Source organism: Aquarana catesbeiana, linkage group LG03 (genome assembly GCF_042186555.1).
Source record: "Aquarana catesbeiana isolate 2022-GZ linkage group LG03, ASM4218655v1, whole genome shotgun sequence".
In the NCBI taxonomy this organism is placed as follows: domain Eukaryota; kingdom Metazoa; phylum Chordata; class Amphibia; order Anura; family Ranidae; genus Aquarana; species Aquarana catesbeiana.
Genome location: NC_133326.1, coordinates 376,536,907 through 376,608,995, shown reverse-complemented (window position 1 = coordinate 376,608,995; position 72,089 = coordinate 376,536,907).

Below are 72,089 nucleotides of genomic sequence, written 5' to 3'. Positions count from 1 at the left end.
TTACAATAATGTATTTTTTGCAGAATCTACCCAGTATTCCTTGGGACCTTGCTGGAAAGATGGTGGGTAGTCGCCATGCCCCTTGCAAAAGTCAAGGGTAACTATTCTTTTTAGAATGCACTCTAGCCCAGGGGTCGTCAACCCCCCCGGGCCATGGTCCACTACCGGGCCGTAGCGTCTTTGTAGTCGGGCCGCGGCAGGTGGCATGACATTTTAAGGCACCGTTGGATCAGAGAGGAAAGCAGGTGGGCGAATTAGAGAAGCGGGCTGGCGAGCAGAGATGACATCTCTCTCTGCCCACCTAGCATCACCGCTCTTCCGCCCTCACAGCGCGAGGAATGTCGGCGGTGCGGCGGGGAGCACAGAGATGACATCATCTCTCCCTGCCCGCCTAGCATCACCGCTCTTCCGCCCTCACAGCATACAGAATGTCGGAGGTGTGGCGGGGAGCAGAGAGATGACATCATCTCTCACCACCCGCCCCGCATCTCTGCTCTCTTGCCCTCACTCAAGAACGATCACTGAACCAGTGTCACCAGTGCAGTGAAAATCCTCATCTGGTGACATTGGCAGGTGATGTGGCAAGTGGCATTCCTCATCTGGTGGCACAGGCAGGTGACGTGGCAAGTGGCATTCCTCATTTGGTGGCAAGCAGCATGGCAAGTGGCATTCCTCATCTGGTGGCACGGGCAGGCGACGTGGCAAGTGGCATTCCTCAACTGGTGGCAGGCAAACATGGCAAGTGGCATTCCTCAACTGGTGGCAGGCAGCGCAGCAAGTGGCATTCCTCATCTGGTGGCAGGCAGCGTGGAAAGTGACATTCCTCATCTGGTGGCAGGCGACATGGAAAGTGACACACTCAGGGCTCCCACTGATTCTGCATTATGGTGAGTTGAACTATTTAATTTATATTACAATGCAATATAAGAAATAATGCGCTTCATTCATTCTGACACCATACCAACCATGGTGTCATGATGATTGAAGTACCAACAGCAGAACACCAGCTATTGCCCCGATAAATTGCCCGCAAAATTCGCTTACCCCCCCCCTGTGCGTACATCCCCCCCCCCCCCCCCCCCGCCGGGCCTTGGCACAATTTTCTTCCACGCAGGTCTCCGGTGCCAAAAAGGTTGGGGACCACTGCTCTATACACTTCCACAAAATCTGTCTGTGCCAGGGTCTCTCTTTGATTGCCATAAGAGAGTTGGTCTTTATTAGCTCTACTTTCATAAGATACAAACTCTTGGTATTTTATTTAGAATTTGGTACAGACATTTCACCACAATGTACAAGTAGCACATTTTAAAACTACTTGAGTTTGGCGTACAAGTTGCTGTTAGAATCAACAGTGTTGCAGATGCTTCATGAATTTGGTGCAAGACATTAACAAGAGGGATTATTGCCAGAATAGTGGCACAACAGGTTTATTGGATTTCTCCCAATGTGTCCTGGATGCTTAAAGTTAGTGGCTGTTATGGTGCTGGTGGCTGGCCAACCTGCACCATGGAAAAGCATGATGCAAACACAGGACAAATTGCTGCGGACCGGGTAAAATCTTGTAGCCCACAGTCTTCGTTTGGAGACCCCTGTTCTAGGGCATCTTAATTTATTTTCATATGTGAAGCATACATACACAATCTGTTTAGTTTCTGTGATCACACATTTTGCTTTGACCATATTTTAAATTATCAGTATTGAATTAACTTTAGCACAGTGATTTTTTTTGCACACTGAAGTAGATTTTTAATAACAATGCCAGTCTCTGTTGTGCTAATTCACAAATCCCTGATATATAAAACACCGTTACTTGTTACAATGACATTATAATAAGATAATTGTATTCCTTTTATTTTGTATTACTGATACCTTTTTTAACTTCCCCATTATATTTCAATGAGCACAACAATGTCACCCAAAGTGACAGCAGTGTCATGCAATGATTGAGATAATATTTTGTGGGACAACAGCACAGTTCCTCAGATGCTTTTCATCTAGCCCATGAAAACTAGAAATGTGTCCTTCACGTTGACCTTTTAAGTTGTAAGTGAACAGCAGTAGACTGAGGTCTTTTATAAGCTTTTTTTACTGGCTACAGTCCAGCTGTGCACTGCCAGAGATCCGATAAGGACTAAATGGAGGACGGTGGGAATGCAAAATTTGGCAATACAAATTCCCATATTCCATCCAGTATAAAGAGCTGCCACTGAGACATTTTTACAAGTAATAAAATAAGCCATGGTTTTCCGCCTTCAGGTGCTTATATTATGCTTACCTTGTAGTTATATTATAGCACTGCTGAGTTTCAACATGTCTGATACAAGCTACTTCCAGCTGTCTTCTTAGCAATTGGCCAAACTATATGTAAATTTTTAATTTGCTGTGCATTCCCACCCTAAAAATGCACTGTTTTTTTTTAACTGTTTAACATGTGTGCGCACCAATGACCACCTGTATATGAACACACATCATGATAGCATGTGCTGAAGGTCCATACTTATCCATGTGTACTGTATCTTTGTTGCAACCAGGCTATTATGTGCAGCCATGGAGTCAAGAGGTTAAATTAGTGACAAAGAGCTTTCATATCAATTGAGTTTTACTGTGAGCAGAAGCTGCAAATACAGATTTTACATAAAGCTTTGATTTTTTTTATAGAACTGTGGCAAGACTATATAGATTAAAGCAAAACTAATAGATACAGTGGTTCCGTGATAAAACAATTGTGTCCAAACCACTGGACTTAAACCCATTATGAACCATGAAAACAGTTGAGTAGAGGTTGTGGGAAGTGGGGACCAGGGGCGTCTTTAAGGCAGGGCAAAAGGGGTAGCTGCCCTGGGCCCCATTATTGTACTTGTCAACTATCACAGTTTAAATTCCCTTGAAGTTTTAGTCCTGTGCTGTGTCCCGATATCTCAGTGTGAAGTTCTGTTACTAATGCTGCCCAGATCTGCCCTATTGATTAACCTGCAGACCCTTTGTTTACATGTAAATAACCTGCATTGATATGTAAATAGTGGCAGCATTAATATGTAAATAGCTGCGGATTGGCAGCATTGATATGTAAATAAAGGCGGCATTCATATGTATGTCATGCCCCCCTGAGGTCATATCCACCATTACTGCTGCTGAAAGCTGCCCACTGGGGGGTAAAGGGGCATGCTTGATAGTCTTGCCTACAACTGTATAACTGTATTAAGCCTAACATCAGCCTGTTCTGCAAACCTAAGCAAATTGAAGGTGGAACCCTTTTTCAAAACAACATGGTGCTACAGCACCGTGAATTTTGGTGCATGTGAATACGCATATTTCAGCAGATGCGTGAGGGTGCCATTAACAATACATACTACTATGTATCTGCAAAAAGGCAGGACATTTCTGTGGTGTCGGGAAAGCGATTTTGCATGCATTTCTGACACACACAAATGTGAATGCAGGCTAAATGTCTCAGTTACATTGATGGTCAGTGTAAATCTTCTAATTACATTGGGGCTTGGTGTACAATCCTTTTAATCACACTTTAAATTAGATTTTAATCACACAAATTAACTTTCGTACCTGGGGGGGTGTCTATAGTATGCCTGTAAAGTGGCGCATCTTTCCCGTATTTAGAACAGTCCGAGTGCAAAATGACATTTCTAAAGGAAAAAAAGTCATTTAAAACTATTATCGCTAGCGCCAGTTATAATGAATTGTCGGTCCGGCAATACACATAAAAGTTCATTGATAAAAACGGTATGGAATTTCCCAACAGGGGAACCCTGAACCAAAATTTTAAAAAAATTCGTGGGGGGCCCCCTAAATTCCATACCAGGCCCTTCAGGTCTGGTATGGATATTAAGGGGATCCCCGTGCCAAAATTTTTAAAAAAATGGCGTGGGGGTCCCCCTCAAAATCCATAGCAGACCATTCAGGTCTGGTATGGATTCCAAGGGGAACCCCATGCCAACATCTTTTAAAAAATGGCGTGGGGTCCCCCCAAAAATCCATGCCAGACCCTTATCCGAGCATGCAACCTGACAGGCCGCAGGAAAAGAGGGGGGACGAGAGAGCGCCCCCCCTCCTGAACCGTACAAGGCCACATGCCCTCAACATTGGGAGGGTGCTTTGGGGTAGCAGCCCCCCCAAGGCACCTTGTCCCCATGTTGATGGGGAGAAGGGCCTCATCCCCACAACCCTTGCCTGGTGGTTGTGGGGGTCTGCGGGCGGGGGGCTTATCGGAATCTGGAAGCCCCCTTTAACAAGGGGACCCCCAGATCCTGCCCTCCCCCTGTGTGAATTAGTAATGGGGTACAAATGTGCCCCTACCATTTCACAAAAAAAGTGTCAAAAATGTTAAAAAAAGACAAGAGACGGTTTTTGACAATTCCACGGGGACTTCCCTATGGCTTTCCCCGTGTTGTCAGAGGGGGCGGGGTCACCCGTTTACGTAAACAGGGTGACCCCGCCCCCTCTGACAACATGGGGAAAGCTATAGGGAAGTTCCTGTACGTCAGAGGGGGGCGGGGTCACCGGGTGGCCCCGCCCTCTATTATATAAGAACTGTCACCTCAACAGAAACGTCACACAGCGGAAGACTCCCACTGAGGCGGATCATGCGGAGGACGAAGCGGAGAAGAAGCCGGAGGAAGATGCCGGACAAGAAGACCAGAGGAAGAAGAGGAGGAAGAAGCAGGGGAAGAAGAAGACGGAGGAAGAAGAAGAACACAGAAGGAAGACCAGAAGAAAGAAGATGGAAGAAGAAGCCGGGAAAGAAGAAGGAATTAATAAAGGAATTGTCAAAAACCGTCTCTTGTCTTTTTTAACATTTTTGACACTTTTTTTGTGAAATGGTAGGGGTACATTTGTACCCCATTACCAATTCACACAGAGGGGCGAGATCTGGGGGTCTCCTTGTTAAAGGGGGCTTCCAGATTCCGATAAGCCCCCTGCCTGCAGACACCCACAACCACCGGACAAGGGTTGTGGAGATGAGGCCCTTCTCCCCATCAACATGGGGACAAGGTGCTTTGGGGGGGCCGCTACCCCAAAGCACCCTTCCAATGTTGAGGGCATGTGGCCTGGTACGGTTCAGGGGGGGCGCTCTCTCGGCCTTTTATTAACAACCCAACATTATTCACATTAAACAACATAATTAACCAACATATTATTTACTAACCAAAACCAAATGTAATGATTTTGAGATCCTTGATGGTACCAATATATCCATACCCTTTTATTGTGTCACAGGCACCAGCTAGCTGAGTTGCCACCTCAGCCGCATATAGACTCAGGGCCTAAACCCAGCTGACCTCAGCCACCCAGGGTCCTTAACGCTACCCGGTCACTACACAGTGAACCGTTCCCACTCGAGGATACCATACTTGAGATGGTTCCCCACCACTTACCCAAATGTACCAAATTATACCACCGCCAAGGACCCCAAAATGCCACAGCACCGCAGGTGTGACTCCTTACACCTGCGCTCCCCGCCACACCCGAAAAGCCCTCTACGCTCCATTCTCCAGTCCCAGAAACCACTAGTCTGTGCCCACAGCATTGAGGTGGATTCCATCAACCCTAAGGAACTGCCACGTCTCGGACTCCAAATCTAAGTGCCTGACCACCAAGCCCCCATTCCTGACAAAAAACCTCCCCACCTCCCTATTGACCTTGACTTGAGCTTTGTTGATCTTCTCCACTGATCTGGCCTCTCGCCACACAGTACGTGCCACGATCTCCGACCAAACTAAAATGGTGCCTGGAAAATCACAACGAAGCCGGAGAAAATCAAAACAAATGTCTCGTATAAGTTCCCTAGAACATCTGATGCCCAGATCGTTACCCCCTGCATGAATCACAAGAATATCCGGGGCCCTGTCCCAACGGGCAAATTGGTGAACCTCAGGGACCACCCCATTCCACATCATGCCCCGGATCCCAATCCAGCGGACACTGCCTAACTCCCTGGGTAAACCCAACTGCTTGGCTTCGGGCCTGACCTCCGCCCGCCTGGCTCCCTAGTACACAAAGGAATGCCCCAGTATCCACACTAGGCAACTCCTGTAAGCAAACAAAGAACACGGTACCACCCATCAACCAACTCACATATAAATATTACATGAACAACAGCACAGGAAAAAAAGGGTGGAAAAATGAAAATATAACACAAGAAAACTGAACAACCCCCATGCCCTAAAGCAAATGAGACCTGATGTAAAGTCAGAACCTATTGGCCTATCCGGAAAGAATGAAACTGTTTTGTATCCACGCCCCAAGACATTTCCGGAAAACGGCCACAAACTGGAACCGTGATAAACACGAACCATCTTCATGCACCAACAACGGGCCCGCAATTTGCGGTCTCACCGCTGCTAACTGTGATAAGGCAACCACCAGCCAAAGCCCTGCCACCTCACCCCGGAACAATTTCAAGTGTACCCCCTTATCACTCTGATCCGTTTTTGACCGACGTATCCCAATACGTACTGAACCCCCCGTGAACTCCACATCCTCCCACAAGACTCCCTCAGCGATCTTTTTGGAATGACTGACCAATTCCCCTATGCGTAGGGCCCCGAAAAAGGCCAACAAGAATGCAGCCTGAAACAAAATCTGTTCGTATAACACCCAACAGACTGTATGCAGGCGCTCCAAAAAAGTCCTTAAAAGGGCGACCGACACTGGGTGCCTGGAATCCCTAGAACTATCACTTCATCGCCTGCCGCACCATAAAAGATTTTGTGGCATCCACACTACCCTGAAATTTAAACCAGAAAGCCAGACCCGCCAACTTGCGGTCCACCGCCGACGCCGATGCCCCCCGAACAAAATTTCTTACAATGAAATAAAGAACCCATCCGCCCCAGGCTCAAGCCCCCCTACCTCCACCAGCAATGAATTCCATTCTCTCCACGCTCTGGCATATGCTTCCCATGTCGCCACACTCAAGGAATCCCGAATCAACCCTGCGGCAACTCCTATGCGATCATCCATAACTGTGGTGGACAAGACGTTCCATGCCGCTCCGCTTCCGGTGCCAACACGCGAAACTCCTTCCACTGCGAACGAGACAAGGCACCCGCAATTTTGTTACAAACACCCGGAATGTGTACAGCGTAAATGAAAGCACTGAGACGAAGGCATAGCAGAACCAAATAGCACAACAGGCGCACCACTGGTGGAGAGGAGGCTAAGAGGTTGTTGATAGCCGTTACCACCCCCATGTTGTCAAAGTGGAAACGCACCTTGTTGTTACAAAACGCACTACCCCAAATTTCCACTGCCAACACAATTGGAAACAATTCCAAAAGTGCAAGGTTCTTCAACCAACCAGCCGCTCTCCATGCCACAGGCCAACTCCCAGCGCTCCACTTACCCTGAAAGAACGCTCCATAGCCCCACAACCCAGCCGCATCCGTAAACATCCGCATCCGCATTGCTCACCGGCCCCAACATCCACAGGGATCTCCCGTTGTAGGATGCCAGAAATTTGTCCCAAATCCTAAGGTCAGCCCTGTGATCCCGGGTCAATCAAATGTAATGCCGTGGGGTGCAGACGCCCGCCATGGCTAAAGAAAGCTGGTGGCAAAAAATCCTGCCCACAAGAATTATCCTGCAGGCAAAATTCTATTTGCCCAGCAGTGACTGCAACTCCCTTACCCGTACCTTGCGCCTGCCCCAATGTCCCTCACCTCCTGCCGCAAAACCACCAGTTTCTCCACGGGCAAATGGCATTTCATGGCCATCGAATAAATCGTTATGTCCAGAAAAACCAGCTCCGTCTTCGGGTCTTCCGTTTTTTCTGGCACCAAAGGAATGCCGAAACAGTCTGATATGTGCTGTAGTGTCCCCAACAAGACCGCGCAATCGTTAGAATCCGGTGGCCCAATACACAGGAAATCATCCAGGTAATGGATGATGGAATTCAAGCCGGATACATCATGCACTACCCACTTGCAAAGGAATGAAAGGCCTCGAACAGTGCTCAAGAGATGGAACACCCCATCTGCAGACAACGATCGACAAAATACGAACCTTGCCACTGACAGCCTAAAAGGTGCACACTGTCCGGATGGCCCGGGAGCAGGTGAAATGCCGCCTCCACATCCGTCTTGGCCAACAGTGACCCCTGGCCGTACCTACGCACCCAGGTCACTGCGGCATCAAACGATGTATAGGTAACCGCACAGGCCTGCGGGTCAATACCATTCTTGACCCCCTTTCAGGTGGGAAAGATGATGAATTAGGCGATACTTGCCAGGTTCCTTTTTGGGCACCACCCCCAGGGGAGAAACAACCAGTCCCGGAAACAGAGGAGAGGAAAATGGTCCACTCATCCTACCCAGGGAAACTTCCTTCGAAAGTTTTGCCGACACCACCCCCGGGAACTGGAGAGCTGACTGTAAATTTTGGGACACCGGAGGAACCTCCGGTAACGAGCATGGCATACGAAAACACACTGTAAACCCTTCCCCAAGAAGTCGCGATGACTCCCGATCCGGATATCTATTTAGGAAAGGAAACATCCTTTCCACCCTCACCGGAGTCTTCCCTTTTTCCAGACGCATCCCCTGCCCGACTTTTTCCCGCCTTGAAACATCGGGCGACCGAATGTCTGCCCCCACAACCGGAGCACTCATGCTTGAAATGACAGGATCCACCGAATCGGCAGGAGCTGACAGCAAACCCCCTTTCTTCTGACGGCCGACGAACCTGAGAACCTGAGGTGGTGGCACCGCCAGCCCCCCTGGAAAAAACTGGCTCCCGCTTCTGGCCAGGGTCATCAGTTTCATCCAAAGCCCAATGTCTTTGTGGTCCCAGCGAATAGCCGGCCGCACGGCCTTCCGCTCCCTGAACTATTTGTCGTAGCGAAGCCACGCCACGCCACCATAAACCCTATTCACCTCCCCAATAGCAAAACAGGGCCGAACAACTCTCTGGTTCCTTCTCGCCGATCACACTTGCCAATATCGCAATTGCTTGCAACCAGTTGGCAAACGTGAGGCGACACCTACGCTTCTCCTCGTCTTCCTTCTTGCTCTCTTCCAGTTTCACTCGATCCAGATTAAACTTTTCAAGAGGGAATAGGGAAAAAATTTCCACATACTCCCCCTTCCAAATCTTGTCCCTTACCTCGGGCTTGAGGTGGGCACCTAGGGGCCCCTTGAAGCAAACATATACTTCACATTTCGCCGAATCCGACAATCTCACCTTGTCTGTCTCTTTATCCTCCTTGGGCTTCTCCGCTGTGTCCGCACCACCCGACCCCTGCGGCACTTCCGACCCCATCAGTACTGTGGAAGAGGCAGGGGCTCCAGCCGCCGACTCCTCCTGTGTTCTTGAGATGTCCCTCGGCATACCCGCGGCCCCCCTGCACTGCACCCTTTTCCATTTGTAGCAAGAGCTCTCTCAAACCCACCAGTACCTCCCGGATGAGCACCTCCGACTCCAGGGCCCCAGACCCGTCCCGAGCCTTCCGACCCCAGGCCCCCACCCCAGACAGCATAGAGGGTGAAAGGAAAGGCAATAAAGCTGAGCCAAACTCACCAGGCTGCGTGGGGCCAGGAACCCCCCCCAGCCGCCAGACCGACATCCCTCGCTGCTTTCACGACATCCTCTTTCAGCTCCCCTTCCTCCGCGCTGCTGTACTCTGCTTCTGCCTGGTCCACTGGCACGAGTTCCGCCGACCGCCGCTCTGCATGCCATCCCCTCCTCCCGTCTGCCGCGGGCGTGCTCCTCACAGCCGACATGCTGGCCGGCCTCATCCACAACGATCCCATCCTCCCGCTGCCGCTGACGTCCTTAAGGTGCGCCCCGACCCGGACTCCCAGGCACCGCCCGTGACCTGCAGGTGTGCGCCGCCATCTTGGATCCTCCGTGGGCAGACGTGCCCATCCTCACACGCCACTCCTCCATCTGTTGTGCAGGGCCGCCGACCGCGCCACGAGCCAGGCCGGCGCCCGTGGCTCTCTCTCTCCCATGCAGGGCTGACGTGTCGACCGGAGCATCACCAGACACGGCAGCCGCACGCTCCGGAATCCTGACGACGGAGGATGGGGCCGGCGCGACACACCGAGGGGACCCCATCCCCCGCGGGCTCCGCCTGAGACGGGGATTTCTTCCAGGCGCACCCTGTGCCGGAGCAAGTGTGCACTTAGGAGGGGGGCCTGAAGGGTCCGGTAGCGGGCTCCCGATGCAGCGCTGAGCCCGAGGGGTCCTATCGGGGCTGAAGCGCTCCGGAGGCCTAGACCTCCGAGCACGTAGGTCCCGGCCGGTGGGGGACACTGCTGGACCCCTTGCAGGGAAGCCACGACTTGGCTCTGCACCCACAATGCTCCATGGACATCAGCAGCAGCATGAAGCTGGGCTAACAGGCGATCCAGCTCACTCATACTGAACAGGCAGAGAGGAAAAACAATAAGCCCCGGGGATGTGATGTTCTCACAGCTTCTCGAAACACTGTTAAAGCCCCTCCCCCCTTTCTGCAGCTAATACCTCCCAAGCTCCCCCATGCACCATTTCCTGGCCAATACGATGCCTCCCCTTTACACCTTACATACTAGCAACACCCTTAACCCCTTAGTTGCTGGCTGGCCTTAACACCCTGCCATGTCCCCCCTCTGCTGACTGCGTTCCTGCTCAGCTACGGGCCTTTCTTGACAAGTGTTCTTGTCTTCTTTGGCAATACCAAGGTACTAGCAACCTGCCTAGGAACCAACAGACAACTGATATATCAGGTCACTGTGTCCCATCAAACATTAAAATGCTTTTAAAGCGAAGTCTGTTTTAGCAAACGTAATGACATTTGTAAAAGAATCATTGTTCGATTTAGTTAATGGAGAAAAGCTGTAGCAAGAATAGATTATATTTATGAGCCTGCAATAAACACGCTCCAGTGTAAGAACGACGTGTGAAAAGCAGTAATAGGGGATCTTTGTGCTTTTTGGTGCCCCTATTCCAACAACTTTCCATAAGATCCTGGATCATATTCAGGGCCCTGTTGACATTGGTACCATTTATACCAATTGCTTGGTTGAGTGTTTGTCTCCTTCCTATTCGTTAGCCAAAGATAACGCTTACCATGTTCCATCAGGCACCTCCATACCCACAGATTTTTTATGTTTAGTAATGTGAGCTGGATTTTGTTTGGAGTTTGTGTTAACTCAAAGTTTTCATTTAACATTTCATAATTCACATAGGATTGAGACTTTCTCAGGCTGTACAGTAACATCACAAAATGTGGTGCTTGTAAGGCTCAGATTCATGCATCATAGTATGTATGCCTTTTTTACTTAATTTCTTTGATTCATATGTAAGTTCTGTAATGTTGTTTGAAGACCAAAATAGAAAGTTAAACTTTGTTGTTTTTTTTTCTCTTTCTTTTTCTGTTATGGCACCACAATTTTTTAGAAGTTTTAGGTTTCCTGCACGCTGCCATAGAATTTTACGCAGGATCTTTTTGGCAGAAAGCTGGCAATAAGTTAATGCTTAAAAAGTGGTCTGTAGTGCATCCCACCTCATGTCCACATAGAGTTAAGATGTCTAAATGCAGTCATTTTCCACCTGGACTGCAACCTACACATTGTTGATGTTTACACCAATTAACCATAGCATTATGACCACTTACAGGTAAAGTTAATAACATTTCTCTCGCATTACAATGGCACCTGAAATTTGGTGGGAAATATTATGCAGCAAGTGAACATGTTATCCCTCAAGTTGATGTGTTGAGCCATTTGAGCGACTTTGACAAGGGCCAAATTGTAATAGCTAGATGGCTGGGCCTGAGCAACTCCAAAACTGCTGCTCTTATGGAAGGTTCCTGGTCTGCAGTGGTCAGGTCTTATCAAACGTGGCTCAAGGAAGGTAAAATAGTGAACCAGCAACAGGGTCATGGGTGACCAAGGCTCATTGATGAACGTGAGAAGTAAAGACTGGCCCGTGTAGTCCGATTCAATTTAAAAGCTACTGTAGCTCAAATTGCTGAAAATGGTAATGCTGGTTACAATAGAAAGGTGTCAGAACACTCAGTGCATTTCAGTTTGTTACACATAGGACTGTATAGCCACAGACTGATCAGGGTACCCATGCAGACCCATGTCCACAGCCAAAAGCACATACCATGGGCATGTGAGCATCAGAACTGGACCATAGAGCAATGGAAAAAAGTGGCCTGGTCTGATGAATCATGTGTTTTCTTACATCATGTGGATGCCTGGGTGCATGTGTGTTGCCTACCTGGGGAAGAGATAGCATCAGGATGTACTGCAGGAAGAAGGCAAGCTGGCTAAGGAAGTGTGATGCTTTGGGCAATGTTCTGCTGGGAAACCTTAGGTCCTGCCATTCATGGGGGTGTTATTTTTGAGTCCATAGCTACATGTGTCAGGGCTGTTTTGGCAGCAAAATGGGGGGCCTACTCAATATTAGGTGGTTGGTCATTATGTTATGGCCCTAATGAAATTATGTTCCCTGGCCCTAATGAAATCTTTCCCTAGGCAGCTGCGGAGGTGCAGGCGGGATCTCAGCCTTAAGTCATTCTACATGACTGAAGGCCTAGGTCATTCTGTAATTGAAGAAAAGTAAAATTGGTCACACATCATGGAAGGAAGAACTTCTGTAGAATAGTTACTTTATTGCCAAAGTGCCAAAGGACGTAGAAAGGACGTTACAGGAACATTGGTAGACCAGTTTCACACAAATAACTCGTGAACAAGCACGAGCTATCCATGTGAAACCGGTCTATCAATGTTCCTGTAACGTCCTGTCTACGTCCTTATCACTTTGGTAATAAAGTAACTATTCTACAGAAGTTCTTCCTTCCATAGTGTGCGACCAATTTTGCTTTTCTTCAATTACTATTGATGGTGGTGAGCCAAGGCTAGCACCCACTAGGAAATCTTTATCCACAGTCTGAGTTACAATTAGAGTGGAGGTGCAGATATAGTATGACCTTGGCGTTCAGTCATTCAGAATGATTATGTTTACCTCTCCCCTGGCTTCCCAGGCATTGCTGGTAGTGCATATGGCAATGCCCATTTATGTGTTTGGTATGTGCTAGGAACCGCATTATCTCTGTACCATTCCAGTCATCATGTACTCTTTACAGAGACACAAGTACCACAAAAGAAATCAACCAATATTCATTGATACATACCACTAACCCTGAAGAAACGTGTTGGCTCTATTTGTTTATTTTTTATTCTTAATAAATTATTGATAGCCTTGCATCATGTGTGGCATCACTGAGAACAATGGGCGTTCCTCTTTTCTTATTTATAAATTAATTTATGTGTTTGGCATGTAAACATTCGGACAAAGGTTTACATGCATACCACATACTGGATGCAGATTTTTATTGTTTTATTGGTTTACGCAGCTACAGGGGGATACTGATGCCCAACACAACTGTGTGAATGAGCCCATAGCTTACAATACTGCTGCGTTCAGATCTGTATAAAACCATACCCAGTATAGATCTGAATGCAGCATTCTATACGTCTGTTTGCATGAGAGCTTAAAGTGTCTTAAAATCACCCCTATGGAATGGAATTCCACAGAGCAGCCACAAACCTCCTCTTCTCGGGTCCCCTGCCGACGCTCCTGGCCCCTCCTCTTTGCCCCCATGGGAGGCCACCTCTCATGAGGGCACTCGTGCATGCCCCAACAAAGCCAGCAAGACCTGGAAGTGAGGGGAGAGAAGAGCTGCAGATGTGCACAGCGCTGGATCGAATGAGGTCTCAGGTAAGTAAAAGGGGGGGCAAGGGAGGAGGCTGATGCCTAAACATTTTTTAAATGTTTAGGCTTTAGAACCACTTAAATTTGGCACTTTTTGTTATAGGGTGACAACACTATAGCCTCCATTGTTACCCTGTCACATGAGTTTTTATTGAAGACTTCACTTGGTGGTTTAAACACATGTAGGGACCCTGCACTAAGCAGTTATTAGTCAGTTAGTTTGTTAATTAGTTAGTTAGTCAGAATGAAAAAGTCCATCTAATTCAACCAATAGAATAAATATATAAATAGAAAACAAACCCATACAGAACCCTATACCCACATTTGAACCAGAGGAAGGTAAAAAACAACCTTTAAAGTGGAGTTCCAGGCTTTTTTTTTTAATTAAAAGTCAGCAGCTACAAAAAGTTTAGCTGCTGCCTTTTAATAAACAGACACTTACCTGTTCCATGGTCCAGTGATGCGTCCGCACAGAGCCCCACCTTCTCTCTCCCTCCTCTGCTCGGCACCGCCATTGATACCGTTGTCACCCGGCCGTGACAACTTGCGGCTTCACGGCCGGGCGCAAACTGCGCAGGCGCGAGTCGTGCTGCGCTCTCCCAGTGGACAGGCAATCTTCTGGGACCTGTCACGTGTCGCAGAAGATTGCCGAAAGGGAGGGGCCACCGAGGGGGAGATAAGGAGTCGCCTAGGCGGTCTGTAGCCGGTGTTCTGCCGAGAAAGGTCCGGCCGGCGGATAAGGACCCCCCTGTATTGCGCAGGCGCAGCGCTTGCGCAGTATGAATGACTACGGAGCTGGCGAAAATTGCCGAACATAAAGAGCTGTGAGTGAGCTGTACACTGCGCATGCGCAATTAACATGACATTCTACCAAACTATGTTGCACGCTCCCAATGCCCATGCTACTCTGCTGTTATATCGTGTAAGGGGTGGATGCCTACAGATATAACAGTAATAATAGACCGTAATAATAGACCCCCCCTTGCTTAGACGATATAACAGCAATAATAGAGCTGCCTCTTGCAGAGTAGCATGAGCATCGGGAGCGTGCGGCATATTTTGGTAGAATGTCATGTTAATTGTGCATGCACGGTGTAGAGTTCACTCACAGCTGTTTAAGTTCGGCAATTTTCGGCATCACCAAAGTAGTTTGTACTGCGCAAGTGCAGCGCATGTGCAGTACAGGGGGGTTCCTATCCGCCGGGGGAACTTTCTCGGCAAGACATCGGAACCAGGAAGTGGGACAAGAAGTCCCCTTTAAAACTAAGCACCCACTCCCCCCCCCCCAAAAAATGACATGCCAAATGTGGCATGAAAGGGGGCGAGGAGTGCTTAAAGCGGAAGTTCCACTTTTGGGTGGAACTCCGCTTTAAAGTTTAATGCCCCTAAACTTAGTACTGTAGTCAGCCAAAGCCTGACTAAAAAGCTCAGTTCCTGGGCTTTTGGTCCTAGCCAGCCCATCTGTGCTATAAAAGGGGGAAAGCTAGGGTCAGGGGAGTAGGAACGCAGGTACCAGTGTGTCCAGGAGTTACAGCCTCATCTAGGAGAGCAATCGTGGTGCTGCTGAAAAAACCAAGCCATCCACAATGCCATTATTGACTCTCACCTCATGGAGGTATGCCTGGGCCACTACATTATTCTAGTTGGATCAGGGAAAGGATGTTGTTTATATTGAACTGTTATGCTGCGTACACACGGTCGTAATTTCCGACAACAAATGTTCGATGTGAGCCTACACACGGTTGGAAATTCCGACCGTGTGTAGGATCCATCGGACATTTGTTGTCGGAATTTCCGACAACAAAAATTTGAAAGCTGGTTCTCAAATTTTCCAACAACAAAATCTGTTGTCGGAAATTCTGATCGTGTGAACACAATTCCAACGCACAAAATTCCACGCATGCTCGCAATCAAGCAGAAGAGCCACACAGGCTATTGAAGTTAATTTTTCTCGGCTCATCGTACGTGTTGTACGTAAACCGCGTTCTTGATATTCGGAATTTCCGACAACATTTGTGCAACCGTGTGTATGCAAGACAAGTTTGAGCCAACATCCGTCGGAAATAAATCCAGGATTTTGTTGTCGGAATGTCCGGTCGTGTGTACGAGGCATAATGCTGCATCTCTACAGTAAAGTTACATTGCCTGTTATGAGCCTGGTCTAAAGTTATTTAAAAGGATGCATGTTGGTTCTGACGTATCTAAAAGAACCTGGGTCTGTAAAGCACAGAGAGGTATAAAGAAAAAACACTAAAGAGGGTTAACTCAGCAATACAAGGAAGAGGATTGTAGTTGCTATTGATAACCAAGCGAAGGATCAAGCTACATGCAACCAGTCATTAGGTGTGGTACCTGATAAGGTGACAGGTAGATCCTCCGTTAGCGAAGGGATCAATGTTCTGGCTCCATCCCTAGCAGTCGGTATCCAATAGAACCGGATCCAAACCCACATTATGGAGATCTATGGCCTGGTCATGAGGTACTGGAAGGGAAGAGTTAAGTGAGAGCACGCATGAGGTCCACACTAGGTGCTCAGCGGGACCCCATTCTGTTACTGGGAGTGAGGTATGCTGGACTGGTGGATTGGGCGCAGGCTCAACACGTCACTCCTAATGCAACATATACTAGTTACAGTGTGTAGTGACTGGGACAAATCGCTTTTCAGAGAAACTCTGTATCCAGTGAAAGCTCATCTGTAAGTCAGGGAACTGCCTTAATGTTTAATTCTTCACATGACCACAGTCTCCGTCTGGTTCTGGGCATTGATGAGCATACTCTGTGTAAAAGGTACCCCCACCTGTGTATGTACAGTAGACCCCGTCCACAACATGGTGTAGTCAAAAAGAGACATCCGCTTGCAGGCTGGTAGGTAGGTCCAGGAGAGGAAGTGCAGTAGGGTGATTACTTGGATTGGAGCACCAGGTGTACTTTATTTGCTGAAGCGTGTCCAGAAGCGTTAGGTAAAAGCTGCAGACCTGATTGGAAGATCAATGCAGTTCTTTGGGCAGGCCAATGTAAAAGGACTTAGAGTCCACCCAGGTCCGACCCCCAGCCCCCCCCCCCCCCCCCCAGAAAAGGCAGACATAAATCCTTTTACATGGTAGACAAAGAACTGAACAGGCTCAGATGAAGTGACATCCATCCTGTTCTGCTCTGATTCAGTAGGGGATATATTCACGAATCCCCTCCTGAATAGAGCAGGGCATACTGTACCTGTGTAAAAGGGCCCTCTCTGTGTGTGGCCAACTTAAGAGAGAAATTTCCTACACTTTGGGAGGTTTCTGTTGTGTCTCTAGCACAGGAAGTTATGGGAAATTTCCCCAATTTCCCCAATGGATCACAAACAGCAAAAATAACCTGAAAGGGATTTTAACCATTCCTTACTCTATACAAAACAGAACAAAGACGTTTTGGTTATGAATACACTGTAAGGTGTACATGTGCTTTTAGTTTGTTGTGTTTTTTTGTTCCCCTGTTGTTTTCGTCCTTCATCATCAGGACAGAATGATTTTGTCTTGCCCCACATGCACAATCTGATATAACTGAAAAGGTTACAGCCGTGTACAAGATCAGCTCATTGTTTCCTACTAAATTAGCACAGTAATTCCTAAAATGTTCTGTACGGCTGTGAAATTTCTGATGATCTAATGACCTAAAGACTATGTTACTTACTAATCATACCCATGATACCAGGGGGAACACAGAAATTATTAATATATTGTGATGTGAACGTAAAGTTCCTCTAACATTAACCATTATATTCTTTATATTCTTTAGATACAAAAAAAACAAAAGGTGGCTCTATAAAAAAAATGAAAAGTTTTGTATTTTGCATCTCCAGTAAATATTATTTGTAAGCTGAACATTCAGTTTGCAAAGTGAACAATTTCTACTCATTTTGTAAATCAGACCCAGACCCATTCTGTCTCTGTTATTGCTTTATATGACCCCTTATTGATATGCATATTTTCCTAAATATATTGTGCTCGGTGCTGGAAAACCGATGTTGAAAGGTTTCGGCATAGGCCTTCTGGCACCAAGTAGAAATGAGAACGCTTTGGCACCTCTACAGTAATAAACGTAACCTCTACACAAAAGCACTCCATACCTAACCCATGAACACCTAACCCCTAAAATGCCTCTCCAACAACCTTTTAATTAATACCCCCGTCAATTAATCTAACTTGTAAAGCCTAGTACACATTATTGTAAAATCGACCAAAGATATTCATATTTGGAACGATCTCTTGATTTTCTGTTTGTTAGTATGCTTTTGAAAGCTGATGTCAATTGTTCAGATGAGAATTTCCAAAGGGACATGTTGGAAAAATGTTTTTATATAATACAATTGACACAACTAGGATGTTATTGACAAGCTTCTACCTTTGGTGTGTCAAACACAGTCAAAAACTGAAATATATATAGTCAGTGCTGATGGGTGAACATAAACCAACTAATGTGAAACTTTTCATAAAGTGCTATTTGCTAATAAAAGTGCCTAATAACAATAAAGCGTCTCTGTGTATTGATTCTAAGCAAAAGTGCTCAAATCCATAAAGTGCTTACAAATATAATATGAATCACAGGAAAAGTGTAAAAAAAAGTGTCCATTAAGTAAGAGTTTCAGATGTGTTCCACTTTAAATATAAATGTAATAATTCTGTAATAATTTAAAAAAATATTAGAAAGATTATTCATTTTAGAAATTCCAATGTGCTCCACCTGAAACAGAATGTTCAGTTTTTTTCATCCACAGTCAATATTCACACCACTGCTGTGCTTCTATGTGAAGGATCAAATACATTTTTCTTGTTAGTTACCACAAGTAATGATTTGCATTTAATTAGTACAGTCCTTTAAAAAATTGAATATGCAAGACTGTGCATGATCGGAAACAAAGTATGACCTGGAAGAAGATGGCAATAAAAATAATTTTCCTAAACACAAAAGAATAATCATATACAGGATAATAAAATAGATTTATCTGGTAGTGAGAAGGGAAAGCAAAATACAGTTTACCAGTACACAGATAATCTCTTGGACTACAAATACAGGGTTATGCTTAATAGTTAGTATTATTTAATACTATTTGTGATTTTACTCAATAATATTTTTTTAATTATTACTACTATGATTGTAAGGGTCACATGCACATTACATCGCTTCCAATTCTACGCTACACTTCTACGCTGTAGCTACATACGGGGTAAGTCTTCCCGTGTCATTCGAGACATACTATTGGCTGAACTATTTGTTCCTGTCTCTTTGTATTCTAGTAATTTTTCATGAAAATTTAAATAAAGAATTTCTGAAAAAAAAAATCAATCGAATGATTGTTAGTCCGTTTCTGTAATAATTTGTACTAGGCTTAAAGTGAGCCCATATCACGTAAACACACTTATCTTCTATCACAGGAGTTCATTCCAGGGGTATTGATCTCCCTTGGTAGTATATGAACCAAATGACGGAGTATAGGGCTGACTCTCTGAAAAACTAAAAACATTTATAAAACAGGATTCTGTACACTACTGCACTTGAAAGTGAAGATTATGACTTAATTTTTTCAGATGACATGCAAAAAACATCCTCAGTATCTCAGTTCCATGTTATGAATGTAGAAAAAACCCTAATGGTTGTAGCTAGTATTTGTGATTGCCATTTCTATATAGATAAGGTCTTTCATCTCTTCTGTTCCTAGCATTTCATATGTAAACTATATATGTCTTTTGAAGTTATACAGGTACCCAACAAGACTGGTAATGATTAATCTGACAGTATGGGAAAGGGTGATTGGGGACTTATTGGGCAATCCATTGGAGTATGTCATCTAAAAAAAGTTTAAAAATGACCCTTGCAGTGTGGGCCACCTTCTTGCACTGCAAGGTTAAATGCTTTTAGTCTCCTGCAGGTGTCCTCTGTGCTGTACAACCAGTCCCCTGAAGTCGCTTCCCTTGACCCCTCCCTCTTTCTCAGGCTCTTCAATGTCACCACATACTAGCAATCCTGCATTGCACGTGTAGCCAAGTACTAAGCTGCAGGAGCAAGCCGTAACACTGTCTGCAGTGCACTTTAGCTGTGACCAAACAGAAAAGCTGGACTTCAGTGCACTGCTGCCTTCCATCAGAAGGGAGGGTGGGTGAGTCAACAGCGCCCTATAGACTTCGAAGCTGACCGCAATGGAGTGTGGGAATTGAAATTCAGGAAGGGAGAGTTATTGTGGACTTCCATTACTCAATGTATTACAGCTCCCAGGAGAGGTTGGGACAGGGGAGGGGAAAAGAGCTGTATCTTCCCAGGCTGCCATTTGAATAGTGCAGTCTATCTGCTGCAGGAATTCAGTGTGAGCACATCCCCAATCTGGACTTGCCGGTAGCTGATTTAGAGTTTACAGCTGGAAGAGTAGAGAGAGAGGATCGGGAGTGCAGGGCCCATGACAGTGTCATTACTAGAGGAAGCCCTGCACTGCATCAATGCTGGAGCTGTACCACCGGGTAAACAGATGATCCCCTACACTTCTGTGGCTGTTTCACTGGACTGTTGAGAGGGCAGAGTGGCCACAGCCTGCTGCCTTTATCGGAAACTTAGCCTAAAAGGATTAGGCACTTACCCAATAGTGTATAATACTGCATACAAACCTCCATTGGGACTATGCCTTTGTGCACCAACAGCAATATGGGCCCCAATGCTAGCCCACTGGAGGGAAGGGTGTAGGGCTGTCCACCCAGATAAGCCGCTCTACCAGGACTCCTAATATTGCCTGTGGGAGTAGGAATAATTCTGCCGTAGACCTGGGCTATAGTCTAACTACCTCTAGAGTGCGCCCCAGTCCAGTTTTAGGATTACAAAAAAGGTGACCACTGCCCCACCTATAGCTGCCCATTGCAGTAAGCAGCATTGGAGGGCACATAAGATATAAACAGTGTCAAGGATAAATCCAAGGAAAAAACCAAGCCTACTTACCGCCCATCCCACAGACAACCAAATCAACCTGTCTAACAGTATGCATTAAAAACAGGAGTTTAGTCTGCACGCATTTGCAAATGCATGCGTAAGCTACAGAGCGATAGGTACTACAGATACCAGGGTGCCGTGGTGAGGCTATGTAGCTTACGCATGCATTTGCAAATGCGTGCAGACTAAACTCCTGTACATTTTTTTTTTTTACTTGTAAATTAAATTGGACCCGTGATCAGCAGATCGCAGGTGCCATGCAGGACTCCTGCAGACTTGTCAGTGTATCTGGTCACACTATATGATCATATAGTGCTAAGCCCACTTACTGCGTCAAAATACCCCATTATCATTAATCGAATGAAAGATCCTGCGTCTCAACCATGGGAGACAAACTCCTCTTTATGGGAGAACTGAAAGGACTCCTCCTATAACACTGGTGGACACTGATAAAAGATAATGAAGGGTGGGGTGCTCCAGCCCAAGGAACCTGGTCAGGATCCATAAAATATACAAAACAGACTTGGGGGGGGCACACCCTAAAAATGCATTTGCATTCAAGATGGTGCTGCTATAGGACAGCAAACAGAAAAAAATAGATTACAGCGCACACATACAAAAATAAATCCTGCAAGGCTATTTAAAAACACCTGAACATATTCAGGTGTTTTAGTGTCCACCTGTGTTATAGGAGGAGTCCTTTCAGTTTTCCCATAAAGTAGATTTTTTTTTTTTTTAAATTATTCGGTGTGTTTTATAGCAGAAAGTAAAAAATATTGTTTTTGTTTTTTGTTTTTTTTGTTTTTTTTAATTGTCGATTTTTTTGTTTTGTTTATAGTGCAAAAAATAAAAACTGCAGAAGTGATCAAATACCACCAAAAGAAAGCTCTATTTATGGGAAAAAAGGACATTTATTTTATTTACTGTGCAATTGTCAGTTAAAAAAACACAGTGCTGTATTGCAAAAAATGGCCTGGCCATGAGGGGGGGGGTAAACCTTTCGGAGCTGATGTGGTTAAAAAACTCTGCTTATACAGGCATTCAACGTTTTTCTATTATACCTGTAAAAGCATCTCTATGTTAGCTATGTGGCCATGCACACATAAGCGTTAACAGGGGTTAACTAATTTCAGAATACTCATTTTGAAAAACTTACCTTGTTGCTCAAAGATATTCTGTAAATAATTAAACCCGTAGAGACACCATAGTGGATGTTCTATTGCAGTAGTGAATCCAGGCACACTGAAACCATAAAGACTCACATCTGCCCTTGTACATAGAGACTCACTCGTACTCAAGGTACATATGATAAAGTTTTTCTCTGACACTGGGATATTGAAGCTGCATCATTTTGATATGTTATGTGATCATTCCAGAAGCTGCAACAAAAGGCCAAAATTGAGTTTGGGGTAGGGGTAGGAGATCTATGAGGTTAAGTTAAAGAACAACTGCAGCTAACATTTTTGTTAGTTTCGGATATAATAGGAAGGGGTTAGAAACTTAGCTGTGAATTCATTACTATTTTTGTCTTGATTTCTCCTCAAGCCTTCTCATCAAACAGAAGAGGAAGGAAATGCAAATTTGGCAAAGATTACAGGTGTCAGAAGAAGTAACAGAAAACTTCTGCAACAGGAACACAGACATTTAAAGGATAAATTCACTCTTGAGAACATGTTCCACCTGTATTTAGGGTGGGTGGGAACATGTTTACACTCCTGCAACCACTGCCTGCTCCTCAGAGTTCTGTAAATGGGAAACTACAAGTACCAACATCCTTTGTGGCTGTCAGCTTGTGGTTCTCAATGAACTACCATGGCGCTGTTGAGAGCTCTGGTAGTTCATTGGCTCTTCCTATCAGTGTGTATCTGCCTGCCTCTACGAGGTATGAGTAGACAGATACACTGACAAACAACAGACTTGGGGAGCACACCCTGAAAATGCGTTTACATTCAAGATGGCACTGCTATAAGATCGCAAACAGAACAAAATAGATTATAGCGCACACATACAAAAACTACATTTAAATCCTGCAAGGCTATTTAAAAACACCTGGACATATTAAAAAATATGGGGATGTGGTTACACAATGAATGAAAGGTCCTGTATCTCAACCATGGGAGACAAACGCCTCTTTCTTCATCAGTTTAGACCAATATGTATTCTGCTACATGTTTTTGGCAAAAAAATGCCAATAACCGTATGTTGATTGGTTTAAAAGTTATAGTGTCTACAAACTTTGGGATATTTTTATGGAATTTTTTCTTTATTTATTTTTACTATTAATGGTGGCGATCAGTGACTTATAGCGGGTCTGCGACATTGCAACAACACTCTCATCAAAAACCCTCTCATCCAAACCTCGTCAACTCTTTTCTACCCTTAATTCCTTACTTCACCCCCCACTGCCCCCACCCACCAACTTGCTTACCGCTCAACAGATTGCCAACCATTTTAAAAGCAAAATCGACACAATTCGCAAGGAGATATCCAGCATTCAACTTCCTCTCCTACCCAACACATCAGGTCCAACACCACACTCAATACTCTCCTCCCTCTGCCAAGTTACCACTGATGAAGTTGATAAACTCCTCTCCATGGCCCACCTCACCACCTGTCCCCTGGACCCTGTCCCCTCACAATTACTGCGACCACCTTCCCACTCTATCCTAAACTCCCTAACCCACATCTTTAACCTCTCCCTCTCCTTCGGCACCTTTCCTTCCCCGCTCAAACATGCACTGGTTACCCCCAAACTTAAAAAACCCTCACTAGACCCCACCTGTTTGAATAACTTAAGACCCATCTCCCTGCTCCCATTGCCTCCAAGCTCATCAAACGCCTTGTCCATGACCGAATGAGTCGCTACCGCATGGACAACAACCTTCCCCACCCCCTACAGTCCGGCTTCAATCCACAACATTCCACTGAAACTGCCCTACTAAAATTCACCAATGACCTACTAACTGCTAAAACCAATGGCCATTACTCCATACTCATACTCTTAGACCTCTCTGCTGCCTTCGACACAGTTGACCACCTACTCCTCCTCAGAAAACTACACTCCCCTGGCCTCTGTGCTTCTGCTTTATCCTGGTTCTGCTCCTACCTATCTCAGCGCACCTTCAACTCCCTCTCCTCTGCTCCACTTCCTCTTTCTGTTGGGGTACCCCAAGGCTCCGTCCTTGGGCCCCTCCTATTCTCCCTCTGAACCTCTTCCTGGGCCACTTGATAACCTCCCATGGCTTCCAAAACCACCTCTACGTCGATGTCACCCAGATCTATCTCTCCACTCCTCAACTCACCCCCTCGATCTCCTCACGGATCTCAAACTTATTGTATGACATATCGGTATGGATGTCACACCACTTTCTCAAACTCAATCTTTCTAAAACTGAGCTTGTTTTATTTTCTCCTTCCCGGCCCCCCCCCCCATGACTTTGCCATAAAGATCAACAGCACAACCACTGGTCCCTCCACACATGCCAGGGTGTAATCCTTGACTCTGACCTCTCCTTCAGCCCCCACATCCAATTACTGGCTAAATCCTGCCGCCTTAACCTCCGCAACATCCCCAGAATTCGACCCTTCCTGACTAATGACACCACAAAGCAACTTATTCACTCCTTGATTATTTCCCGCCTTGACTACTGCAACTCTCTCCTTAATAGCCTACCCTTACACAGGCTATCCCCCCTTCAGTCTATTATGAATGCTGCTGCTAGACTAATTCGGGGCAAATTCCAAAGCCCCCAGAACACTGTTAAAGTTTATGGGAGACTTACATGAAAAATCAAAAGTGCTCATTTTAAAGGCTTATATTGAAGTTATTGTCATAAAAAGTGTTCGGGGTCGCAGGGGGCATGTATCAATGCAAATTTTTTTTTCTTTAAACGGCCATTTTTTCGGGAGCAGTGATTTTTTTTAATGCTTAAATTGAAACAATAAAAATGAAAAATTCCTTTAAATATCATGCCTGAGGGGTGTCTATAGTATGCCTGTAAAGTGGCGCATTTTTCCCATGTTTAGAACAGTACAGCAGCAAAATGACATTTCTAAAGGAAAAATTGTCATTTAAAACTGATCGAGGCTGTAATGAATTTTCGGGTCTCGGCAATATAGATAAAACTCATTGAAAAAAATGGCATGCAGTCCCCCCCCCCCAGTCCATTACCAGGCCCTTTGGGTCTGGTATGAATAATAAGGGGAACACCGAACCAAAAGTTTAAAAAAAAAAATTGCATGGGGTCCCCCCAAAATCCATACCAGGCCCTTTGGGTCTGGTATGGAAATTAAGGGGAACCCTGCGCCAAATAAAAAAAAATGGCACAGGGGTCCCCCCAAAACCTTCAGGTCTGGTATGGATTTTAAGGGGAACCCTGCGGCAAAATAAAAAAATGGCATAGGGGTCCCCCTAAAATCCATACCAGACCCTTATCTGAGCACGCAACCTGGCTGGCTACAGGAAAAGAGGGGTGGATGAGAGAGCACCCCCCCCTCCTGAACCATACCAGGCCACATGCCCTCAACATTGGGAGGGTTAGACCCCAAAGCAGCTTGTCCCCATGTTGATGGGGACAAGGGCCTCATCCCCACAACTCTTGTCCGGTGGTTGTGGGGGTATACGGGCGAGGGGCTTATCGGAATCTGGAAGCCCCCTTTAACAAGGGGACCCCCAGATCCTGCACCCCCCCTCCTGAACCATACCAGGCCACATGCCCTCAACATGGGGATGGTTAGACCCCAAAGCACTTTGTCCCAATGTTGATGGGAACAAGGGCCTCATCCCCACAGCTCTTGCCCGGTGGTTGTGGGGGTATACGGGCAGGGGGCTTATCGGAATCTGGAAGCCCCCTTTAACAAGGAGACCCCCAGATCCCACCCCCCCATGTGAATCGGTAACGGGGTACATTGTACCCCTACCATTTCACAAAAAATGTCAAACATGGTAAAAAAGACAAGAGCCAGCTTGGGACAAGTCATTTATTAAAAGATAAAAAATGTCCAGCGATGTCCATTCATCTGCTATCATGCCGCCAACAAGCCGAAAAAAAAAAAAAAAACGCAACACCTCCACCTCCATAGGAGGCTCCCACCAAGTGACGCTTCCCATTGGTGACAGCTGTTATAAAGCTGAGGGAGGGGCCACCCGGTGACATAAACTGGTGACTCCGCCCCCCCTCTGATGCCACGGGGGCTTCCCCATGGCTTCCCTGTGGCATCAGAGGGGTAGGGTCACCCCATGCCATTTTTTTCAACAAGTTTTATCTATATTGCAGAGACCCGACAATTCATTACAGCCGCGATCAGTTTTAAATGACCTTTTTCCTTTAGAAATGTCATTTTGCTGCGGTACTGTGCTAAACACAGTAAAACTGCACCACTTTACAGGCATGCTATAGACACCCCCCAGGCACAAAAAACTTTTCATTGATACATGTCCCCTGGGGCAGGACCCAGGTCTCCAAATACTTTTTATGACAATAACTTGCATATAAGCCTTTAAAATGAGCACTTTTGATTTTTCATGTTCGTGTCCCATAGACTTTAGCAGCATCCGTGCGTTCTTCTGAATTTTTTGCCTGTTCGGATGTTCTGGTGCGAACCGAACCAGGGGTGTATAATACACTTCACTAATCGATCTGCCCCTCTCTGCCAATCCCTTCACTGGCTTCCCCTACCCCACTGTATAAAATTCAAAATGCTAACCACAACATACAAGGTCATCCACAACATCACCCCCAGCTACATCACCAACCTCATCTGCAGATAGCGCCCAAATCGTCCCCTCCGCTCCTCCCAGGACCTCCTGCTCTCTAGCTCCCTTGTTACCTACCCCTCATGCTCGCCTTCAGGACTTCTCCAGAGCCTCTCCATCCTCTGGAACTCCCTTCCCCAATATATCTGTTCAGCCCCTAACCTGTCCACCTTTAGGAGATCCCTGAAAACTCACTTATTCAGGGAAACCTATCCCACACCCACCTAACAACTGTCCCTGAGCCACCCCCATCAAATCATTCCCTGCATTTATTACCTTTTGTACCACTACCCCATCCCTTTAGAATGTAAGCTCTATGAGCAGGGCCCTCCTGTCCCTTCTGTATTGAACTGTACTGTAATTGTGCTGTCCCCCCTCTACATTGTAAAGTGATGCGTAAACTGTTGGCGCTATATAAATCGTGTATAATAATATTAATAATTGCAGCGGACAAATCATACACTAGATGACACTTTTTGGGGAGCAGTGACACCAATACAGTGCTTTCTTATTGTGTGGGGGGTGCTTGTACTGTGGGAAGACAGAGATCTGTGTTCCTACTGTGCAGAAACACAGGATCTCTGTCTTCCTTTGTCACAGAATGGCAACCTGCCTTGTTTACATAGACAGACTGCCGTTCTGCCTCTGTTGGGAATGATCGGCGGGTCCCGGCGGATATCGGGTTCACTGATTGGTTCAATCGTCCAATCATGTATGTGATTGGACGATTGGTTCAATCGTCCAATCACATACATGATTGGACGATTGAACCAATCGTCCAATCATGTATGTGATTCTGCCCGTAGGAGCTGCCACTCCGCAGTACTCAGTGTTCATGAGGCCTTATAACTAATAAGCATTTAGAACAGGGTGCACCCATGATATTAGTATGAAACAGCGTTATGGACTTCTAAAGAGAAATCACAACAGAAGCTATTATCTGTCATATTGGGGTTGATTTACTAAAGGCAACTAGACTGTGCACTTTGCAAAGTGCAGTTACACTCTTTAAGAGCAGTTGCTCCAGAGCTTAGTAAATGAGCAGAAACTCTGCTGACTTCCATCATCCAATCATGTGCAAGCAAAATTGCTGTTTTTTTATTTTCCTTGTATGTGATTGGGTATTCTTTGCAAAGTGAAGATTTACCTCATTTACTAAGTTCTGGAGAAACTGCACTTGTAGAGGGCAACTGCACTTCAAAAAGTGCACAGTCTATTTGCCTTTAGTAAATCAACCCCATGGCGCAGTCTCTTTCTGGTTAAAAGTCTGTATGGAGTCGTAAAGGGGACCTCATTCACTCTTGAATTTAGGGCCAACTATGGTTTCCTTAGGGAGACTCAATGAGGTTTACTGCGAACAGCTGCTGGTGGAAAGCCGATACAGAGCCCTATGTATCGTAAATTTGCTATTTTTTTTTTAATAAAATACTCATGTTTTTTTTTTCATCTTTTGTTGTATCTTACTTCTGCTGATCACCTATAATCTTTTTGCAGCAACTAGAAATTGTCTACAAACATGCACTTCAGTGATAGCTGCATAGCATTTCTTAGGGCATTTCTCCTGACGATGACAACAATGGACTATGCATAGGTGTGCGCAGCCTATTGCATTTGTGTGTGCACCCCAAAGCGCCAACACATATGCGTGTGTGTGCATGTGTATATATACTGACAGTGTCAGCAGAGCAATGGACAGTGTCAGTAGGACAGAGATTGGTGTCAGTAAGGCAGTGGACAATGTCAGCAGTTTACATTTTTATTTTTTACAATTATTTTAGGAGCCCTGTTAGGGGGCTTTGGTGAAATATCAGGGGTATTAACAGGGGGAATCTGCGCCACACAGGGTGCGCACACCTATGGGACTATGCAAGCATATTGTGTGTTGAACTGGCAACTTGCAGCAAACAGTCTAAAAACCACTCCTCTCTAAAGCCAGTACATGGATTGAAAGTCATTTGGTTTAGCGGGACCAACCAGCCTGTTGGGAAATTTTCTCTTGATAAGCGCTGATCAGTGTATTCTGATGGTGGGATAGTGTCCCCGCTGACAGAATACAATAGCACCTTGGGAGGGATTTCCTCATCCACACACTCAAGTCTTTTTCTAATGTTTAACCTGCTGGCCAGCTCAAGCTTCGTACCACCACTGCACAAACTAAAGGATGCCAACTCCAAGCATTCCATTATCTGCCAGCAATTGTCTATGACTCTGTGATTAAACAGTCGTTTTTGTGTTTAATAAGAGTCAGCAGCTACAAAAACTGTAGCTGCTGACTTTTAATAAACGCAGACTCGCCTGTCCCAGGACCCAGCAATGTGCTCACCCAAGCTGTCCCTTCCCTTCACCTTCTTTCCCTGGCAACTATGGGCACCCGACTATGACAGCTTGTGGCTTCACAGCTGCATAGCTCCCAACTGTCCCTGATTTCCAGGGACTGTCCCTGATTTGGAGCAATGTCCCTCTGTCCCTCTTTCTTCCTCATTTGTCCCTCATTTTGGTCTGATCTATATAGTTGTATATAAAATGCACTTTTTATCCTTCAAACAGTGTTTTCCAGTGCTAAACCTTTCATCTGATTTCTAAATTGCTGCATATGTAAATTCCAAAAGCCAATATAAAGGAATAGTAGTGTTAAAAAAGCACTTGTGGGTTTAGCCAATCTTGTTTGTTTTTAAAATTCTCCTCTAAGGGGGCGTGGCAATGGGGTGTGTCTTATGCCTGAATACTTTTGCTGGTAGGTGTCCCTCATTCCCCTCTCAAAAAGTTGGGAGGTATGCAGCTGCATGTCCACTGCATATGCGCAAGCCATGCTGTGCCTTGTGAATGGTCCCGCAGTCTTCTGGGACCTGTGACATATTCCAGATGACTGCGGGGAGGGAGGGGGAGAGGAGAACTTCTGCTTGGATCGCCTAGGCAATCTGAGCAGAAGTGACAGCGGGTACCTGTCAAACCCACGTACCCGCTCCCCCCATAAGGGGGGCATTTGGTGAAGAGGAGGCCTTGAAGCGGAACTTCCCCTTTTGGGTGGAGGTCCACTTTAAGCGCCTGATGGTGTGAATGCATAAGCCAAGCCGGTGGATTTTCCTTGTATCACATAATATCAATAAACCTATTTAGGATGTTCAGAAGTTGAGTGGCTCCACTTTTGCTTTAAGTGCTACAATTGAAATGACCACTTTTCCACTTGCCATCTCCTTCGGAAACGCTTGTGACATGGGGACAACAAAGCAGCGCAGTCGAGAAACAGGGACAGAACGTTTTAACTCTGTGACAGAAAGAGTCAGCAATCTTCATGGCAGGATCACCAGGGATTATTTTAATAATATCTGCAGACATAAAAAATAGTGAAAATAACTTATAAATTTTCAATAACATGTTAGATCTTATATGAGATTTTAGAGATTGGGTGTACATATTTTTTTTTTTAGGAACCAGCGTTGTTTGCGCATCGCATTAGGCAGCCTGTTAAATAAGTTGCCAGTCACTGCACCTCATACACAAAAAAAGGTGTATTTAGAACTCAGGAGCAATGCAGCGCACTGTAGACACTTGTTGGGGTGCAATTAACTTTGTATTACAATACATTGTACATTGCACATGTTTACAGTGCATTGCAGGGCAGGATTTTAGTTATTACCTGTTATATGTACAAGCCCTGTACAACTTTTTTTTTTAGCTTTTTAGTTCTCCTTAAAGAGTTTGTTACCCCAACATTCCCTTTTCCTGATATGTGCCTGCAGTACTATGTACTTGTATGAGAAAACCCCCGTTAGACTTACCGATAACGGTATTTCCAGGAATCTTCCGGACAGCTACTTGAGAGATGATTGGCTCCGCCTTCTACAGGAAACACTAATCAGACACAATTTAAAAGCCCCCCCCCTTTCCCCTGACCCTCAGTTGTATGAAGATCAAGTAAACCTCCACCAAAAGTGAACTTGGAAGAGGAATAACAGAGACTCATTAAAGCAGAGGTCCACTGACCATTCTTTTTTTTTTCAGACATTTAGACACTTTCATATTGACAATGTAACACTCACTGTTTAGGTGTAATATCTCCCCTGATGTCCGGATTCGCATTAAAAAAGATGTTATAAAAATTGAGAATGCCCGGTTCCATCTTGCTTGTGGGCATGTGAAGCCCACAAGCATTAATTTCCTGGATGCGGTGAATGCTGAGCTACCAGCATTCACCGCTCGTCCCCGCACATGCTCAGTGTTAACGGTGCGGATCGCCGATTGCCATCACAACGGGCAGTGTTGTTGGAAGTTCCCGTCCTGTTGTGATGGCAACAAAAACAATACCGTTTGGAGATCTCATGAGATTTTGTGGCGGCGATCCGCACTGACTCCTGGGAACGCTGACGCTTAGCTCCCAGGAGACAGTGCGCCCCCGGGGAAGAATAAGATACGCGCCTACTCCCGCGGGGATCAGAGACAGGAAGTACCCCTATAAAGACTGCTAGCAAGGTAAACAAACAAAAAAAATTTTCTTTTTTCATTTGAACATCTGGTCAGAGCAAAGAAGGGATTAAGATGAATTTATTAATTTGTGTGGACCTCCGCTTTAATACCCCACCACCAGGCTAAAATAAGGGGACCAGTGAAACAAGAATAGGGTGGAAATATAGACGCTGTGCTGGAAGATTCCTGAAAATACCGTTACCGGTAAGTCTAACGGCGGTTTTCCCCCCTCATCTTCCAGGACAGCTACTTGAGAGGATAAGCAAGATCTATACCTTAGGGAGGGTCCTTAAGTACTTTCCTTCCAAAGGAGAGGTCCTGGCTGGAGCCAAACATCTAAATTTCTAGCTAAGCAGGTGGATGCCAGGGCTGGCCCCAGAGAGAAGGCTGAAGCCTCGGCCTTACGGAGCAAAGCGTCGGCTTTCCTATCCATCTGGTCCTTAAGAACCCCAGAGTCTTCAAAAGAATAACCAGATCTCTTAGACACTTGAGGCATAGGAGCATCCAGTCTGGGCCACTTGAAAAATGTATCTTCAATGTCAGACTGACAGGGAAATCTCCTCTTATGTCCTCTGGACTGGAGCAAACTTTTCTCAGGCTCTTTCCATTCTGACAGGACCATATCTTTAAGTGACTGGTTTACCGGAAAACACTTAGGCTTACGCCCCTGAAGACCCCTAAACATTCTATCCTGAACCGATTGAAATTTTTGTGGTGGCTCAATCTGTTCAGAAGTAAAAACTGCTTTCAACAGTTCTTCAATATCTTCAACTGGAAATAGGCATCTAGCCATATTAACAGTTTCCTCAATCTCTGACACGGATTCCTTGTCAGATGAGGAATCTGAGTTCTCCCCCTCCTCTGGCTCAGAGAAGGAACGGGAACTAATGGTCTCTAACACCAAAGGGGGTAAAGATCTTGACAAGACTGAAGGAACCTGGTGTACTGTCACTGCTACAGACGTGGAAGGGCCCAACCCCACTAACCTATCATTAAAGGCTTGAAAGGAGGAAACTACTTCCTTCATGGAAACCATCAATTCCTTTAGGTTAGAAGCAGACTCAGCCCCTGCCACTGAAGAAATACATGTCTCACATAACAGTTTCCTACAGCTATCAGGAAGCTTGGATCTACAATTTCCACATTTTCTTTTCACAGGTTTTTCAACCTAGAAAAAAGAAACCACAATAAGAAAGGCATACAAAATTACACTTTCTAAAACGTTTGCCTCTGGATATACAATCTCTCATTACAGCGGAGAAGTACTAACCTTAGGGGGTAAAACAGGACCTGATTGCAGCCGCTGGATAAGACAGAGCGGGTGTACAGTCCTCAGGGATGTCCTTAACCTTCACGATGAGAAGGACCAGATAGGAGAGCGTTGCAATGAGTTTGGATGCTGTCCGTTTGCTGTACAGCCAGCAAAACATCCCCAGAAGCATGTGTGCCTGAGCCGGTCCTTTTCAAATGTGAAGAGGCTCGGCATCCCGAAGTGCGTGGCATCACTTCCAGTTCCAGCGGTGAGACAGGAAGTGCACTCGCTGCCATCTTGGTACACCCAAACGGTGAAAAGAACACAAGGAAGCGCTCTCTGGGTGTACCAAGGTGGATCAGGACGCTGGGGTGTGGAGGTTGCAGAAGATTCCCTAATGCGAGTAACCACCAGAAAAACAGGGGGAACCCTTCTCAGACTGGTGAAACAGCAGAAAATACTGCAGACATGGCTACAACCGGTCTGAGTATTCTGAACAAGGGGGGTCCGCTAACCACAGTCACCAGACCAAACGAAAGAAACAAACATGACGGTGCGTACTCCTGGAGGTCTGGAAACACAAAACAACTAAGGGTCAGGGGAAAGGGAGGGGCCTTTTAAATTGTGTCTGATTTGTGTTTCCTGTAGAAGGCGGAGCCAATCATCTCTCAAGTACCTGTCCTTTATATTGGCTCTTAAAATGTACAAATGCAGCAGTTTAGAAATTGGATGAAAGGTTTAGAACTGGGAAACACTTTTTTAAAGATAAAAAGTACATTTTATATACAACTGAGGATCAGACCAAAATGAGGGACAAATGAGGAGTAAAGAGGGACGTTGCTCCAAATCAGGGACAGTCCCTCGAAATCAGGGACAGTTGGGAGCTATGCATGTAGCATTTACTTCCTGGAATTAATCTGTCCTTAGCTCAAGCATGCATGCAGGAGAGTGCGCTTAGCTGAGAAAACCCCTTTTTCTTGTTACATTTCTTCAGTTACTTCCTGATTTCTTGCCTAGGCAAATGATGTCATACATCCCATCAGTCTTCAGGAGGGGAGGAGAGGTCCTCCCCTCCTGAAGACTCTTGGGGTGTATGATATCATTTGCCTAGGCAAGAAATCAGGAAGTAACTGAAGAAATGTAAAAAGAAAAAGTTTTAAAAAAATGAATATGATATACTTTCCTATATATTTACTAATGCTAGCAGCATGAGGATTAAAAATAATCAATGTTGATTGGGTTGAGTGAAGTTCCACTTTAAGCTTACCTTCTTTTTCACCTGTGTTCTGTGTTCACCAACTGATTACCATATGTCAGGGTTTTGTTACAAGTCATGTATCATTTCATCTTTGTGTGTCTTTATTGCACAGTGCTGCATGGAGATCTGTATAAGTGATTATTAATATGTCACATGTTGACACAAAAGAAGTGTTCTGTATCGCTGTGTACACAACATTATTCAGTAGAGGATGTTTTTCTGGTGCCTGGTGGAAAAGCAGCACTAACCCCTGTTTGCCATCTGTATAAGGTTATGTAAATAAAAGCACAGCACTCACATAGTGGTGACAAGAACCCTGCTAAGCTTTCACACAGAGGATTCTCATCAGAAGTCATGGAGTTATTAAAGGGAAAAATATAATATGATATGAGATATGAAAAAATCATTCTTTTCGGTAAAGCCAACCAATACATTTTTGGCCTTTACAAAGGTTTTTTTTTTTTTTTACTTTCTAAATTTGAATCAATCAGGCCATAGTATGTAGACAACTCAAAACAAACTTTAATGCCGCGTACACACCGCCGGACTTGCCAACGGGCTAAACTCCTTTGGCATTTCCGACGGAAAGATTTAGAACGTGTTCTATGTCTGAGTCCGTCGGAAATGCCGACAGAAAAAGTCCGATGGGGCATACACACGGTCGTAATGTCTGTCCAAAAGCTCCCATCTGACTTTTTCTGTTGGGAAGTCCAGCCGTGTATACATGGCATTACAAGACCCATTTGGAGTTATCACAGGATTGCAACTGCCTTTCCTGCAGGAACAAATGCAATCCTTGTGATCTGATTGGTCAGGTCACTTTGATCTGATTGACATGTTTGATCTGACTGACAGCTTGATCCGATTATCACAGCCAGTTTGCACCTGTGTTGTCAAGAGGAACAGATGTGGCTGAATTCTAACCTAGGAAAATGCCAAAGACCGTCTAATGACCCGTGCACACAATGCGAAAATCGGACGACAGATCGTCCGTTTTTTTTTTTTGCATTCTAGTCACATATCGAAAATGGAGAGTTTACTAAAGTGACGAAAATTCTCGTACGACAGAATAAAAAAAATCAGAAGTGATGTCACGTGTTGTATTGTATCTCTATTGAATTTTCGGACTACAACTGTACTGATTAAACGAAAATCTTACGATCTGGTATCATACGAGAAAAATTTTTGTGTTTGTCCGATCAAATAATATCGGATGAACTGTCGTGATCGGCTCTCGAAAGCTGTGTATGATCCAATTCTCGTATGATCGCTTCGGAAGCGGTATTTTTCGTCCGATTTTCGGATTGTGTGTATGTGCCATTACTCTCAGGGCCAGTTCACACCAGTTCTGCATCAAAAAAGCATGGAAAGGAGGTTATATGGTTTTCAATGGCATAGTTTACACCGGTGCCTGCAGTTCCAGTGTGTTCCAGTTCTAGGAAAAAAAAGTAGAACATGCTGCATTTTCCTGTACTGGAACGCTGTAAAACGCATCAAACATGCACCGAAACGCACTGTAACACACATGTCCTTATTTAAAAAATAGGGGGAAAAGGCACTGGACTGCACCAAAAACGCCTAAAAAATGCACTGGAATGCATCAAAAACGCGTCCAAAACGCGCATGCATTAAAGCATCTGGAACGCATCCGGACTGCGTTTCTATGGTGTGAACTGGCCCTCGGGGTTGCTTCACACCAGATGCATTCCAGTGCTTTGTTAATGTGCATCAAAAACGCATGCACAGTGTTTTCCTTATATTTCAGTGGCCCTAGTTCACACCAGTGCAGTCAGTTCCAGTGCAGTCAACAAAAGCAGAATGTGCTACATTTCTTTGCTGTGTAGAACGCATCTGGAATGCAGTAAAACGCATGTAAACACACCAAAAGATGCAGTGGAACACACATTTTCCTGAGATTTTTCAAGTGTCAAAATAAAAAAAATTTAAAAAAAGAGAAAAAAAATGCACAAGAATGAATAGAAAACACAACAAAGCTCAAAAATGTATATGCAAAAACGCATCCGGAACACATAAATTGTGGTGGGAACCAGCACTTAAAGTACACCTGTCATCAGAGAAAAATGGAGGCTGCCATTGCTGATCTCCGCATGCAAATGCAAGTTTTCCGACTGTATCTGGCTTCAATATGTCACTGACCTAGAAGTATGCCAGGCGTATACAGTAAATTAAATTCTTATTTTTATGCTGATCAGGGATTTGGACTTCACGCTGACAGTCTCCATTATTCTTTCATGAGAGGATTTGTTTTAAGTGTGTTTAAACTCTAGCAATAAGTTTCCCCTATTTCATCCATTGTGATCTGTTATAACAAAACACTTTCAATGGTATATCTATCTATAATAAATAGCCGTTTATCCAGCCAGAAATCTTGTAAACTGATAACTTCCTGTGCTCTCTGCCTGTGGACCGTTATCATTTAGCATTGTTCCCTGCTATCTGCATGGACTACAAAACACCTTCCCTGTTATGGAGAAGAGAGGGAGGTGTTATGTAGTCTTAAAGTGGTTGTAAACCCTTTACAACCACTTTTTACTACAGGTAAGCCTATAATAAGGCTTACCTGTAGCTACTCCAGATATCTCCCAAACCTGTATGGTTTAGGAGATATCCCCTGTATCTGCATGTGCCGACGTCATTGGCACATGTGCACTGAAGCGACGGCACGTTAATGGGTTTACAACCACTTTAACAGGCTTCCTGTCCCAGGGTGACAACGTTACTCAGAATGGTTGTCACCAATGGCGGCTGGTGGGTTTTTGTTTGGGGGGCTTCAAACAACCGTTCTGCATGAATCTATCCATTGCATATAGGGGGTGGCCTGGAGAGAGGGGGCAGCGCCTGGGCACCCCTAATGGATGGGCTGCCCCTGGTTGTCACTCTAGGATAGGAAGTGTGTTAATGGCAGGATTATAGGATTAAAATAAAGGGGAAAATGTGACAAAGAAAACAAAAGCTATCTGAGTTTGTGAATAATTTTCATGAGGTGGATTGAGAGGAAAAGGGATTGAGTGCAAAATGTATTTACCTTTAAAATTAAAACTGCAGAAAGTTTTGTTTTCTTTAACCACTTCCATACTGGGCATTTTCACCCCCTTCCTGCCCAAGCCAATTTTAAGCTTTCAGCGCTGTCACACTTTGAATAACAATTGCGCGGTCATGCAACACCGTACCCAAATGAAATTTTTATTTCTTGCGCTATAAACAAAACAAGAGTGACAAGTTTGAAAAAAAACACAATATTTTTTACTTTTTGCTATAATAAATATCCACATTTTTTTTTTTTTTTCAACAAATTTTTTCCTCAGTTTAGGCCGATACATATTCTTCTACATATTTTTGGTAAAAAATATCGCAATAAGTATATTTATTGGTTTGCGCAAAAGTTATAGCATCTACAAAATAAGGGGATAGATTTATAGCATTTTTATTATTTATTTTTTTTTACTAGTAATGGCGGCGATCTGCGATTTTTATCGTGACTGCGATATTGCGGCGGACACATCGGACAATTTTGACACATTTTTGGGACCATTCACATTTATACAGCGATCCGTGCTATAAAAATGCATTGATTACTGTATAAATGTGACTGGAAATGAAGGGGTTAACCAGGAGGGGGCACTGTAGGGTTAAATGTGTTCCTAAGGAGTGATTCTAACTGTGGAGGGAGGGGACTCACAAGGGGAGGAGACCGATCGGTGTTCCTCTGTACAAGGAACATACCATCGGTCTCCTCCCATCTGACAGGACGTGGATCTGTGTGTTTACATACACAGATCCACAGTCCTGCTCGGTTACCAGGCAATCGCGGGTGCCCGGCGGACATCGTGGCCGCCGGGCACGAGCACCTGGACCGGAGTGACCCCCTAGGGATCCTGGAAGGCTGCGCCGTCATATAACGGCGGCCCAGGATAACAGCTGCACCGTCCCGCCGTCATATGACGGTGGGCGGGCAGCAAGTGGTTAAAGTATAACTAAAGGCAAAACTTTTTTTTTTGGGATAGAGTGGGGAGGGATTAGAGCCCCTGTCAATTTTTATTGCTGTCTGTGCCCCTGTTAAGGAGCTTCGATCCTCTCTATTTGTCCCGTTTACCATTATCATTGAAAGTGAAAAGCCCAAATTATAGGTTGTCCCCAGAAAAGTGATGGGAAATCTTCCAATGGGGATACTAGTTCTGGTGAGCTGGGGGTCCCCAAGAAATTCCTTTAATTTGCAGGGATTTCCTCTCACTTTCTGTTTGGCTATGGAACAGGAAGTGAAGGGAAACCTCCGCAATGGGACAGAGATGTCGAAAAAAAATTGACAGGGGTTATAACCCTCCCTTACTCTATCCCAAATGAAAAAAAAAAATTTGCCCATAGTTCTACTTTAAATCTTGTATTTTGTGGTATCCTATCATCATGCCTCCAGGGCCAGGTGAACAAAAAATCACAAGTGTGTGCAAAAGGTACCTGTAAAGGAAAAAAGTTTTATTTTATACTTACCTTTCTTTGTCTTCCACTTGCAGCTCCTAGGCAAGAGTGATGTCATACTCTTATTGGCATGATCCTTGGCAATACAAGGCAGACAAAATATCATGGGAAAACACTCTTGACTTAGGCTTAATAATTTTTTTCTGGTGAGCTTTGACCTGCTCTGCATTCCCTAGGAATCTTCCCTAAAGAATGATGACATCCATAGGCGTGCACACAGGGTGTGCCTGGACACACCCTAATCATCCCATGTGGTGCACATTCCCCCTGTTTTGACCCCATATATTTCACCAAAGCCTCCTAAAAGGGCTCCTAAAAAATGGTAAAAAAAAAATTAAAAAACAAAAATGATAAAATATAATGACACCATCAGTAGATATAAACACACACACACACCCATGTGTGTTTGAGCTTTGGGGTGCACACCCTAATGCAATAGGCTGCGCACACCTATGATGACATCACTCCCAGCAATGCAGAAGACTGGGGAAAGATGAGTATAAATCTAGACTACCAAATTATATTTACAGGGGTAGTGGGCCTGGGCATTATAAACAGTTTAAATTAACACAGGTTCACTGGGATAAATAACTAAAAAGTATTCCTTATTAGCTTGCAAGGGCACAAAGCACTAACTTTAGACATTGGCTGCTCTATGCAAGGAAATTAGGGGAAAGTAGTGTAGCACTAACCCCCGAAGGAGCTGCTGATTTAAATCGGGCTGTTACCGTCACCTCCTTACCCGTAGTTTCACCAATACTAGAACTTAGAGTCCATGTTGAGCTTTGTATCCGACAATGTAGGCACCAGTCACTTAGTACTTTTTCAATGCTTTAATAGGGAATAACTTCAAGAAGTAGCAGGAAAGAGGTAGAATACGAGTTGCAGGGAAGTTCAAATACCTTTTCTGAAGGGCACTGAGGAATTTGAAATCTTGGGGATGAATATACCTTCAGTCCAAGGTTTAATCTTTGCCCACCCGGATAGGTCTCTCTCACTGACCTAGCAGCCGGAGTGTAGCACGGACAAAAGAAAAGTCTCTGCCACAGACTTTTGAAGAACGATCTAACTGTAAAGTCCTCTGCCACGGGACGTAGTAGTTTTAGATGAACAGCAACACAGAACCAGAACTTTTAAGCCGACCTGGCAGTACTTGTGTGGTAGGTTAGATTAAGATGCGTCCTCCAATCGAGTCACCAGGCCCCTCTTGAGACACCAGCATTCTGCACGGTCCTCTCCAAAGACGGGTCCTCCCCTGGGTCTTCTCAATTGTCCAGCTTCTTCCTGCTGGACAGACAGCACAGGACCATCCCCGCAGCAGTAGGCCCCAGACAGGCTTCTGGGCCTACTTGCACGGCTGCAGCAACGCAGCCCTCTGGCCTGGAGGGCCACGAGGTAGAACTAACTGTCACATACCTTTAGGCCAGGAGGGCCAGCAGGTGAAAGAGCAAGAAAAATGGCGTCTGCCCCTTAAAGCGGAGCGCCGCCGAAAAAATTTTTTTTAAAAGTCAGCATCTACAAATACTGCAGCTGCTGACTTTTAAAACATGGACACTTACCTGTCCAGGGCGCCCGCGATGTCGGCACCCGAGGCCGAAGCGTCTCTCCGTCCTCGGGTGCTGCCGCCTCCATCTTCGGTAAGGAAATCAGGAAGTGAAGCCGTGCGGCTTCACTTCCCGGTTCCCTACTGCGCATGCGCGAGTCGCGCATCGCAATACGGATGGTCCCTGCTGCCTCTGGGACCCGTGTGTTTCCCAGCAGGCAGCGGGGAGGGAGCAGGAAGTGGCGTAAATAACCACAGATTCTGCGGCTATCTATGCCGGAAGTGGGTACAGATACCTGTAATATACAGGTATCTGTACCCCCCTCCCCCCTGAAAGGTGCCAACTGTGTCACCGGAGGGGGGGAGGAATCTAATGAGTGGAAGTTCCACTTTTGGGTGGAACTCCACTTTAAGTACTCTCTCCCATAATGCATAGCAGTGGACCACCTCTGACGAGTTGCTTCCCAGAAAGAAGAGCACTCAATATACTTCAGCTTTCCAACACTGACCTATGGTGACAACGACACCTACAGGCAACAGTGGTGGAACTGCACGCAACACAGCCAATGCTGGAACAGAGGCTAATTTAGCCATAGATTAAATTTGAACTATGTACAGAACAAATGACCCACTAAATTTACAATTAAGCGGTAGATTAGAAATCTACCAGCGCTACAGTAGAATTTGGCTATAATTAGTGATTTGCACATATCCAGCATTTTAATTTTACTCAACATAGGTTAAAGTGACACTAAACGATATCCTTATTTTTCAAAAATAATCCATACATATTTACTACTTAAAGTGTTTGTTACCCTAACACTTCATATTCCTGATATGTGCCTGCTGTACCATGTACTTGTATGAAAATGTATCCTGTTCTCTTTGTATTGCTTCCTTTATGTGAAATCCCTGGTGTTCCTGCCAGTCTTTCTGCTTTCCTATTAAAAACTGACCACACAGCTGGCTCGAGTTTGGATGGGCTCATCCCCATTCATAGTAGCGAAACATCATATCACCTACCTGGGCATTCGCATTGGCAGGGAACCCTCCTCTCTATATAGCCTGAACTACCACCTGGTGATAGCCAAGATTGTACAGGAGTTGGAAGCATGGGCAGACCTACCCCTTTCACATTTGAGAGATGCCACCTCTTTAAAATGGTCTTGTTCGCTAGATTCTTGTATCCATTACAGACCCTACCTCTATTGATAAAACATACTGACGTACAAAAGATACACACTGCACTGCTCGTATTCATTTGGCGTGGCAGGAAGCCTCGCATTGCGCTTCAAAAACTCTGTCTCCCGAATTGTGAAGGTGGAGCGGGCCTGCCCAGTATTAGATTCTATAATCTTTCCTGCCTATTGAGACACGGTATTGACTGGTTGTCCAAAAACTCTCGCTACTCCAACTACATGCTGGAGGGCGCCCTCGTGTCTCCGTTTAATCTCCAGGCCGTCCTTCATTCTAGGCTACGCGCCCTCCCCCAGCCCCTGAGATCCATCCTTTTGAGACCAGGTGTTGGAATATATATTGATAGATCCCAGCATTTACATTTACCTAAGGACCCACTATTATGCCTCTTCAGTTGCGACACCCCGCAAGCTTCCTTACCAACGCCTACCTGTACCTCTCTTCCTCAATGAGTCCATATTTGCCTTCTGGCAGCCCACAGGGCAATAATACAAGCTTGGATCGACCCTTCCCCGCCTCAAATTGCCTCGGTTAAACAAGCAGTTTTAACACTATTTCACATTGAAAAATTGGACACCATTACCCAACATTCTACATCTCTGAAACGCTTCATTGCAAGATGGCGTCGCTTCATGGAACACTCCTTCTCTCCAGAAGAAATCTCTTCCCATATGACTCCCTTCCGCTACATGGACTGGTACCTGAAGGCAGATCTTGCTAATACACTGAGCAAACTTATGGTTCCAGGTCACCTCTAATGCCTTAACTCCACATATCCCCCCCCCCCCCCGGGCATTCCACTTAATCTATCCGTTTAGGTTGTACAGTATTTGATGTGAAATAACTGATATTTCTTCATAATGGTAGTGATCTTTCTACCCATTTTCTCAGTGAATGTTCACACGCTTCCACTCCTTTGGCAGAACCTCCAGTTAGTTTCTCTTGTTAGACCAGATACTGTATTATTAGTTTTCTCGTTAATGTTTATAGGCTGCAAGCCACGCAGTTCTATCCTGCTCACTATGTCAAATTACTTTTATTACCTTTTCTGGCAGGCTACTCCTGCATCAACAAATCCTGTACTCTTTTATAAAAACTGAATAAACATATTTATCAATCAACTGTGTTTACTCTTTTTAAATCATAATGGCAACAAGAACTACCCAAATGACCCTGATCAAAAGTTTACATACCCTGGTGATTTTGGCCTGATAACATGCACACAAGTTGACACAAAGGGGTTTGAATGGCTATTAAAGGTAGCCATTCTCACATGTGATCTGTTTGCTTGTAATTAGTGTGTGTGTATAAAAGGTCAATGAGTTTCTGGACTCCTGACAGACCCTTGCATCTTTCATCCAGTGCTGCACTGACGTTTCTGGATTCTGAGTCATGGGGAAAGCAAAAGAATTGTCAAAGGATCTGTGGGAAAAGGTAGTTGAACTGTATAAAACAGTAAAGGGATATAAAAATATATCCAAGGAATTGAGAATGCCAATCAGCAGTGTTCAAACTCTAATCAAGAAGTGGAAAATGAGGGGTTCTGTTGAAACCAAACCGCTGTCGGGTAGGCCAACTAAAATTTCAGCCACAACTGCCAGGAAAATTGTTTGGGATGCAAAGAAAAACCCACAAATAACTTCAGGTGAAATACAGGATTCTCTGAAAACATGTGGTGTGGCTGTTTCAAGATGCACAATAAGGAGGAACTTGAAGAAAGATGGGCTGCATGGTCGAGTCGCCAGAAGAAATCCATTACTACATAAATGCCACAAAGTATCCCACTTACAATATGCCAAACAGCACAGAGACAAGTCTCAAACCTTCTGGCACAAAGTAATTTAGAGTGATGAGACCAAAATTGAGCTTTTTGGCCACAACCATAAACGCTTCATTTGGAGGCCTATGATGAAAGGTACACCATTCCTACTGTGAAACACGGAGGTGGATAGCTGATGTTTTGGGGATGTGAGAGCTATAAGGATGAGCTCTGGCGTGTTCGCACACTCCATGTGCAGAGCCTGCCAGGAAGTCGGCAGTGAGACATTTTCCTGATGTGCGGCTGCAGAGATCGGGAAACGTCTCACTGCCTGTGATTATTGCAGCGCCATGCCGACTTCCTGGCGGGCTCTGCACGTGGGCTGTGCGAACACGCCGGAGCTCATCCTTATTGAGCTACAAAGGCACAGAAAATGTGGTCAAAATTGATGGCAAGATGAATGCAGTATGTTATCAAAAAATACTGGAGGAACATTTGCATTCATCAGCCAGGAAGCTGCTCATGGGACGTACTTGGACATTCCAACATGACAATGATCCAAAACACAAGGCCAAGTCGACCTGTCATTGACTACAGCAGAATAAAATGAAGGTTCTGGAGTGGCCATCTCAGTCTCCTGACCTCAATATCATTGAGCCACTCTGAGGAGATCTCAAACAGGCAGTTCATGCAAGACAGCCCAAGAATTTACAGGAACTATATATATATAATACATATATACAAAAATGTTTTGCCTTTTGTTTCTATTTTAAACTGAATGTTTTTTTTTTTGTTTTGTTTTTTTTACAAGGTGATCATTTACAATCACTTTAATGACCCTGTAAACTATTTTTAATAAAACACTTCTTACAGTGTTTGTCTGCCTCCTTGTAGCGTGAGCGTCACCTTTTCCCCCTCGCTTCCCCTTGGAATGATCAGTGCACATTAGCTGCAGTCATGTACACTGCTCTCTACAAATCCAGATAATAGAGGGTGGCTACATTCTTGCATACACTGAAAACATGGGGAATGAACGTAGCCACCCTTTAACAGAAAGAGTTAGATCAGCAAAAAAAAAAAAAAAAAGAATTTGGAGATTTGGAGGAAGCTAAGAGCAATAGAAGGGACTTTTTTCTTTCAAGAATACATACTTTAATAGAATTTAAATTTTTTAACCTGAGTTTTAGTGTCACTTTAAGTTTCAAATAATGACTCCCTTGGTAAGCTACCTCTTGGATTCTAATGCCCTGTACACACGACCAGTTTTGACGTCAGCATAAACTCTGAAGGTTTTTCCGACAGAGTTCCGACGGGAATTACGCTCAAGCTGTCTTGCATACACACGGTCACACCAAATTCCAACCGTCCAGAACGAGGTGACGTACAACACGTACGACGGGACTAGAAAACGGAAGTTCAATAGCCAGTAGCCAATAGCTTCCGTCTTGTTCTTGCTTCAGAGCATGCGTCGTTTTTGATATGTCGGAACAGCATACAGACGAGCGTTTTTTCCAATAATAATTTGTTCCATCGGAAAAATATAGAACATGTTCTCTATCTAAGTCGGTCTGAATTTTCGACAGGGGCATACACACGGTCGGAATATACAATGCAAAGCTCCCATCAGACTTTGGAGGCCTATGATGAAAGGTACACCATTCCTGCTGTGAAACACGGAGGAATCTTTCTGTCGGAAATTCTGCTCGTGTGTACGCGGCATAAGGCTGCCAGGCACCAATTTTGCAATTTAGCTATCCTCACATTTTATCTGAAGTAGGTAAAATGTATATTTATTGATTTTCACATCTCATAAGTAGTATATTCTGCTTTTTAAACTAGATCAAAACCTAATCACGGATATCTGTCACCATATTTAACACGGTAAGGGAATTTTAAAAGTAATCATCAATCTGTTTAAATCTGCAAGTTTCCTTACCTGCTTATCCTGCCATAAAGATTCTTTTTCAGGCACTTCCTTTTATGGGGTGACAACACTCACTGTCATTGTCTCTTAACTGTTTTGTGATATCAACCTGTAATGTGTTTCTATAAGCAGCTTTGCCAGTGTTTATTGCACAGGCATGTTTCAATGTTATCACCATCAAGAAGACCGCCACACAAAGCCATTGTTGAAGCACATGCGCTTAGACAGAAAATGGCTGCAAGGAGACTACAGGAGGTCAGCATGCAAAAAATACTGCAAGGTGAAAAGAGTACTGTCAATTGTTTATGATAAATGCTATTCAATTAAGGTTTGCTTCTACTTGGGTCAGAATTCCCTTTTAAGCCCTGGTCTACACCAGTGTGGCTTTGAAGTTGCGCTACTTCAGCTAGACTTCAAAGCCTCAGTGTGATTTCATGTGCGGCTTGCTGACATCTGTGCGACTTTGTTTAACAGCTGTCAATGCAAGTCGCACTAAAATTGCACAGAAATACTGCAGGAACTTTTTTCAATGTCAAGTCAAAGCGATTTGAACGGTTCTATTGCCGCAAATGGGGTGCGACTTGTCATGCTACTTTAAACTGTCAAGTTGCATGACAAGTTGCATTGCTGTGAACCAGGGCTAATTGATTTTAAGTGCTGACAAAGTACACAATAGTCATATCTATTAATGCTGTGTGGCTTAGATCTCAAAACACATCCATTTGATAGTAAGATGAATACAAGACGCTGCATGAGACAGCAGACCAGGGGTTAAAGTATCAATGAATTTATTTCTCCAGGGAGAAGGTGAAGAATAAAAAAGTGCTGCAGTGTTTATTTTCAGCAGATCCTGCTACCACATCCTCCCTCATGAAAATTCTGCCATGGAGGAGACTCTTAAATAAAGGTTTGATTATGTAGTCTGATTAGCCTCCAAAAAGGAAGACAGAAAATCCCCTGGAGCATTCACCATATGGAACACTTCCTTCTCAATGGAAATGAAGCAATGCTTTGCTACAGTCGAGCATTTTGTGATAAAGTGGCAAAAACAGGACGTCCACAGGGGGATAAACAGGAGGAAATACGACATGGCATCTGATAGTACGCTAACATCATTAACATTCTGTAATGAGCGCAGTGTCAAACCCTCATCTGTAATGTAGGACAAAGATTAGAATGTTTTACTCAGGACTGCCAACCGTTTTTTCTTTCCGCTCTTAGGAGAGAAAATACGATGTAAGTGGTGCCAAGTAGACATTCTAGTTCATAGGCCTACCATACATAATTTACATGTACACAGCATTTATAAATAATATTACCACTAAAGGCAACAGAGCTGATTTATTAAGGTGGGGTGACTGTTTAATCAAAATTCTTTGCATGTATTTACTAAAGGAATAGGGAGCGTTCACTAAGCAAAGATACAAATAAAATGAAAGTGGTTCTAAAGGCTCAAGGTTTTTTACCTTCATGCATTCTAATAAAACCTTCTGTTTGCAGCAGTCCCCCCAGGCCTCCCCTAATACTTAACCGAGCTGGATCGGGATCCAGTGATGTGCATGAGAGCCTCAGCTCGCCAGGGACAATTACAGCCAGTGAGCCAATGAAAAGAGAGAGGGGCCAGGGCCGAGTCGCAGCTCTGTATGTGAATGGACGTGCAGAGCAGCAGCTAAAGAGCGAGCCTGCTTGGGTGCCCACATTGCAAGCTGCTTGCTCTGGGGGTACTTGGCAGGAGGGAGGGGTCAGATGTGTCGGCGGGGGACCAAAGAAGAGGAGGATCGGGCTACCATTACACAGAGTAGGTAAGTTTAATATCACTTGAATTCTGCCTGGCAGTACTAGAATCATCAGTTTGAATCCCAACCACAGCACTACCTGCCTGGAGTTTGCATGTTATCTCTGTGCCTGCGTGTGTTTCCCCCTACTATTTTATTACTAAAAGTGTTATACTGCACTGAACTGTTTATCCAACCCAAAAGGCATCCCTCTTCGCCTTTTCAGAAAGTTGGTAGGTATGAGTAGTGCATTCCTTCTTGCACCACTGGTTGATAAAAGCGAACACAGCTTCAATATACAGTACGTCTATTTTTTACTCCGGTTTCCTCCCACACTCCAAAGACATGCTGGTGAGCTAATTGGCTCCTGTCTAAATTGGCCCTAGTATGCATAGGCGTGCGCATGGGGTGTGACGGGTGTGCCCAGGCACACCCTAATTCCCCCATGCGCATTAGTGTTATCGTTCTGTGTAGCAACAGGAACATGGGAAACATCTCCCTCTTACCGGCTCTACCATAAGAAAAGTGTTTATCCTTTTCTCTTTCACTGTGTCACAGGAGATTATGGGGCCCCCGGGCAATAGGAGAAAATTATGGGGCCCCCAGGCAATAGGAGATTATGGGGCCGCCAGGCAATAGAAGATTATGGGGCCCCCAGGCAATAGATTATGGAGCCACATAGTATACACACACAGACACACAATATATACACACCGTATAAACACACATAATACACATACACACACTGAAAAGGTACTGGGGAGGCGGGGCAGCTATAATCTTGGGATTTTTAAAAAAACACAGATTTTTACATACTGTCCCTGGTTTTATTGAGGCTGGCAACCCTGATGGGGCCCCTTAGGGCATGGGGCCCCTCCGGCAGTGCCCGAGTGCCCGAATGGTCAGTCTATATGTAGATACATACACATGCATGTGTGTTTGAGCTTAAGGGTGCACACCCTAATGCATTAGGCTGCGCAAACCTATGCTAGTATGTGTATGTATGAATGGGAATTAGGGACCTTAAATAAGTTACTCAAGGACAGGGACTGATGTGAATGTACATAATATATGTAAAGCACTGTGTAAATTGTTAGCGCTATACAAAGACCTATAATAAATAAATAAAAAATAGACATACAGTATGTTGAAGCTGTGTTCATTTTTATCAACCAGTCATGTACTAACTAAAGTTGATTTTTTTCTTGCATATTATTTAGTAGGGATGGGCTTTATGTTTGGGTCGAACATAAGTTTGACTCAAACACTGGCTGTTCGCCAGTTCGCCGAACAGCGAACAATTTGGGGTGTTCGCAGCAAATTCAAAAGCCGCAGAACACCCTTTAAAAGTCTATGGGAGAAATCAAAAGTGCTAATTTTAAAGGCTTATATGCATGGTATTGTTTGGGGACCTGGGTCCTGCCCCAGGGGACATGGATCAATGCAAAAAAAAAGTTTTAAAAACGGACGTTTTTTCAGGAGCAGTGATTTTAATAAAGCTTAAAGTGAAACAATAAAAATTAAATATTCCTTTAAATTTCGTACCTGGGGGGGTGTCTATAGTATGCCTGTAAAGTGGCGCTTTTTCCCATGTTTAGAATAGTCTGACAGCAAAATGACATTTCTAAAGGGAAAAAAAAGTCATGAAGTAATAGCGGTGTCGGCTATAGTGAATTGTCTATGGGAGGAATCAAAAGTGCTAATTTTAAGGGTTAATATGCAAGTTATTGTCATAAAAAGTGTTTCTGGACCCGGGTCCTGCCCCAAGGGACATGTATCAATGCAAAAAAAGTTTTAAAAACGGACGTTTTTTTCGGGAGCAGTAATTTTAATAATGCTTAAAGTGAAACAATAAAAGTGTAATATTCCTTTAAATTTCGTACCTGGGGGGTGTCTATAGTATCCCTGTAAAGGGGCGCATGTTTCCTGTATTTAGAACAGTCTGACAGCAAAATGACATTTGTAAAGGAAAAAAAGTCATTTAAAACTACTCCCGGCTATCCGACAATACACATAAAAGTTCATTGATAAAAACTGCATGGGATTTCCCCACAGGGGAACCCCGAACCAAAATTTAAAAAAAAAGTGCGTGGGGGTCCCCCTAAATTCCATACCAGGCCCTATGGGGAGAAGGGCCTCATCCCCACAACCCTTGCCCGGTGGTTGTGGGGGTCTGCAGGCGGGGGACTTATCAGAATCCGGAAGCCCCCTTTAACAAGGGGACCCCCAGATCCCGCCCCCTGTGTGAATTGGTAATGGGGTGCAAATGTACTCCTACCATTTCACAAAAAAAGTATCAATAAGGTTAAAAAACACAAGAGATGGTTTTTCTGCTTCTTCTTCCATCTTCTGGTCTTCCTTCAGTGTTCTTCTTCTTTCTCCATCTTCTTCCTCCATCTTCTTCTTCTTCATTTTCTTCTTCTCCATCTTCTTCTTCCTCCGCTTTTTCTTGTCCCGCATCTTCCTCCGGCTTCAGTGCGAGTCTTCCACCGTGTGACGCTTCGGTTCTTCTGACACTTCTTATATAACGGAGGGCGGGGCCACCCGGTGACCCCGCCCTCCTCTGACGCACGGGGAATTTACAGGGAATTCCCTGTGGCTTTCCCCGTGCGTCAGAGGAGGGTGGGGTCACCAGGTGACCCCGCCCTCCGTTATATAAGAAGTGTCAGAAGAACCGAAGCGTCACATGGTGGAAGACTCGCACTGATGCGGATCGTGCGGACAGAGCGGAGAAGAAGCAGGAGGAAGATGTGGGACGAGAAGAGCAGAGGAAGAAGAAGATGGAGAAGAAGAAGATGGAGGAAGAAGAAGAACACTGAAGGAAGATCAGAAGAAAGATCTTAATATCCATACCAGACCTGAAGGGCCTGGTATGGAATTTGGGGGGAACCCCCACACCATTTTTTTTAAATTTTGGCGCAGGGTTCCCCTTAATATCCATACCAGATCTGAAGGGCCTGGTATGGAATGTAGGTGGACCCCCATGCATTCATTTATTTTTTTTTTAATTTTGGTTCGGCGTTCCCCCTATAAACAACACACAATAGCATTTGTAATTAGGTCAGCAGCTCCTTTTTTAGGGAGAGGAAGAGGTGGTCAAAGGAGGGGACGAGGTTATCCACCTCGCAGAGGGCGACCTCCCATACACCCCAGCCAACACCTTATTACAGGGAGCCACAGTTCCCAAGGCCCAAGGAAAGAAGATCACGGGAATGTAGGGCTGGATGAAGGATCCCAAAAAAAAGGAGAGAAGTGGATTAGGGGGGATATTCAATTTAAGTGACGTGACTTTGACACATAAAGAAAATAAAATACTGAATCTAGGCTTAAAATGTGGCTTGAAAAGGCCCATTAGCAAATTTGACGTATACAAAGACGTACATAAGTACATGAGGAATCTTAACATCAAATATTTTTTTGGGTAGTAACCTGAATCCAGTATATACCAATAGCCACTCTTCAAGGATAATAGATAGTGGCTTAAGAACAAATCTCTGTTCAACCCGATGAATGCAGCTAACCAACACTTGGAAGTCTTTAAGGGACTGGTCCTTCGTGACCTTGACCGTCTGACTCCCAAAAAGAATGTAAATATTAGACATATACAGGAAGGAATTGAAATGTTGGAAAAAAGGAAAGAGATAATTATAAGACCAGCAAACAAAGGAGGAGGAGTGGTTATTTTGTCTAAGGACTTCTACCATGGCCAAATTTCAGAAATGCTCTCTGATTCTGAGACCTATAGAAAATTAGATAGGGATCCAACCTCTAAATATAGAGATGAGCTGGAAATATTGGTTGATACGGGGTACTGAACTGGTGTCTTATCCGGCAAGGAAAGGAAATACTTACTACCTAGTAGTAGTCGTATACATACAATCTACACCCTTACAAAAATACACAAAGACTCTACACGTCCTCCAGCCGTCCAGAATGGGACAATATCTCGACCAGTTCCTCCAAAAAAGTGTTGTCCAGACTAGGTCTTACCTTAAGGACACCAAAAACTTTTTGAACTTTTTACAGAATGTATATTTAGCAGGTAAAGATGAGGTATTGCTTGTAACTGCTCATGTATCATCTCTCTACGCAATAATACAGCATGATGATGCACTTTTGGCCCTGAATTGGGCTTTAAGTCAGAGAGATGATCTTCCACACAACCAAAAAGTTTTTCTGAGAAATGTTCTAGACTTCTGCTTATCCCACAATTATTTCTGGTACGGGAATAATTTTTTCTCCCAACAAAGAGGTGTTGCTATTGGCACGAAATTCGTGCCCAGTATTGCGAACCTTTTCATGGGAGAATGGGAGGATTAGGTCATTTTTAGTGTAAAAAGAGAAGAATTAATTTTTGATAAACGATACATTGATGACCTGTTTTTCATCTGGGCAGGATCAAGAGGAATTATTGTCAGATAAGCCTAAAATTGAGAGGGAGCATAAAAATAAAAATAAAAATAATAACAAACATCATCTCTAGAAATAGAAAAACGGGTAAACCCATTACATTTATAACCACATTTTCTCAAGAATATAATCAAGTCAGAATAATAAAAAAGAATCTGCCAATATTACATGCAGATAAAGATTTAAATGGAATTCTGCAAGCAGGTTGCCTTTTTTCTAGCCGACGTGCGCCCACACTGGGGACTGCACTATCACCTAGTCTATTTTCATCCAAACAATGCCAACCCACCTGGCTCTCCTATCCTGGCAGTAACCCTTGTAATATAAAAACCTGTAGGTATTGTAACTTATGTGATCTGGATAAAGCATTTGTTGCCACAGCTACAGGTGAGGAGTTTACTATACAGCAATACATCAACTGTGGCACAAACTATGTAATTTACCTGATCACCTGTATTTCATGCAGCCTCCAATATGTAGGCTGTACCACACGTCCTTTGAGAGCCCGTATAGGGGAACATTACTGTGACACAATTAACCCAAATGCTAGAAATAATTTGAATGCAACACGTTACTTTAGGGAATGTCACCAGGGCGATCTCTCCTCTTTCTGCTTTAGAGGAATAGAACGGTTGTCTCACTCGCCCAGAGGAGGTGACAGGGAGAGAAGGCTACTGGGGAGAGAAGCATGGTTAGATTAAAAACTAGATCACCTCAGGGGTTAAACCTGAGGTGGGATCTGGATTTGCACTTACATTAAACATGCCTCTCCCCAGAGCCTCCTCTCTCTTTCTCTCTTTTCCTCCTCTGGTGTCATTTTTCACATACCTGGATTATTATTTTTTACTTTTTGTATCTAATGCTTTTTGTATTTCATGGTGTGTTTTAATCATGTATATGTGCATGAGTGCATGCATAAGTGTGTGCACACATGTACTTATTATCACTATAAGGTGTGTGACAAATAGTGGCACACATATGGATCACCCAATATGCAGTATAGCTGATTCCCCTTTCAACAGATTCAACAGTATCTCTCCAACAGTTCATTCAGAAACTAAATGTTAACAACAATAATATTAAGCTCACAACTCAATGGAGTAGAGAGGAGATTAGATTTTTAGATGTCAATGTATATCGTCAGAATGACAAATTAGAGACAAAAGTCTTTTTTTAAGCCAACATATCGTAACAGTTACCTTCCAATACAGAGTGGACATCATCCACTCTGGTTAAAGAACATCCCCAAGGGTCAGATCATGAAAGAGAAAAGAAATTGCTCCCAGACTGACAACTTCATCTCCCAGTCAAAGGTATTGACAGACAGGTTTGAGGCTAAGGGTAATAACCCACAGTTCCTAGACAGCATAGTGGAGGAGGTACTAACAATACCCAGAGAGGATTGTCTAAGGGAAACAGCCCAGAATAAACAGAATCACAGTTAAGAGTGGGGCTTTATCTCGGGGTTTCATTCACAGTTTAGAGAAGTGGAATCCATTTTTAAAGAACTCCGGCATGTATTACTCTTAGATAAAATGCTCAATACTGTACTCCCTCCTGTGCCCAAATTTACTTACAGAAAAGCACCCAGCTTCGGTTGATTGGCCGAGTCATGGATCCTATTCTATTTGAAACCGGATTATGACGTCGTGAGATCACACCCTCAGTTGAAGTCGGAAGTGACGAAACGCGTCAGCTGTGTGATCTCCATGACAACCGGAAGTGATGTTTGCGTTTCACGGTCAGCTGGGAACCATCAGGAAAGAATCAGCGTGACTGCATTTGATATAGACGGCTTCCTACACAGCAGGACCGGTGACTATGCTACGATTTACTCTTTACACTGCTCTATTGTTTTAATAAGCTACTACATATATTATGTATGGGGGGGCTATTGGCTACAATAAAATTTTGAAAAACAGGATTACGCTATGTGGCAATTTTACTTTTTCTTATGATCCTGCTGCATTGGAGCCATCCATACCTCCATCCTAATAGAATCCTAACTGAATTAGGGGACGCCTTCAAAGTGACAACAAAAGTTTGCCTTAAGGCGCATGAAATAGCAATATCTGGTGAGTGTATACCCTAAGGGGAGTCTTACTCACGTGGTGGCATTCTGGGTATGTGGTGCACGAGTGACAACAACTAGGATCACCGTAATGAGAGCTTCACCCACTTAGAGAAGTCACTTCACCGTTTTTTCTTATATGTGGAATCATATAAAATCTTGTCACATGTGGATGAACTGACATGAGCGCTGCTATGGCATTTTAAGGACATAAGATGTGTTAAACTTTTTGATGCTATTGTTTTCTTTGTTAATGGAATTTACCTATACCAGTGAGTGAGTGAAGGTGATGAATAGTGTGTAATTACTACAGTAATCTGAAGTGTGCTAGCTAAGGGGACTACAGGCAGGGAAATGTGTATGCATATACCCACCAAAAATTAATCCAAAACCAAACCCATCCTGTGATGACTATGTCCACACCATGATAATGGTGAACTATAAAATATGAAACTAAAATGAACCTGAATAGTGTTATGTATAGATATGACTGAGACTCAGTTACCTTGTGTGCGATTCTGTGGATGTAAGCATGCCTGGGATCCCTCTGGTGTGAATGGCCCATGTGAAATGGTCAGCTGGCCAGCCCGAGTAGCTTTTATCCCCGGTAAGGGGCGGGTCCCCACCAACGTCATGAAAACCCGTCAATACGGCAGGAAACGACGACAAACTTTGGCTTTATCTGCGGCATGCAAGTCCGCTGCGGAACCAATCAAGTCCCAGCCCCAACTAGATGGAGAGGGGGAATCCACTCCATGCTCCGGCATGATGACGCACTGAGCAGGGCGCAAGACATGATGCTGAAGCATAGGAGGCAAGGCCCCGCCCCAAGCCTTTTTAAAGGTAGAGGGGGGAAGGGGAGACACTGCCATGCATCGCAGCCCCAGGGTCTATAACCCATCCTGTCGCTCCCCTCTCTCTCTCCCGGACAGGGGGGTCACTCAGGGCTGAAGGAAGTATACTATATTGTATCCTATATAGTGTGTCTAATACCCCTATATTCCAGCAATAAAGGCCAGAGTGTATGACTATAGATATACATATGGCAATTTAAATTTTAAAAGACAGGTGGCTCAATACAAAAAATAAAAATAAAATAAATATTAACCACTTGAGCCCCGGACCATTATGCTGCCTAAGGACCAGAGGTCTTTTTCCAATTTGGCACTGCGTCGCTTTAACTGCTAATTGCGCAGTCATGCAATGCTGTATCCAAACGAAATTTGCGTCCTTTTCTTCCCACAAATAGAGCTTTCTTTTGATGGTATTTGATCACCTCTGCGGTTTTTATTTTTTGCGCTATAAACGGAAAAAGACCGAAAATTTTGAAAAAAAATGATATTTTCTACTTTTTGTTATAAAAAAAATCCAATAAACTAAATTTTAGTCATACATTTAGGCCAAAATGTATTCGGCCACATGTCTTTGGTAAAAAAAATGTCAATAAGCGTATATTTATTGGTTTGCGCAAAAGTTATAGCGTCTACAAACTAGGGTAAATTTTCTGGAATTTACACAGCTTTTAGTTTATGACTGCCTATGTCATTTCTTGAGGTGCTAAAATGGCAGGGCAGTACAAAACCCCCACAAATGACCCCATTTTGGAAAGTAGACACCCCAAGGAAATTGCTGAGAGGCATGTTGAACCCATTGAATATTTATTTTTTTTGTCCCAAGTGATTGAAAAATGACAAAAAAAAAAAAAAAAAAAAATATTTACAAAAAGTTGTCACTAAATGATATATTGCTCACACAGGCCATGGGCCTATGTGGAATTGCACCCCAAAATACATTCAGCTGCTTCTCCTGAGTATGGGGATACCACATGTGTGGGACTTTTTGGGAGCCTAGCCGCGTACGGGGCCCCGAAAACCAATCACCGCCTTCAGGATTTCTAAGGGTGTAAATTTTTGCTTTCACTCTTCACTGCCTATCACAGTTTCGGAGGCCATGGAATGCCCAGGTGGCACAAAACCCCCCAAAATGACCCCATTTTGGAAAGTAGACACCCCAAGCTATTTGCTGAGAGGCATATTGAGTCCATGGAATATTTTATATTTTGACACAAGTTGCGGGAAAGTGACACTTTTTTTTTTTTTTTTTTCATAAAGTTGTCACTAAATGATATATTGCTCACACAGGCCATGGGCATATGTGGAATTGCACCCCAAAATACATTTAGCTGCTTCTCCTGAGTATGGGGATACCACATGTGTGGGACTTTTTGGGAGCCTAGCCGCGTACGGGACCCCGAAAACCAATCACTGCCTTCAGGATTTCTAAGGGTGAAAATTTTTGATTTCACTCTTTACTGCCTATCACAGTTTCGGAGGCCATGGAATGCCCAGGTGGCATAAAACCCCCCCCAAATGACTCCATTTTGGAAAGTAGACACCCCAAGCTATTTGCTGAGAGGCATGGTGAGTATTTTGCAGCTCTCATTTGTTTTTGAAAATGAAGAAAGACAAGAAAAAACATTTTTTTTTTTCTTTTTTCAATTTTCAAAACTTTGTGACAAAAAGTGAGGTCTGCAAAATACTCACTATACCTCTCAGCAAATAGCTTGGGGTGTCTACTTTCCAAAATGGGGTCATTTGGGGGGGTTTTGTGCCACCTGGGCATTCCATGGCCTCCGAAACTGTGATAGGCAGTGAAGAGTGAAATCAAAAATTCACGCCCTTAGAAAGCCTGAAGGCGGTGCTTGGTTTTCGGGGTCCCGTACGCGGCTAGGCTCCCAAAAAGTCTCACACATGTGGTATCCCCGTACTCAGGAGAAGCAGCAGAATGTATTTTGGGGTGTAATTTCACATATTCCCATGGCATGTTTGAGCAATATATCATTTAGTGACAACTTTGTGCAAAAAAAAAAAAAAAAAAAAAAAATTTGTCTCTTTCCCGCAACTTGTGTCGCAATATAAAATATTCCATGGACTCGACATGCCTCTCAGCAAATAGCTTGGGGTGTCTACTTTCCAAAATGGGGTCATTTGGGGGGGTTTTGAACTGTCCTGGCATTTTATGCACAACATTTAGAAGCTTATGTCACACATCACCCACTCTTCTAACCACTTGAAGACAAAGCCCTTTCTGACACTTATTGTTTACATGAAAAAGTTTTTTTTTTTTGCAAAAAAATTACTTTGAACCCCCAAACATTATATATTTTTTTAAAGCAAATGCCCTACAGATTAAAATGGTGGGTGTTTCATTTTTTTTTTCACACAGTAATTGCGCAGCGATTTTTCAAACGCATTTTTTGGGGAAAAAACACACTTTTTTAAATTTTAATGCACTAAAACACACTATATTGCCCAAATGTTTGATGAAATAAAAAAGATGATCTTAGGCCGAGTACATGGATACCAAACATGACATGCTTTAAAATTGCGCACAAACGTGCAGTGGCAACAAAATAAATACATGTTTAAAAGCCTTCAAAAGCCTTTACAGGTTACCACTTTAGATTTACAGAGGAGGTCTACTGGAAAAATTACTGCACTCGATCTGGCCTTCGCGGTGATACCTCACATGCATGGTGCAATTGCTGTTTACATATGACGCCAGACCGCCGCTTGCGTTCGCCTTAGCGCGAGAGCAGGGGGCGACAGGGGTGCTTTTTTTTTTTTTTTTTTTTTTCTTTATTATTTTTTTGCTTTTTTAATCTTACTTTTAAACTGTTCCTTTCATATTTTTTTTTTTTAATCATTTTTATTGTTATCTCGGGGAATGTAAATATCCCCTATGATAGCAATAGGTAGTGACAGGTACTCTTTTTTGAAAAAATTGTGGTCTATTAGACCCTAGATCTCTCCTCTGCCCTCAAAGCATCTGACCACACCAAGATCGGTGTGATAAAATGCTTCCCCAATTTCCCAATGGCGCTATTTACATCCGGCGAAATCTAAGTCATGAAATACTCGTAGCTTCCGGTTTCTTAGGCCATAGAGATGTTTGGAGCCACTCTGGTCTCTGATCAGCTCTATGGTCAGCTGGCTGAATCACCGGCTGCATTCTCAGGTTCCCTGTTGAGACAGGAGAGCCAGAGAAAAACACGGAAGACGGTGGGGGTGGGGGGGCATTCCCTCTCACGGCTTGTAAAGGCAGTCTAGAGGCTAATTAGCCGCTAGGATTGCTTTTACATGAAAGCCGACCGCTGGCTGAAAAGAATGATACCAAGATGATACCTAAACCTGCAAGCATCATTCTGGTATAACCACTCAAAGTCGTGAATGGCGTACCTGAAGACAAAAAAATGGTTAACAATGGTTAACAATAAAGCACAGTAAACAGTAAAGTATAAATAATTACACACCTGAAAAACAAACATGATAAAACATAATAACAATAACAATAACAATAAAACATTGCAGAATAGAATACAGTAAAAAAGAGCAGAACAATAGAGAGAGAGAATAGAGAGAGAGAGAACAATAAAACGACAACTATTTTTTTTTTATTTCATATTATTTTTTTTTTTTTTTACACTTTTTTTGTAACTAACTTTTATAACGGTAACCGGTTCCAGGTTCGGGTCTCTCAAAATGCGATGGCATCTTGGGAGACCCTGTGAAAGTGTGCCTAGTCTGTGCAATGCTGTACTCTACGCTAATACTCAACTAGTGAATGGTAGCGTTCAAAACATTCACCAATGCAAAGACCAGGATTGTCAGGACAGGAGGGACAATAATAGCGGGTGTCACGCCTATATCCGCGCTTGCTGCAGACACAACATCTTTTTTGGGGGGTTCGCTGGGTAGGGGTACTCGGGAGGACATAAAGAAAATGCCTCTCATGCAGCCGACTGCAATTGGTTGGGGATGTGAATGGGGGAAGTATGGGCGCTGCAGAAGCGGTGGGTTCCCAATTAGGATTGGCGAATGCAGCAGGAAGGGCATTATGGGCACGACGGGCCTGTGTTTGTCTTTTTGGTGGCAGCGGGACACTACTTGTGCTTGCCACCTCACCAGCTTGAACTGCACTTATGGGACTCGCCACGTCACCAAGTGTTACTGCAGTGCTGGTTTGACTACGACCGGGGTGTACTAGGCCGCTGGCGCTTGCCAGTTCCCCAAAACACTACCAAAAAACTGTTAGCGATCGCAGGGATCAGGCCTGACTCTGCGAACGCTGCAGTTATGCGTTTAGTGTTTTGTAAGTGACAGTGATCAATCGATACTGCACTTGGGTGGGCTGGGCCGGGCGGAGGGGCAAAACGCAGGTGCTAGCAGGTATCTGGGCTGATCCCGCTAACACTGCGTTTTTGGGAACCCTAAACTGCTGGGGACGCTAGTATAGATCTGATCGGATCAGATATTGATGCGATCAGATACTATACCACTAAGGGAGGTGTACGGTGCGTGCGTGGGTGTTAGCGGTACTGGCGCTAACCTGACGCTGCCTGGGGCTGGTGCTTGCCAGTTCACCAAAACGCTACAAAAAAAACTGTTAGCGATCGCAGGGATCAGGCCTGACTCTGCGAACGCTGCAGTTATGCGTTTAGTGTTCTGTAAGTGACAGTGATCGATCGATACTGCACTTGGGTGGGCTGGGCCGGGCGGAGGGGCAAAACGCAGGTGCTAGCAGGTATCTGGGCTGATCCCGCTAACACTGCGTTTTTGGGAACCCTAAACTGCTGGTGACGCTAGTATAGATCTGATCGGATCAGATATTGATCCGTTCAGATACTATACCACTAAGGGAGGTGTACGGTGCGTGCGTGGGTGTTAGCGGTACTGGCGCTAACCTGACGCTGCCTGGGGCTGGTGCTTGCCAGTTCACCAAAATGCTACCAAAAAAACTGTTAGCAATCGCAGGGATCAGGCCTGACTCTGCGAACGCTGCAGTTATGCGTTTAGTGCCTTGTAAGTGACAGTGATCGATCGATACTGCACTTGGGTGGGCTGGGCGGAGGGGCAAAACGCAGGTGCTAGCAGGTATCTGGGCTGATCCCGCTAACACTGCGTTTTTGGGAACCCTAAACTGCTGGGGACGCTAGTATAGATCTGATCGGATCAGATATTGATCCGATCAGATACTATACCACTAAGGGAGGCGCATGCTGTGTGCGTGGGTGTTAGCGGTACTGGCGCTAATCTGACGCTGCCTGGGGCGACGCATATCACCGCCGGGCGATCGGGGGGCTAAACCTTTATTCGGTAATAAACGGCGGGTGCCCTGACACTATAAAAAAAAAAAAACTAACCAGCGTCAACCGTAACGGTTATACGGTGATCAGTGGTGAAAGGGTTAACTAGGGGGCAATCAAGGGGTTAAAACATTTATTAGGTAGTATATGGGGGTCCCTGACGCTATAAAACGCTGACGGCGAACCTAAATATTTACCTCACTAACTAGCGTCACCAGCGACACTAATACAGCGATCAGAAAAATGATCGCTTAGCGACACTGGTGACAGGGGGTGATCAAGGGGTTAAAACTTTATTAGGGGGAGTTAGGGGGGTATCCTAGACCTACATGGGGGTAACAGTAACTGTGCTAACACAGTAACTGTCACAAACTGACACAGCAGTAATCAGAAAAAAAAAAAAAAAAAAAAACTGCTGGTGTCAGTTTGTGACGGGGGGGGGGGTGATTGGGGGGGATCGGGGGGCGATCGGGGGGGGGATCGGGGTGTAATGTGTGCCTGGCATGTTCTACTGTGTGTGTGTGTGTTGGTGCACTCACATTGCAGTCTTCTCTCCTCGGGCCGGAACGGAAACTACCGACCCGAGGGGAGATGACATCACTTCCTTTGCTGCTGTTTAGCATACAGCAGCAAAGGAGTGTTCCCATTGGCCGGCGGCGATCGCGAGGGGGGGGGCCACGAACGGATGGCCTCCCCCTCGTCTCTGATCGCCGGGGGACAGAACGGGACCGCCTCGGGCGGCGGGGGGGGGTCCGATCGGACCCCCCACCCGCGGAAGGCAAATCACGTACCCTGTACGTGATTTTGCCTGTCCGTGCCGCCTTGCCGACGTACATCGGCGTGAGGCGGTCGTCAAGTGGTTAATATGGATGGGTAATGAATTATATAGATAAGGTGTGGCAGGTCATTAGGAAAGTGGGTGTCTATTCCTTTCACATGGTTTCATGTCCATATCCTTGCAGAGCAGTGTTGGCTGACAAGCATACCCAAGATTCACATGGTCATGACATGGTCGCCTGGTCTTCACCTGGCTGCTGTCTTTGGTCTGGATGGGATTCCTCACCTCAGCCCGGGGGAGATCATCCTCCCTGTCCCCAGTCCTCCCTTGGACATAGGTTGGGCGTCACTATTGGCCCGCATTGTAAGTTATAGACTTTATTTTGAGAGATGGTTCTCCGTTTAAAGGGTATCCTATATTTATAGATATGTTATTGATTTAATTTTAGAGCATTTTACTCCTGATGATTGGCGTGAGCCATAAAACGTGCGTCGAGTATACATCGAACTGATGCCCAGACAAGTTTGGCTCACTAAGAGTAATTGCTTATATTTATATTTCTCTAATTATTATCAATGGATGAGTGTTTTATGAAATTGTACTGTCAATCATGTTGTTTTACTCTGTATAATAATTGTATATTCATACAAGTGAACTGTTATTTACAGCATATTGTGTCCTATACTAAAGAATAATACTTCTTAACTTGATTTGTAATCAATAAACAATTCAATGAACAAGATATTAATTCAGTGACATGTCTCATATCCCATTCCTTCCTCTTTCTTGTTTTACTTTGCTATGTGAACAGCCTCTATTACAGTGGCAGCACTTGGGGCTGCTTAAGTATGCTATAGCACCCCCAAAAATTCTGCTATTACCCCCATCTGCAGAGAGACACAATTCATTGTATAGGTAAGCACAGTGGTGACAAAGGCTGGGAGGCTGCTTGCCATCATGCAGTCTATGTTGTTTGTGCTGCTGCTGGCGCTGGTTCCAGTTAGAAACGCCAGGCAGAGTCCTGTTCACAAGCCAGCAAGCCATGTGTTGTAGCTCCCTCTCTACTGTAATGTCATTGGAACCTGAAGAAAGGAGACATGCTGAGGTGAATGTCCTTCAACTGGGTTGTAGAAATGAGCTGAGTAAAACCTGGTGCAGAGCTGAGTGATGCACACGTGAGTTGTGCAAGAAGGGATGCCGTACTCATACCTCCCAACTTTCTGAAAAGATGAAGAGGGATACCTTTTAGCACAAAGTATGTACATTATCTCACAATAGTGAGTACACCCCTCACATTTTTGTAAATATTTTATTATATCTATTCATGTGACAACACTGAAGTAATGACACTTTGCTACAATGTAAACTAGTGAGTGTACAACTTGTATAACAGTGTAAAATTGCTGTCCACTCAAAATAACTCAACATACAGCCATTAAAGTCTAAACTGCTGGCAACAAAAGTGAGTACACCCCTAAGTAAAAATGTCCAAATTGAGCCCAACGTGTCAATATTTTGTGTGGCCACCATTATTTTCCTTAACCCACTTGGGCATGGAGTTCACCAGAACTTCACATGTTGCCACTGGAGTCCTCTTCCACTCCCCCATGATGACATCACGGAGCTGGTGGATGTTAGAGACCTGATGCTCTTCCACCTTCCATTTGAGGATGCCCCACAGATGCTCAATCGGGTTTAGGTCTGGAGACATGCTTGGCCAGTCCATCACCTTTAACCTCAGCTTCTTTAGCAAGGCAGTGGTCGGGGTCATTATCATGTTGAAATACTGCCCTGCGGCCCAGTCTCTGAAGTGAGGGGATCATGCTCTGCTTTAATATGTCACAGTACATGTTTGCATCATGGTTCCCTCAATGAACTTTAGCTCCCCAGTGCCGGCCTCACTCATGCAGCCCCAGACCATGACACTCCCACCACCATGCTTGACTGTAGGCAAGACACACTTGTCTTTGTACCCCTCACCTGGCTGCTGCCACACACGCTTGACACCATCTGAACCAAATAAGTTTATCTTGCTCTCATCAGACCACAAGACATGGTTCCAGTAATCTGTGTCTGCTTGTTTTCAGCAAACTGTTTGTGGGCTCTCTTATGTATTATCTTTAGAAGAGGCTTCTTTATGGGATGACAGCCATGCAGACCAATTTGATGCAGTGTGCAGCATAAGGTCAGAGCACTGACAGGCTGACCCCCCACCCCTTCAACCTCTGCAGCAATGCTGGCAGCACTCATGTGTCTATTTCCCAAAGACTATAACTAGGAAGGTTGGGGCTTTAAAATGAGGTCTTGGACATCGTGGAGATGACATATATTTATTGATCATAGTGAAATGCACAATCATATCAATACCATAGACCACATATATAAAAGACATTGCAATAAATATCATTTCATAAAGTATTTACAGGCACATATGTATGTGCGAATGTAATACAGACAACAAGAGTACATCAAATATATATCAACTTGGTGCCATGTAGTGGTCATAATTGCTAAATTATACATGCAAAACAAAAAATTCCATATGCATACATGTAATATTGCAGCAGCACTTGCACCGGGAATATGGGTATAAACAATAAAATCATAATTAAAAGCAAAGGATGTTTTGAAGTAAAAGTATACTGTAAACATATGTCTGCATCCCTAAAAGACCGCTTCGTGTGAAAGACATGTCTTTTATATATGTGGTCTATGGTATTGATATGATTGTGCATTTCACTATGATCAATAAATATGTATTGTTTATCCAGTCATCTCTACGATGTCCAAGACCTCATTTTAAAGTCCCAACCTTCCTAGTTATAGTCTTGTATTTAGGGATGGAGGCACACCCTATGTGTGCCTCATTAAAAGTCCCAAATCCCCCCCTTTCTACTAATTCCCAAAGACAACCTCTGGATATGATGCTGAGCACGTGCACTCAGCTCCTTTGGTCAACCATGATGATGCCTGTTTTGAGTGGAACCTGTCCTGGTAAACGGCTGTATGTTCTTGGCCACTGTGCTGCAGCTCAGTTTCAGGGTCTTGGCAATTGTCTTATAGCCTAGACCAGTGATGGCGAACCTTGGCACCCCTGATGTTTTGGAACTACATTTCCCATGATGCTTATGCACTCTGCAGTGTAGTTGAGCATCATGGGAAATGTAGTTCCAAAACATCTGGAGTGCCAAGGTTCACCATCACTGGCCTAGACCATCTTTATGTAGAGCAACAATTCTTTTTTTCAGATCCTCAGAGAGTTCTTTGCCATGAGGTGCCATGTTGAACTTTCAGTGACCAGTATGAGAGAGTGAGAGCGATAACACCAAATTTAACACACCTGCTCCCCCTTCACACCTGAGACCTTGTAACACATGACACCGGGGAGGGAAAATGGCTAATTGGGCCCAATTTGGAAATTTTCACTTAGGGGTGTACTCACTTTTGTTGCCAGCACTTTAGACATTAATGGCTGTGTGTTGAGTTATTTTGAGGGGACAGCAAATTTACACTGTTATACAAGCTGTACACTCACTACTTTACATTGTAGAAAAGTGTCATTTCTGAGGCTGCACAGGGACAGAAGGATTTGGTCTCAGAAGAGGAACATTTGGGAGCTATGACAGTGCAAGAGGGCTGCAGAGGTGATGGGCGTAGTGGTTAGGGGTGCAGAAATGAGTTGTGAAGAGCTAAGGGGTGTAAGTGGGGTGCAAACCTGGGTGGCGCCAGAGGGGTGACGGGGTGAAGAGGTGAGCATCGGAAAAGGGGTGCAGAGGTTGACAGTGGCTTTTTTGGGGTGTTTCTTACTGGGAGGGGGGATGAGTTTACTATGGAAGGGATTTTTGCTTGGTGGGAATTTTTGCCTGGATGCCAGCACTCTGTGTTGTTTGTTAAAGCAATAGTAAACTCTCTTAAAAAAAAAGGGGGTCCCCCTGCAGGTTATGTCATAATGTGCTAGTATGCATCGATAGTGTGCATGATTGGTTTCTGAAACAATTAAAAAATAAATGCATGAAAAACTGAATGTATACTGATGTAAGTTGAACTATACTGAAATGAAGTGCAAACTGTTAGTGCCCTTTCACACGGGTATTCCAATCAGGTGTGCCTGTCTGTTTTTAGGGAGGACTAATTAAAAGCTCCATGCAGTCCTCTGCGTGATGGAACGGAGGTAGTCTGATGTAAATGGACAGCAGAGTCCATTTACATCAGGTGACCCATAGAGCTGTCACAGGTCCGTCCTTGCCAGCCAGGCACAAACTGAATGGGCATAGGTGTCAAAACACTGACATCTGTCCTGTTCAGCTCCGCTTCAGCATGGGATCTGCTCATGGACATCTCGCTGATCAGAGTGGACTCCCCTCTGTGTAAAAGAAGCCTTAGCAAAAAACGACTGAACTGATGGGGCCTGTGTGAAAGAACCTTTCCTTTTTCAGGATAACAATGCTCTGTATTTATGGAGGACCAGCATAGTCTCTCTGGTTGCTCTCCTGATTTGGACTACAAACCTACCCCTTTTGCTCATCTTCATTAAATAAACCTAAGTGTGTTTTGTAACTCACAGAAGAAAGTTTGGAAAGCTAATAACATAACAGTTACATTACAGTTCAGTATACAGGAAGTTACAAGGATACTGGATTCTTTCAAGATCAACAGGTATATTTCTGTACTTGTTAGCTGCAATATATCACAGTTTTGTTCTTGGGTTTAGATATACTGTACTTAAACATATAGCCACTTGTAAATGGGCAGAGGCTGAAAGCAAATTACATGAATATGGACCTGTCACCCGTAGCAACCAGATTCCATACGGTTCAGTGAGGTGCAATTTGAGCTCAATCACTTTGAATGGGCTCAGATCGCAGCATGCACTACTTTTGGAAGCTCACTGCAAGTGGATTGCATGACACTTCTGTACCATGCGAACTGGTGCAGGCAAAGGTACTGTTTGCAACCTGCATTGAGAGTCTCAATATGTTAATATTGACACCTGCTGCAGATCGCTACTGTAGTGCGTTTTAAATGTGGGAAATGCACACGAAATGCAGGTTTCCTACACTGTGTTCTGATGTGAATGGGTCCTGAATGTAAGTGACTGAAAACTGACAGCTTGCTACAGGATTTTGTGGATTTTGGAAACGATAAACTTTTTTGCAGATATTAAACATGCTGTGTTACAAGTTTACAGTGATGCAATTCTTTTTTTGAGGGGGTTTATATAAGGTTTACCAAGTCAGTATACATCAGGCCAATGTTGTTCCCATCCATTCATCTGTTCTTTCCCAAGCACGTAACTCACATAACACCACCTTGTGCCTTCCATCCATCAGCAAACAATCTCTACTGTTTTCAAACATAGCATGTTCAGGTTTCATTTACACTCCACTGCTGAGCACACATTACTAATGGTGCTAAATTAGCAGCTGACAACGTCGTTTTTTTTGTACATATTTTACTCTGAAAGGCTAACCTTAAAGAAAGCCTGTACTGAGAGAAATAAAGTGGCTGCCATTGCTTACCTGCTCCTTTAAAATACTAGTTGCCTGGCTGAATCTGACTTAGTGCTTTAAATCACCGGTCCCCAACCTTTTTTGCTCCAGGGACCAGTTTCATGGCAACCAACTCTCCTAAGGACCGGGGGCTTGCGCTCCCCCTCCTGGGGGAGGATGGAGGTTGTGGTAGACGGGACAGGGATGGGATATTCACAAAGTCTGTCCTCAGTCCCCTTCACACCAAAGCCCCCCTCCCTTTACAGCACAGTCCCCCCTTTATATCAGTATCCACAGTCCCCCTTTACATTACAGTTCCCCATTTAAAGCAGTCCCACAGTGTCCTCAATTCCCCTTCACATCACAGCTCCCCTTTACATTACAGTGCCCCTTTACAGTGCCGTCCCCTTTACATGTAATGTTTACGTTTAATGTAACGGGGACTGCTCTGTAAAGGAGGCACTATATTGTAAAGGGGGCTGTGATTTAAAGGGGACTGCACTGTAAAGGGGGTACTGTAATGTAAATTCGGGGGCTGTGATTTAAAGGGGCACTGTGATATAAAGGGGACTGCACTGTAAAGGGAGACTGTAACTGTGTTCCCTTTGCAGTGCAGTCCCCTTTGTATTAAAGTGCCCCCTTTACATCACAGCCCCCCCCCCCCCTTTATATTACAGTGCGCCTGCAGTCTGCCCCTCCCCTCCATTCCCTGGCTATCTGCATACTTCTTATGTATTACACGTCTCCTCCAAGGCGAAGACCAAAGAAGGACACCTAGAGGACCCCCGAAGGCCGTTTGAAGCACTTGGCTAAAATTTTTCATGCTGTTACCTTACAGCAGTAAGTTGAGAGGCTAGTGCACACAGAGGTGTCATCACATTGAATTGGCTAGGAATCAGCCATTCATTCACTGTTCTTGGTGAAGGGATTTATCACTTACCCATCAACTTTTGATTGACTTATGAATTTCTATTTTGTTTGATTGCTATTTTGTGCATAGAGTGGCACATGGGACATTTGATTTTATTGCACTTTATCTATTATTCATCCACCTGTTGTTTTTACACATGTATACCATGTTTGTCACCAATTTACTTTGAATCACATTTACATTTTGTTTGCACAATACACTTGCATTTATTGATGCTCTTTGCACTTGCACTTTAAGCGGAAGTTTTTCATCTATTACATACTATCTGGTATTCAACAGCGCAGCACCACTAGTATTACACTTTTATTTTCATCTGCCATGGATAAGCTGAACGGTGTTTGCCGCAGTTGTTTTATATTGTATCTAGTCTCAATTGACAGCGCGAGAGTATCAAAAATTAATTTGTCATTCCCCTACATGTGCAGAAGTGCAGTCATCTCGGCAGGGGCAGCCCATCTATTAAGGGCGCATGGGCGCCACCCCCCTATCCATGCATCTGTCCCCTTTCAGGATGCCAGGTGCATGGATTCCAATGCACGGTGGTTGTATTTGAAGCAGAGGCTCTATTAGGCTTTAAAATAGGGTGGGCTTGGGGCGCAGAGGATGCGCTCACAGCCCACCCAGGTGTGTTACAACAGCGAATGAATATTCGCTATTGTAACACTGATCCGACTCCCGGCCAATCAGGAAGCGGGTTTTGACACCTGTCACGCAATTGACTGAAAGGACAGGTGATCCTATTGGATGCCTAGGAAGAGGGGAAGGTACCGCCAGCTGCTGGGGGGGTGGTTGTTTGCCGCTCCCCCAAAAAAATACCAGCCGCCATTGCATCCCGGCACACAGTGTGCCAGAATGTAAACTAAACTGCACGTTTGCAGCTAAGAATACATTGTAGAGGTGATTGGTAAGTGTATTTAATTTCAGAAGAGACAGTGCACTTCTGCAATAAAAAGCCTGTCTGTTTGCAATTTTTTACTTTTTCCTTCAGTTCCACTTTAAGGGAAGGTAGGGTCCTTCTTTGAGTGTCTGTGTCACTGCCTCTGTTATGTGGATACTTCTTATTGGCTGTCCATTGCTGGGGTCCTCTCAGGATTCAGAAGAAATTCTGCAGATAGTAAAGTCAGCACAAGGGGACTTCCTACAGGCCTCAACATGTTCACCTGCATTGATGGATTACCAGTCTCAGCACCCAGAAATGGAGCTGGTGAGGGACTGAGACAGCGGGCATACCTGAGTATAAATTGCTTTACAAGGTAATAATTGAAAACAGATGAATGAGTTAGAGGGATGGAGGATACATTTTGCCCAGAGATTGAGTTAAAATTGCTAACACCAATCACAATCATGACTGTCAAAATTACCAATGCTGCTGCGGACCTTTCCATGTGTGACATTGTATTTAACTTAGCTTGGCAGCTAGTTGATTGCGCTGTCCCCATTTTATATCCAGACTAATCACCCTTTAATTTTTGATAAAGTGACATTAACCACTTCAGCCCCGGAAGGATTTACCCCCTTCCTGACCAGAGCACTTTTTACAATTTGGCACTGCGTCGCTTTAACTGCTAATTGCGCGGTCATGCAATGCTGTAACCAAACGAAATTTGCGTCCTTTTCTTCCCACAAATAGAGCTTTCTTTTGATGGTATTTGATCACCTCTGCCGTTTTTATTTTTTGCGCTATACACGGAAAAAGACCGAAAATTTTGAAAAAAAATGATATTTTCTACTTTTTGTTCTAAAAAAAATCCAATAAACTCAATTTTAGTCATACATTTAGGCCAAAATGTATTTGGCCACATGTCTTTGGTAAAAAAAATGTCAATAAGTGTATATTTATTGGTTTGCGCAAAAGTTATAGCGCCTACAATCTAGGGTACATTTTCTGGAATTTACACAGCCTTTAATTTATGACTGCCTATGTCGTTTCTTGAGGTGCTAAAATGGCAGGGCAGTACAAAACCCCCACAAATGACCCCATTTTGGAAAGTAGACACCCCAAGGAAATTGCTGAGAGGCATGTTGAGCCCATTGAATATTCATTTTTTTTGTCCCAAGTGATTGAATAATGACAAAAAAAAAAAAAAAATTACAAAAAGTTGTCACTAAATGATATATTGCTCACACAGGCCATGGGCATATGTGGAATTGCACCCCAAAATACATTTAGCTGCTTCTCCTGAGTATGGGGATACCACATGTGTGGGACTTTTTGGGAGCCTAGCCGCATACGGGGCCCCGAAAACCAATCACTGCCTTCAGGATTTCTAAGGGCGTACATTTTTGATTTTACTCCTCACTACCTATCACAGTTTTGAAGGCCATAAAATGCCCAGATGGCACAAACCCCCCCCCCAAATTACCCCATTTTGGAAAGTAGACACCCCAAGCTATTTGCTGAGAGGCATGTTGAGTCCATGGAATATTTTATATTTTGACACAAGTTGCGGGAAAGTGACAATTTATTATTTTTTTTTTTGCACAAAGTTGTCACTAAATGATATATTGCTCACACAGGTCATGGGCATATGTGGAATTGCACCCCAAAATACATTCTGCTGCTTCTCTTGAGTACGGGGATACCACATGTGTGGGACTTTTTAGGAGCCTAGCCGCGTACGGGACCCCGAAAACCAATCACCGCCTTCAGGATTTCTAAGGGTGTACATTTTTGATTTCACTCTTCACTGCCTATCACAGTTTCGGAGGTCATGGAATGCCCAGGTGGCACAAACCCCCCCCAAATGACCCCATTTTGGAAAGTAGACACCCCAAGCTATTTGCTGAGAGGCATGGTGAGTATTTTGCAGCTCTCATTTGTTTTTGAAAATGAAGAAAGACAAAAAAAAAAATTTTTTTTTTTCTTTTTTTAATTTTCAAAACTTTGTGACAAAAAGTGAGGTCTGCAAAATACTCACTATACCGCTCAGCAAATAGCTTTGGGTGTCTACTTTCCAAAATGGGGTAATTTGGGGGGGGTTTGTGCCACCTGGGCATTCCATGGCCTCCGAGACTGTGATAGGCAGTGAAGAGTGAAATCAAAAATTTACGCCCTTAGAAAGCCTGAAGGCGGTGCTTGGTTTTCGGGGTCCCATACGCGGCTAGGCTCCCAAAAAGTCTCACACATGTGGTATCCCCGTACTCAGGAGAAGCAACAGAATGTATTTTGGGGTGTAATTTCACATATTCCCATGGCATGTTTGAGCAATATATAATTTAGTGACAACTTTGTGCAAAAAAAAAAAAAAAATTTGTCTCTTTCCCGCAACTTGTGTCACAATATAAAATATTCCATGGACTCGACATGCCTCTCAGCAAATAGCTTGGGGTGTCTACTTTCCAAAATGGGGTCATTTGGGGGGGGTTTTGAACTGTCCTGGCATTTTATGCACAACATTTAGAAGCTTATGTCACACATCACCCACTCTTCTAACCACTTGAAGACAAAGCCCTTTCTGACACTTTTTGATTACATGAAAAAATTATTTTTTTTTGCAAGAAAATTACTTTGAACCCCCACACATTATATATTTTTTTTAAAGCAAATGCCCTACAGATTAAAATGGTGGGTGTTTAATTTTTTTTTTTCACACAGTATTTGCGCAGCGATTTTTCAAACGCATTTTTTGGGGAAAAAACACACTTTTTTACGTTTTAATGCACTAAAACACACTATATTGCCCAAATGTTTGATGAAATAAAAAAGATGATCTTAGGCCGAGTACATGGATACCAAACATGACATGCTTTACAATTGCGCACAAACGTGCAGTGGCAACAAAATAAATACATTTTTAAAAGCCTTTAAAAGCCTTTACAGGTTACCACTTTAGATTTACAGAGGAGGTCTACTGCTAAAATTACTGCCCTCGATCTGACCGTCGCGGTGATACCTCACATGCATGGTGCAATTGCTGTTTACATTTGACGCCAGACCGACGCTTGCGTTCGCCTTAGCGCGAGACCAGGGGGGACAGGGGTGCTTTTTTTTTTTTTTTTTTTTTTTTTTCTTTATTATTTTTTTGCTTTTTTATCTTATTTTAAAACTGTTCCTTTCATTTTTTTTTTTTTTTTTAATCATTTTTACTGTTATCTCAGGGAATGTAAATATCCCCTATGATAGCAATAGGTAGTGACAGGTACTCTTTTTTGAAAAAATTGGGGTCTATTAGACCCTAGATTTCTCCTCTGCCCTCAAAGCATCTGACCACACCAAGATCGGTGTGATAAAATGCTTCCCCAATTTCCCAATGGCGCTATTTACATCCGGCGAAATCTAAGTCATAAAATGCTCGTAGCTTCCGGTTTCTTAGGCCATAAAGATGTTTGGAGCCACTCTGGTCTCTGATCAGCTCTATGGTCAGCTGGCTGAATCACCGGCTGCATTCTCAGGTTCCCTGTTGAGACAGGAGAGCCAGAGAAAAACACGGAAGACGATGGGGGGGGGCATTCTCTCCCACTGCTTGTAAAAGCAGTCTAGAGGCTAATTAGCCGCTAGGATTGCTTTTACATGAAAGCCGACCGCTGGCTGAAAAGAATGATACCAAGATGATACCTAAACCTGCAAGCATCATTCTGGTATAACCACTCAAAGTCGTGAATGCTGTACCTGAAGACAAAAAAATGGTTAACAATAAAGCACAGTAAACGATAAAGTATAAAAAATTGCATACCTGAAAAGCAAACATGATAAAACATAATAACAATAAAACATTGCAGAATAGAATACAGTAAAAAAGAGCAGAACAATAGAGAGAATAGAGAGAGAGAGAATAGAGAGAGAACAATAAAACGACAACTATTATTTTTTATTTTATATTTTTGTTTGTGTTTTTTTTTTTTTTTTTACACTTTTTTTGTAACTGTAACTTTTATAACTGTAACCGGTTCCAGGTTCGGGTCTCTCAAAATGCGATGGCATCTTGGGAGACCCTGTGAAAGTGTGTCCTAGTCTGTGCAATGCTGTACCCTACGCTAATACTCAGCTAGTGAATGGTAGCGTTCAAAACATTCACCAATGCAAAGACCAGGATTGTCAGGACAGGAGGGACAATAATAGGGTGTCACGCCTATATCCGCGCTTGCTGCAGACACAACATCTTTTTTGGGGGGGTTCGTTGGGTAGGGGTACTCGGGAGGACATAAAGAAAATGCCTCTCATGCAGCCGACTGCATTTGGTTGGGGATGTGAATGGGGGAAGTACGGGTGCTGCAGAAGTGGTGGGTTCCCAATTAGGATTGGCGAATGCAGCAGGAAGGGCACTATGGGCACGACGGGCCTGTGTTTGTCTTCTTGGTGGCAGCGGGACACTACTTGTGCTTGCCACCTCACCAGCTTGAACTGCACTTATGGGACTCGCCACGTCACCAAGTGTTACTGCAGTGCTGGTTTGACTACGACCGGGGTGTACTAGGCCGCTGGCGCTTGCCAGTTCACCAAAACGCTACCAAAAAAACTGTTAACGATCGCAGGGATCAGGCCTGACTCTGCGAACGCTGCAGTTATGCGTTTAGTGTTTTGTAAGTGACAGTGATCGATCGATACTGCACTTGGGTGGGCTGGGCTGGGCCGGGCGGAGGGGCAAAACGCAGGTGCTAGCAGGTATCTGGGCTGATCCCACTAACACTGCGTTTTTGGGAACCCTAAACTGCTGGGGATGCCAGTATAGATCTGATCGGATCAGATCAGATATTGATCAGTTCAGATACTATACCACTAAGGGAGGTGTACGGTGCGTGCGTGGGTGTTAGCGCTACTGGCACTAACCTGACGCTGCCTGGGGCTGGTGCTTGCCAGTTCACCAAAACGCTACCAAAAAAACTGTTAGCGATCGCAGGGATCAGGCCTGACTCTGCGAACGCTGCAGTTATGCGTTTAGTGTTTTGTAAGTGACAGTGATCGATCGATACTGCACTTGGGTGGGCTGGGCCGAGCCGGGCGGAGGGGCAAAACGCAGGTGCTAGCAGGTATCTGGGCTGATCCCGCTAACACTGTGTTTTTGGGAACCCTAAACTGCTGGGGACGCTAGTATAGATCTGATCGGATCAGATATTGATGTGTTCAGATACTATACCACTAAGGGAGGTGTACGGTGCGTGGGTGTTAGCGCTACTGGCACTAACCTGACGCTGCCTGGGGCTGGTGCTTGCCAGTTCACCAAAACGCTACCAAAA